Below are 60,948 nucleotides of genomic sequence, written 5' to 3'. Positions count from 1 at the left end.
GATCTGTACTATTTTTGCAATTTTTCTGTAAATCAAAGATGACTTCAAAATGCACGTGCAGTAAGTAAATGCTCAGTTTAAAAGATTTGGCTAACCACTGGCCAGATCAAAAACGCAGCGTGGTCGGTACCCCAGTACCGCCCTAGCACCCTCCTGTCCAGTCACAAAGTCCCCTGGTGTCCTGTGTGTTCATCACTTCCTTGATTTGCATGTTTTTGCATTTTCCTTATTTTTAAATGATTTATTCATGTATTTGAAAGGCAGAATTACAGAGACAGACAGAGAGAGAGAGACAGAGAAAAAGAGAAAGATCTTCCATCCACTGGTTCACTCTCCAAATGCCTGCAACAGCTGGGGTTGGGCCAGGCTGAAGCCAGGAGCCAGGAGCCAGGAGCTCCTTCTGGGTCTCCCATGTGAGTGCAGGGGCCCAGGTACTTGGGCCATCTTCTGCTGCTTTCCCAGGCACATTAGCAGGAAGCTGGATCGGAAGCAGAGCAGCTGGGACTCGAACCAGCACTTTGATACAGGATGATGGCATCACAAGCAGCAGCTTGACATACTGTGCAGCGCTGGCCCCAGCTTTCTACGTTACTTAGGTTTATTTTTCCTCTTTTTAAAAAAAATTCTTCAGGAGGCTGGCGCTGTGGCTCAGCAGGTTAAAGCCCCCCGGTTTGCAGCGTCAACATCCCATAGGGGCACTGGTTTGAGTCCCAGCTGCTCCACTTCTGATCCAGCTCTCTGCTATGGCCTGGGAAAGCAGTAGAAGATGGCCCAAGTCCTTGGACCCCTGCACCCGCATAGGAGACCTGGAAGAAGCTCCTGGCCCCTGGCTTTGGATCAGCGCAGCTCCAGCCATTGTGGCCAAATGGGGAGTGAACCAGCAGATGGAAGACCTCTCCCTCTGTAACTCTTTCAAATAAATAAAATAAATCTTAAAAAAAACCAAAACAAAACAAAAAAAAAAACAAAAACACAACTTCAGAGGCCAGCACTGTGGCCCCAGCGCTGGCCCCTGTTATACCAGCTATTAAAAGGTTTTTAAAATTTAATTTATTTATTGGAAAGGCAGAGAGACAGATCTTGCACCTGCTGGTTCACTTCTCAAATGCTACAACAGTGGGAACTGGACAAGGCCAAAGCCGGTAGTGCAATGCAGGCCTCCCAAGGGAATGGAAAGGAGCCAACTACTTCAGCCACCACCTGCTCCCTCCCAGGATGCGCATGAGCAGGAAGCTGGGATCAACAGCAGAGCTGAGACTCAAAGCCAGGAACCCTAAGAGGGACTAAAGATCTTCCTTCCATTGGTTCATTCCCTAAATGGCCGCTATGGCCGGTGCACCGCGCTGATCCGAAGGCAGGAGCCAGGTACTTATCCTGGTCTCCCATGCGGGTGCAGGCCCAAGCACTTGGGCCATCCTCCACTGCCTTCCCAGGCCACAGCAGAGAGCTGGACTGGAAGAGGAGTGACTGGGACTAGAACCTGGTGCCCATATGGGATGCTGGCACCGCAGGCAGAGGATTAACCAAGTGAGCCACAGCGCTGGCCCCTTGGTTTCCTTTTAATTTTAGTTAATTAATTTATATTTATTTGAAAGGCAAAGAGACAGAGATCCTATTCACTGGGTCACTCCCCAGATGCCTTCAACAGCTGGGTGCTGGAGCTAGGAGCTCAGTACGTGGCTCCCATATGGAGGACAGGGACCCAATTACTTGAGCCACCCCTGCTGCTGCCCAGAGTTTGTGCTGGCAGGAAGCTGGAACCAGGAGCCAGAGCCAGGAATTGAACCCAGGTACTCTAATGTGGGACACAGGTGTCCAGTGAGTTAACCTGCTGCTGCACCACAGAGCCAGCCCCGCTGCCATTTCTTTCTTCCTTTTTTTTTTTTTTTTTAAGATTTATTTATTTGTTTGAAATCAGAGTTACACAGAGAGAGGAGAGGCAGAGAGAGAGAGAGGTCTTCCCTCCGATGATTCACTCCCCAACTGGCTGCAACAGCCGGGGCTGCGCCGATCAGAAGCCAGGAGCCAGGAGTTTCCTCTGGGTCTCCCATGTGGGTGCAGGGGCTCAAGGACTTGGGCCATCTTCCACTGCTTTCCCAGGCCATGGCAGAGAGCTGGATGGGAAGTGGAGCAGCCAGGACTAGAACCATCACCCATATGGGATGCCGGTACTTCAGGCCAGGGCGTTAACCCGCTGCGCCACAGCGCCGGCCCCTGCCATTTCTTTTTGACCTATGGTTTGCTTGGTTATGTATTTCCTTATTGTCCACAATGATTTTGTGCTGAGTTCTAGAAAACTGCATTGTGATTAGAGATCGCACTAGATTTTTTTTTCCTTTAAAATTCATTGAGAGGCAGGGGTTGTGGCACAGCTGGCGACGCCACCCCTTGGAACGGCCGCTTCCCATTTTAGAACACCAGTTAGGTCCCAGCTCCTCTGCTGTCAGTCCAGCTTCCTGTTAACGCATCCTGGGAGGCAGCAGATGCCGCCCACACAGGAGACCTGGATGGGGCTCCTGGCTGCTGGCTTCAGCCTGCCCAGCCCCAGCTGTCGCAAGCATTTGGGGAATTAAACAGTGGATGGAAGCTCTCTTTCTTGCTTGCTCTGCCTTTCAAGTAGGAGAAAAAAAAAATCAGATCTGTTGTCTTCCAGGTATAGATTTAATGTTTATAAATGCTTCATGTATGTATGAAAATCACATATCTTAGATTGGATCAGCAGCACCATTTTGTTTTGTTCTTTAAATTGCTATGGCTGGCTGGCGCCGCGGCTTACTAGGCTAATCCTCCGCCTTGCGGCGCCGGCACACAGGGTTCTAGTCCCGGTCAGGGCGCCGGATTCTGTCCCGGTTGCCCCTCTTCCAGGCCAGCTCTCTGCTGTGGCCCGGGAGTGCAGTGGAGGATGGCCCAGGTGCTTGGGCCCTGCACCCCATGGGAGACCAGGAAAAGCACCTGGCTCCTGCCATCGGATCAGCGCGGTGCGCCGGCCGTGGCGGCCATTGGAGGGTGAACCAACGGCAAAAAGAAAACCTTTCTCTCTGTCTCTCTCTCACTGTCCATTCTGCCTGTCAAAAAAAAAAAAAAAAAAAAAAATTGCTATGGCTGTGGCCATTGCCAGCTGTCGGGTCCTTTGTTCCTTTGATGTGCTCCCCTCACTGTCTGTTGTTGCTGCTATTGTTAAAAACTCACCCTTCTTTTTCTTTTTTTTAAGATCCCAGGTGATGCTGATGCTGCCAGTGCAGCATCACTTTTATTTATTTATTTATTTATTTGAAAGTCAGAGTTATACGGAGAGAGGAGAGGGAGAAAGAGAGAGAGAGGTCTTCCATCCGCTGATTCACTCCCCAGATGGCTGCAATGGCTGGAGCTGCACCAATCCGAAGCCAGGAGCCAGGAGTTTACTCCAGGTCTTGGGACTTGGGCCATCTTCCAATGCTTTCCCGGGCCATAGCAGAGAGCTAGATTGGAAGTGGAGCAGCCAGGACTCGAACTGGTGCCCAAATGGGATGCCGGCACTGCAGGCAGCGGCTTTACCCGCTATACCACAGTGCCAGCCCCCTCCTTCTTTTCTTATAAAATGCTCCAAGTGCATCTCGTGTGTCTCCTGCCCTAGCCCTACTTCCAGCCGTTTTTTCAAGTCTTGGTTCTTTTTATTGGAGAATGTTAGAAACCAAGACTGGGCACTAGATGACCACTAGGTGTCACTTCTTCCAGACTGGCCAAGGAAGGGAGCATCTGTGTGTCCACACCAGCCCACAGATGTGTATAAATATTCCTGTATGTAAATTTCTATATTAACCTAAACATGAGTTCACATTGATGCCTCCAGCTCAAATCCCTTCCTACATGCATCATTTTAGCTGACTCTCTTGCTTATCTGTAAATTCTCACTCCAACAGGGAGTAGCTGGGCTCCCACTACCAACCTCGAGTTAATCGTCCGGTCCCAGGAGTTAGCAGTGCACCCGCGGGAAACCACTTTGACCGAATACAGCACTAATGTGCAGTTCCTTCTGCCTTACTCCAAGTTGAATGAGCATTTCTGGACCAGAAAGGTGGGAGGTTAGGCTGGGACCCCCAATTTACACTTTGGGGTGCTAGTTCAAGTGCTAGATGTTCACTGGGGTTAATCTAGCTGTCCCTGGATTTCAATACTTTGCCTCTTTTTATTAAAGCTTTTATTTATTTGAAAGGCAGAGTTACACTCACACACACACACACACAAAATCTTCCATCTATTGGTTTTCTTCCCAAATGGCTGCAATGGCCAGGGCTGGGCTAGGCTGATGCCAAGAGCCAGAAGCTTCTTCTAGGTCTCCCACATGGGTTCAGGGGCCCAAGGACTTGAGCCGTCCTCTGCTGCTTTCCCAGGCCATTAGCAGGGAGCTGGATTGAAAGTGGGGCATCCAGGACTCAAACTAGCACTTGTACGGGATGCTGATGTCACAGGTGCAGCTCAGGTCACTTGTTGTAACACCAGCCCCTGCAAGGGTTTGCTTTATTTTACGCTTTTGAGGGAAAAGAGGGCAGTCTTGCCAAATGGTTAGAGGGTAGAGGAAATGGCCCAGCCTTCGTCCCTATACTCCCCATCCTGACCCCCAGGGAAGCGAGACCTGGCAGGAGATGGCCTAGCCACAGGGAATGGGAGCAGTCGGCGCTCCCCACCCCTACCCACGCATCCCCGACACCCCTAAGCCTTCGCTGATTTTTACACCCACATGGCTGCACCCCACGCCAGTCTTCCAGGTCCCCACTGGCGCCGTCACGGCAGAAAGCGGTCCACCCTCAGGTCCTCTAGAGCAGAAAACAAACAGCAAGGCCCACTCACAACAAAGACCACACCATTTATTTACAAAGTCCAGTGTGGGGGCAGGCAGGGAAAGCGGGCTGCCCCTTTCCCACTTGGAGCCGAGTCTGGTTCCCTCTCGCCTCCACGTTCTCAGCCATGGGGCGTGCCGAGCGGGAGGTGGCAGGAGCCCTGGCTGTGCCGCAGTAGAGAAATGTCCAATTCCAGCTCCAAGGCATCGCCGCCACCCTCCCCACTCCTTCCTCAAATACAGCTTTCCCGCCTGGAGAGAAACAGTGCGGAACTCAAAGGGCGGGGACCCAGATGCCAAAGGCCAGTGGCTTGGGAGGGGGCACCCCTCCACTTCGCCTCTCAAACAGTGGGGGTGGTAGGGTGCTGGGCACAGCCCCGACAGCTCCAGGAGGGGCCCGTATACTACCTTTGGGTTTCCCAACACCCAGAGCCCAAGGGACCTGGCGTTCCTGCAGGTAGCCTGGCCCTCTCGCACACTTCTCTCTGGGACAGAGCTCCGAACCAGAAGCCAACAAAGCAGCCCTCTGAGACTGCAATCCCCGTCACTGTGTGTGGGGTGTGGACAGGAGCAGGTGCTGGGTTCGTGGAAGTGTGTGTGTGTGTGACGTGTTTGGGGAAATGGAACCCATCCTACCCCTTTCGTCTCACTGCTGAGCTTCAGGAACCCCACTTTCCATTCAAACCCCAACAGCACCTCCCCTGCCTTCCTGCCAGGCGCAGGCCTGACCTCCTAGCCACCGCTCTCACTGCGTCTCCTCCTCCACGCGCATTCCAGCTTGCAGCCCTCCACAGGCGGTGCCCATTCCCTTCCTCCAAAAACCAAAGCCCTCATCCCCTGCTCCGCCAGTCTCTAAGGGACCGCTGCAGAGCTTGGGAGGGCTTGGACTGTCTGGTCCAAGAGGGCTCCATCTGGTCTCCCCCTTCAGACAGGGAGACCAGGCATGCTCCTCGCCTCCCTGGAGGCCCAGTGGAGCCCATGAAAGTGCCGGGTGAGGAAGTGACTGGGATGGGGTGGAGGAGGAGAGTCACGGCCCAGCTGGCCGGCTCTAGCCTTCAGAGGGAGATTCTAGCACTGGCTGGGAGAGGCGGGGCGGAGCGGGGGGGAAGAGAGCGAGTGAACGTGAGACGAGGCAGACCCCAGAGGGACTGATGGAAGACTGTTCCCGTGCACCAGGGGGTCGGGTCCTCCTCGCCTCCGCGCCTCTGGAGAAGGTGGCAGGCCACAGAAGGCGGTGTGGGGTAAGAGGTAGGGCCGATCGGCCCCACTGGGAGACGCTCTCAACGGCTCTGCTGGAGGTGGAGACAGAGCTACGGGGTTGGGGCCCCTGCCTCCAAAGTCGCCCTGCTGTCTGCAGAGGACAGGGGAGAAGAAGAGGGGACAAGCTGCAGGGGGCGGGGAGGACAGAGACCCGGACGCCGGCGTGGAGGCAGGGCTGGGGGATTAGGAGAGCTGGGACCCCAGGAGCCTCTCGATGGCCGCGTTGATGTCCCCTCCGGTGGCGATCAGCGCCTGCAGGTTGGCTTCCCGGTTGATGAAGCCCATGGAGTTGAGCTGCTCCAGTTGCTGCTGAAACCTCACCTCTGGCGTCTGTACCTGGAGGAGACAAGGCCTTGTGAAGGGGGCACAGGACCAGCCCCAAAGGGTCTTTAAGACCAGCAGGTCTCTAAGTCCTCTGAGTCAGCCAGGGGCGCGGGGTGGGGTGGGAGTGGAGGAGTCCAGGTCCCAAGGCAGCAGAACGGGAATAACAACGTGGGGAAGGGCCTTGACAGCTCACGGGGAAGCCGCCGCCTGTGACGCGGGCATCCCACACAGCGGGCCGGTGCTGAGTCCTGGCTGCTCTGCTGCCCATCTGGTTCCCTGCTAATGCTCCTGGGAAAGCAGTGGAGGACGGTCCGAGTACCTGGGCCCCAGCCATCCACATGGGAGACCCACATGGAGTTCCAGGCTCCTGGCTTCAGCCTGGCCCAACTCCGGCTGTTGTGGTCATTTAGAGAGCAAACCAGTGAGTGAGTGGAAGATCTCTTTCCCTCTCTGTCTCTCCCTGTCAGTCTGCCTTCCAAATAAATAAAATAAATCTTAGAAAAAAAAATTTTTTTCAAAGTTAACTGATAGGCCTGCACCAGCTCATTTTCCTAACTGTTCCCCATGGACACTCGGGAGATGTCAGCCGGCGTTCCCAAAGCCAAATGCTCTGGGCTCAAACAAGACGCATGCTAAAATAACCCTTCGGGGACGCGGCCATGGTCACGGTTGAGGCCGAGGAAAGTAAAAGCTGCTTCATTGTGTTTAGCTGATCAGTGAGCACAGGGACTTACACAAGGGAAGGTTTTCCATTTTTGACACACCGATGGGTACCTCCTGGAAATGTTTTTTGGAAGCACTCGCTTAGATCATGAACAAAAGACACCACGAGGGGCTGGTGTTGTGGCACAGGGGATTAAGCCACCACTTGCAATGCTGGCATCCCTCATGTGCCCTGGTTCAAGTCCCGGCTGCTCTGCTTCCGATCCAGCTCCCTGCTAATGAGCCGTGGAAAGCAGCAGAACATGGCCGAAGACCCTGGGCCCCTGCCACCCACGTGGAGGACCCGAATGGAGTTCAGTTCCTGGCTCCTGGCTTCAGCCTGGCCCAGTCCCGACTGTTGCAGCCATTTGGGGAGTGAACCAGCATGTGCGAGATCTCTCTCTATATAACTTTCAAATAAATAAATCAATCTTAAAAAAAAAAATAAAAAAGCCTCTGAGAGCCAGCAGGAGCAGTCACAGTCCACCGGGGTAGATAAGTCAGTTGTCACCTAGGGAGAGGAAGGACTCGCCCCGGTCACAGCGCTCGGCTGCCACGGCCCCCTGACTGCCGACAAAAGCCTCTGCCAGCCGCTGCACATGGCGTCTCACTGCTGTCCTCGGAACTCACCCGGGATCGGGCCTCGCCCTGCCTCCCACAGAGCCGGCTACACACAGATGAGACATGGAGGCCAGCGGAGAGCGGGGAGGCCCACCAAGGTCGTCACTCTTCCTCCTGGTACAAGCCCCTGGCCTCAAGTTTGTGGCTCAGGGCTCCCGCCAGCCCACCTCCCAGCAGCCTTCTCTGCAGTCTCAGAGGGGCAGGCTGCCTGAGTCCTCTGACAGCAGGAGCCGCGGTGACACGGTGGCCACGGTGTGGATTCCGGAGCTACAAGGCCTGGGTGTGTCTTGGCTCCCTGGCCTACTAGCTATGGAAATGAGCAAGACACGCAACCCCCGGGGCCTCTGTCCTCCGCACTGGCGAGCAGACAGTAACAGAAAAACAGCAGCCTCCCCCGGGTTGTCGTGAGGAAGATGACAGTGAGCCCCTGCTGTACCCACCTGTGGGAGGTGCTGTTCCCGTCCCCTCCCTCGGCCCGCCGTGGACACACAGAGGATCCATCCCCAGCCTGGGCTAGTATGCAGCAGAGCAGGACCTAACGGCAGGTCTGGCTGACCCCAAAGCTGCCCTGCTGCCCACCCCCACACCACTCAACGCCTGCACCAACCCCCACGGCCCCTGTGCACCTGTGAGTTTCCACTTCCTGCCAAGAGCTGGATCATCTGCTGCATGAGCTGCTGCTGGGCACTGGAAGCCCCCGTTGGAGAAGACGTGGCCGGCGGGGCAGGCGAGGAGGTGGGGGCCTCAGGCGCGGTCCCGGCGTTGCTGCCCGCGGCAGGTGCTGCCGTCCGGGACATCCCGAAGGAGCCAAGGCTGCAGGCAGGAGGGCCCAAGAATGGGAGGTGGCGTTCACGAGAGCCAGAAGGAAACGCAGGTGGAGGGGACAGCAAAGCAGAACCTCGGGACATGGAGGTTGCGCTGCGAGCGGCAGAGAGGGCGGCTGCAGGGGAGGAGGAGCCGGCCCCGCTGCTCGCCTGCCCCCTCCCTCACCTGGGTACCAGCCCGGGGGCCTCGGTCTGCAAGGTCTGCAGCCCCTGCTGGATCTGCAGCAAGGCCTGCATGGCGCGGGGGTTGGTGAGGATGGACAGCGACTCCGGGTTCTGCATCTGGTGGGACGCAAGCAGAGAAAGGCGAAGGAGAGGAGGTGGCAGCCTGAAGCCAAGCTCTGCCCCTACCTTCAGGCGCCACCCCTTGCCCTCCACCTCCACCCCTGCAGGCGCTCGCTCACCTGCTGCAGGAAGACGGGCAGCTGCAGGCGGAGCTGCTCCTGCAGCTGGGGGTTCCCCGCGAAGAGCGGCACGTTCACCATCATCTGCCAGGGCGAGAGTGGCGGGGGAGGCCTGGCCTTCGCGCCCTAAGAATCCCCCACAGCCTCAGACTCCCCAGCACCCCAGACCACTGCAGCAAATCTGGCCAGCTTTTCCCAAGGACCTCAACGTATCCCAGAGGCCTAAGTGGGACAGGAAGAGGACATGGAACTATACCCTGGGCACGGGAGAGTACCAGGAGGCAGGCTGACGATGACAGGGACAAGAGCGGTCGTGACCGTGACTGTGCCACACCAGCCGCCCCGCACTTGCCATGTACAAGCTCACCCCTCTTCAGGTGACGAAGTGGGGGGCCCCGTTATGGAACACGTCGGCTAGGGAGCTTGGGAGACAGACCCAGGGGGTTTGGCTCCATCCTAAGAGCGTCCTGCCCCGGCCCAGAGAGAACTCAGCTCCGTGCCTGCCCACCCTGCCCCCGCGCCAGCTTGATACCTGGGCGGCAAAGTCGGGGTTCTGGGCCAACGTCTGCATCATACTGCGCATGTAGGGGGCCGAGATCACCGTGTGCATCAGCTGGGGGTTCTCGGAGATCTGCTGCAGCAGGGCCTGCATCTCCGGGCTGTTGAACATCCCTGGCACGAGGAGGGCGCACAGAACACAACAGGGGAAGGAGTCCAGATGGAAACCTCGGAGACCCAGAGGTCACAAAAAGGCAATGACAAACGGGCCCCCACGTGGTGTGGCATGGCTCTGAGATCATCCTAGCCTGCCCTGCCCTGGCCCCGCTCCTGTCTACTCCGTCCAGGAAAGGCCGCGTAGAAAGTGGCTGGACCCGGGCCCCTGGACTACTCCTGCCACAAGCCCAGAGGATGCCTGGGCTAGAGGCTGATTAACCACACCCCCAGGCCCACGGGCTTCAGACTCGTGTTAGCGGCAGGGACCCTCTCACTCAGAAGCCATGTATGCCAACGGTCTGGCTGGAGCTGGCACACGAAGCCTGGAGTCTCTCCCATTTGGTTCTCTCCCATCCCAGGGAAGCTCCAGAGCCCAATGTTAAAGCCACAATCAAATTTCCAGTCCTTATTTCATAAATAAGGAAACAGAAGCAAACAGAGAATTCAGGGTATTGACCAGAGATACTCTCCGGGCTACGTGCACGGTCTTCAGCCAGATGAATGGCGCATCCTCCCCAGGGGTGTGCAGTGCACAACCTGCACTTCTGTACCTGGCAGCCCTGCGTGTCCCTCTCCCCCAGCCTCACATGTGCCAGTCTGCAGGTCTGCCTGACTCCTCTCCAGCCTGTACCCTCCAGTCTGACCCACTACACTGGCCAGAACCAAAGGTATGGATGGAGCTTGGGAGGCAGGGCCTGGTTCACTCAGCAGTCACTACTTGGGTCATTTTCGGGGGTATCAGGACATGGCCAGAGCCAACCCTCCCCTCTGCGTGGGCCACACCCCCAGGCTGCAGAGCCCTCTCAGTAGCTCCCACACAGTCTCACCTCTGCCTTCAATATCCTGCAGCAGTGTGTACCCCCATCAGTCCTGGGGCACAGGGCTGCCCTGGAGACCCCACTAAGCTCCTTCCACCCCACGACATACCTGACCCCAGGCTAGCCGCATTGATCCCAAAGGGGTTCGAGACTGTCGGGTGCACCTGGCTGGTCCCCGATCCTCCGCTGCCCTCCCCACCGGACCCGGGGGCCTGGGAGGTGGGGGGCGAGGGGCTCCAGGGGTTAGGGAGGGGCTCTCGATTCTCAGTCCGCAGAGGCTGGGAGGACGAGCTGTCGGAGTTCCCGGCCAGGGAAGAGAAGGGGTTGTTGCCAAACTGGGAGGAGGGAAAGGTTTTGGGTTAGGGACGCAAACAAAGCAGGACAAGGGCCAGGCCCTTCTTCTCCTCTCACCTAACAGCTTCCCTCCCTCAGGAAAGGCACAGATCTATGGCCTGGAAGTCCTGGCTGGTATCCGCCCTCACCACTGCCAGCTCCCCACTCGCTCGCCTCGCATGCCGGGAGCTGCCCGAGGATCACTGACTGCATGGGCGAACCCTCGGGAAACCGGACACTCCCCCGCTGGCTCTAACTCCCTGGTCTCTAGACGCCTCCTGTGGCCCCCAGCACTCTGCATGCCCTTCCCGTGGTGTGGGGGAGACTTGCTTCCCACAGTTCTCAAGGGTTTATCTTTGCACCCTCAGCCTGACACTAGTAGGTGCCCAATAAGTCACTTCCAGCTTGATGGGAGCGGGCTCCCCGACCTGGCTCTCTACTTCACCCCTGATCTGCCTCCACTTGCCTCCCCGAGCCACCTCGGTCCAACCCCAATGTCCCTGAACCCTCTGCTTGTCACGCCCAGGTCCCGGAAGTGTCATTCTCTTCTCTCCCGGAATGCTGCAACAGTGCCCCCTAGTGGAGCACACCTCCAGCTGGGTATGCCACCCAAGGTCTTCCCCTTCCCCCTACCCAAGCCCACAAGGGCTCACAAGGGCTGCTTCAGCTGCACAAGCCTTGGCTTCCCCTGTACCCCCTACACCAGGCTCCTCGCTGAGACCCCCAGGGCCACCTCCGGTCTGCATCTGTCGGATGGTGCTGCCTAGCCACAACTCCTGAACCAGCGCCCTCTGGAGTCAGAGCCAGCACAGAGCTCTGTCCCAGGCCTCATCCCCTTGCTCACATCTCTCAGGGCCCGGAGCCACTCCCAGGGGAGCTGCCAGTGGTCCTGACCCAGGCAGGAAAGGTGAGGGCGGCCTCAGCTCCTCGACATCGTAAGGTCTCATGCCCAGTCACGTTTCCTGTTTATTCAAAGGGGGCCAAGGGGCCAGAGCTGGCATGGGCTTGCCTCCTCTGCGCTGAGGCTGCCTGCCTGGCTTGCCAGATGTGTGTTCAGATAACAGGCTCCAGGCCAGGGGCTGAGCACCACGCTCAGTCTCATTTCCTGCTCTGGGAACATGCTTCTGGGCCCTCTTCTTCCAGGTACACCCTAAGGGCTAAAGTTCTGCTCTTGAACCACCTTTAGTGATAAGGGCCAGCATGTATTGAGCACCCACTATGCGCCTGACTCATTTCATCTAACGTGGATAAAACCTCTCCAATGCACTGGTTCTCAGAGTGTGGTCCTGGGACACCCGGAGGTTTACAACTGCATCCCTAATTCTAAGATGCTAGTTGGCCTTTCTCACCCATGTTCTCTCACGAGGACACAGTGGGAGGGGAGGTTCCAAAGGTTACAGTAACGTGTGACGCCGCAGTGGACCGAGTACGGACCTGAGGCACCAGCTGCCCACTGCAAAAATGCAAAACAAGGCCATTCTCCCCTGTAAAGTTTGGTTTGCTTTGAAGGGTAAAGTTATCTTCCAAAAGAATTGTATTTGTTAATTTGTAATGGATTATTGTTTTTAAGTGATTTAAATATTTCTTTAAATTCCTCCATTTTAATTTCTGATATTGTGAATATCAATAGATAAAACCCACAAAATCAAAAGCTTTTTAGGGTCATCCACAACTTTTTTTAAGATTTATTTTTTATTTATTTGAAAGGCAGAATTTCAGAGAGAGGAGAGGGAGAGAGAAGGAGGGAGGGAGGGGGGAGAGAGAGAGAGAGAGAGCGCACTCCCATCTACTGGTTCACTCCCCAAATGGGCACGACGGCTGGGGCTGAGCCAGGCCAGAGTCAGGAGTCCAGAGCTTCTTCTGGATCTCCCACTTGGGTGCAGGGCCCCAAGCACTTGGGTCATCTTCTGCTGCTTTCCCAGGAGCAATAGCAGGGAGTTGGATCAGAAGTAGAGCAGCCAGGACTAGAACTGGCACCCATATGGGATGCTGGGGTGCCAGGCAAAGGCTTAACCTGCTATGCCACAATGCTGGCCACCATCCACAGCTTTAAAGAATATAAAGGAGTCCTGAGGGTCTCCTGTTGTGGTGCAGTGAATTAAGCCACCACTTGCGAAGTCAGGATCCCATATCAGAGCACTGGTTTAAGCTTCAGCTATTCTACTTCCAATCCAGCTTCCTGCTAATGTGCCTGGGAAGGCAGCAGAAGACGGCCCAAGGGCTTGGACCCGGGCCATCCACGTGGTAGACCCTGATGGACTTCCTGGTTCTTGGCTTCAACCTGGCCTAACCCTGGCTGTTGTGACCATCTGGGGAGTGAACCAGCAGACAGAAGATCTCTGTCATTCCGCCTTTCAAGTAACAAAATTAATTAAAAACAAAGTGTGTGTTTGGGGGGGGGGGGTGTCCTGAGATCGCAAAGACTACAAGCCCCTCTATGCTACACTACCAACATTTTGAGAATGAGGAAGCTAAGACTCGGATGGGTTACTTAATTCTTTTAAAATCATACCACTAGAAAATGATGGAGCAGGTATTTCAACCAGGTCCATTGGTGCCAAATGCCACGTTCTTTTCACAAACCAGTGGTTCTTACACCTTCGTGTGCATCAGAATTAGCTGGGGTTCTTGTTACAAACCTTTCTCAAGGTTTTTTTTTTTTTTTTTTTTTTTTTTATTTTTGACAGGCAGAGTGGACAGTGAGAGAGAGAGACAGAGAAAGGTCTTCCTTTTGCTGTTGGTTCACCCTCCATAGGCCGCCGCTGCAGCCGGCGCACCGCGCTGATCCGATGGCAGGAGCCAGGAGCCAGGTGCTTTTCCTGGTCTCCCATGGGGTGCAGGGCCCAAGCACCTGGGCCATCCTCCACTGCACTCCCTGGCCACAGCAGAGGGCTGGCCTGGAAGAGGGGCAACCGGGACAGAATCCGGCGCCCCGACCGGGACTAGAACCCAGTGTGCCGGCACCACTAGGTGGAGGATTAGCCTAGTGAGCTGCGGCGCCGGCCGATTTTATTTATTTCTTTATTTGAGAGGTAGAGTTAGAGAGAGGGAGAGACAGAGACAGGTCTTCCATCCACTGGGCAACCGGGACAGAATCCGGCGCCCCGACCGGGACTAGAACCCGGTGTGCCGGCGCCGCAAGGTGGAGGATTAACCTATTGAGCCACGGCGCCGGCCTTTTTTTAGATTTATTTTAAAGGCAGAGAGATAGGGAAAGACAGAGAAAGAGATCTTCCATCCGCTGGTTCACTCCCCAAATAGCTACAATGGTGAGAGCTGGGCCAGGCTGAAGCCAGGAACTGAGAACTTCATCCAGGGTTCCCATATGGGTAGCAGGGGCCCAAGCACTTGGGCCATCTTCCACTGTGTGCTGCCCTAGGCACATTAGCAGGGAGCTAGACTGGAACCCATATCACAAGTGAAGGCCTAAGCTGCTAAACCACCACACCAGTCCCTGTTTGATGGGTTTTGTTTTGTTTTGAAACCAGAAGCATGCAGTACCCAAATAAAATTTTAAATAAATAAATTCCTTTGAAAATTCATAACCAATCCCGACAAGCAGTCTCTAAAATCTGAAAGAGCAATGCCAAGAACAACCAAGACGATGTTGAAGCTAAGGCGAGGGATTCACTCTGCCACAGAGCAAGACTCCACGAAGACAACATGGCTTACTGTAGGGACTGACAAGCAGGGCAGGGGACAGACACTCATCTGTGGCACTCCGCGCTGGGCAGTACACAGCCAGGAAGCACAGGCCCCTGGCATACACTGTGTGTTTCTTTCCACAAGGAAAAAGGGGAACACTCACCCCACACGGGGGCACTGGCTGTTAATTCATCGAGCTGTACATTCCTAGGTGTGATTTCCTGCCATTACGCTGTTCTCCATATGAGCAGTGCTCCAACTCCCAGCTCCTCCGTTTGCAATCCAGCCCCGGCTAATGTGCCTAGGGAGGCAGCAGGTGACGGTCTTAGTACTTGGGTCCCTACCACCCATGTGGGAGACCTGAATGGAGCTCCTGGCTCCTGGCTTTGACCTGGCCCAGCCCCAGCTTTCCCAGGCATCTAAGGAATGAACCAGCTAATGGAAGATCTGTCTGTCTCTCCCCTTCTCTCTGTCACTCTGCCTTTCAAACAAGTAAGTCAATCTTACACATAAAGTACAGAAACAACCAGACAAGTTTGCGGTAGCACTTGTACCCCATACTGGAGTGCCCGAGGTTCGGACCTGACTCCAGCTTCCTGCCAGCGCACACCCCGGAAGTCAGTGCTGATGGTGCAAGGGACTGGGTCCCTGCCACCACATGCAAACCCCAGATTAAGTTCCCTGCTGCTGGCTCTCTGGCTTTGTCCACCTGGCTGTTGTGGGCATTGGAGGAGTGAGCCAACAGATGGGCGTTCTCTCTCTTGCTTCTGGTTCACTCCCCAAATGCCCACAGCAGTCAGCCAAGGAGCTCCGTCGGGTGGCAGGGACTCAACTGGAGCCATAATCTGCTGCCTCCCAGATGCATTAAGAGAAGGCCGGCGCAGAAGCAGAAGTAGGAGTGGGACTTGATTCCAGGCACTCTGCTATGGGAAGTGGTGTCCCAGGTGGTGGCTTACTCCACTGGACCAGATACCCAACACCCTTCTAAAATTTGGATTATGCAAAATGTGCATTAGGGGAAAAAAAAAAACTATGCATAGATTTGAAATTTTTGCACCAAAAGAAACTCATCCTTTAAACTGTTTGAGAGGTGGCAATAGAAACACACACACACACGCACACACACACACAGCCCTTACCTCATTGTTTTATTCCTCAAACATCTACAGTGGCCAGGGCTGGGGTGGGCAGAAGCTGGGAGCCAGGAACTCAATCCCGGTCTCCCACCCGAGTGGCAGGGACCCAACAGCTTCAGCCATCACTGCTGCCTCCCAGGATGTACCTTAGCAGGAAGCTGGAGTCGGGAGCCAGAGCCAGGGATTAAACACGGTTCCTGGTGCGCAATGTGGGCACCTTAAATGCTAGGCTAAATGCCCGCCCTGACGCGTATCTTTTAATTCCATTTTTCCATGAGCTTCTGGAAGTCTCCTCATACCAACTTCAGGGAAGTGGTCACCTCGACAGAGGACAGGATGGGGAGGGGTAGATGGAGGCTACAACTCTACTTAAAGTCTCATTTACAAATACTGTGTATGTCCAGGAAAACATATAAAACACGCACGCTGGTCACTGTTGGGGAAGGAAGGAGGTGGCTAGAAGACAGAAGTGGAAGGATCCCCCCCGTGGGGCTGGTGTCAAGGTACAGCGAGCGCCGTCACTGCCTGTGAACAGTTATCCCCATCAGAGTCCGGCTGCTCCGCTTCCCTGCTAACACACCTGGGAAGGCAGTGGAGGAGGCCCAAGTGCTCGGGCCCTGCACCCACGTGGGAGACCCAGATGGAGCTCCTGGCCCCTGGCTTAGGCCTAGCCCTGGTTTTTGCAGCCATTTGGGCAGTGAATCAGTGGATAGAAGATCTCTCTCCACACACCCCCCCCCCCGCCTCTCTGATGCTCTGCCTTTCAAATAAAAAAAAAAGAAAGAAAGATTCCCTTTGCATACTTTTTAAAGCTTGTATACCTTCCCATACTTTTGGAAAACCCTTTTATTTTGCATAAAGTTTCAATTTTGAAATATATCGATGTATGTCTTTAATGTAAATGGAAATTTTAAGAGAAAAACAAGAAAGGCACTGCAATTATATATGGCAACTCCGTAAGGGCAATATGGACACAAGACAGTGTTATATTTTTATCTATACTTTTTGTGTCTGGGGAGAGAATTTATAAAACACTCTCACATGCTTCATTCTAGCCCCAACCTCAGAAACGGATCCATTCTGTAGCTCAGTCATTCTTAACAAGCTCCCCATGGATCACACCTGAGACACGCTGTACTAGGGTTGCCGTTTGACCCCAGGTCTGCCCCGTAACCTTTGAGCCCTTAGAGTAAGGAGTTTTCCAGAATAACGTCATGTCCCTCGGACACTGTGCCCCACCCACTTTCCCAGGGCTCCCTGCTGCGTTCCACCCCCCCCCAAGCCAATGACAAGTAGTGGGACCATTCCTGGCTACGCGCTACTGAGAACTGCCTTCAAGCCCAGGCCCAGCCTTCCCGGGGTTGGTGAAGGAAGGAGGCGCCTACTGCACCCCAGGCATGCCTGGGTCGGGGGCAAGGAACCCTGAACCCAGACAGCCCTTCCCGCTGCCCAGCCCCCAGCCCCACCTGTTCCCGGGCAGCACTGAACATGGGCTCCTGGATGTCCGTGTACATGCGGCGGAGGGCATTGTACCCTCCAGGGATGCTCTCGAGGTTGCTCAGGGCCCGGTCCTGGTTCCGCATCATCTCTTGCATCATGGCTGGATTCCGAGCAAGTTCCATTGTCTGGTGAAGGGAGAGAGACAGCATGGGCCCTGGAACCAGAGGAGCACCTAGCTGGGAACACGGCAGGCCCTGAGGGCGGGCTCTGTGTCAGGACCAGGCCCCAGGGCCCAGAACTGCCCCACAGTGGCAGCCAGCAGTGTGCACTGGGCCTCCTTCCCCTGCTGTAACCTGGGCTGCCTCCCCGCGGGTATTGTGCCTCGCTCTTTCCAGTGTAGGGCAACGATCCCAGGTGGGGTGAAGGCAGTGGCTTCTGTCCCTCAGGCCTGGGGAGCCCCTGGGTGTCTGGGAGCACAAGGAGACTGAGTTAAGAAGGAACAGAGACGGGGCGGGGAGGGGAAGAGGCTGAGAATCTGTGGAATTCAAGTCACCTAAGCACCCCAGATGGGTATCTCTGTCCCTATCGGACAAGTGAGCAAACAGGCTGAGTGCTGCCCCAGGACACAGGGCCTGGTGGGGGTGGGGACAGCTTTCAAGGTCAGGTCCGTCTGTCTGATCCAGGCCCTACTGTGACTCCTGGTAAATGATCATAAATCGAGGAGAGAAGATTGGGGCTGGCATACTGCTACCGTCACCCTCTAACCCCCACGGCCAGGCCTTCGGCAGGACAGAACCCTTCTTCTCCGCGGCCAGTGGCTCCCATTCACTAAGGCTGGGTCAACTACAGGGGCATTTGGCACAGGGCAAATAAGGGTTAGGGTTAGGGTTAGGGTTCTTGTCCCCATCCAGCTCAGCCTTCCTTCCCGTTCCTCCTTCTCAAACTTGTTCCACACACCTCTCCTAAGAAGCCGTGACAGTCACCTGTAGCCAGCCTCACAGGACTCGCAACTCCTGTCCTCTCATTCACTAAGTCTCTATCCCGTGACCAGACGGCGGACAAAACACCTGAGAACACTCGCTCGTGTCCGAGTTCCTTTCTGCCAAGTCCCACCCTGCTGTCCGCAGTTCTGCTGGGTGCTCTATCCCTGGCCCCTGGTAGACTGGACCACGGGCCAGAGCTCCCCTAGCCCGACGCCACAACAGCCTCCCGGGTCTCCCGTCCCCACTGGGCCAGCCCAGCCACCTGTCACTCCCAGGCCTTCCCACGAGCTGCCCTTGGGCCCCCATACTCTTCCTCTCCTTCTTCCTTTGGGTCTCAGCTTGGTGACCCCTTCTCTCAGGCCTCCCCCAAGCCTCAGAGCAGGGTCAGCAGCCCTGGTCTCTGCTCACAGGGCAGCCTGGGACGCTCCCTAGGATAACACCGACCCCACTGCAACACGCCTGCTTATTTACGGCCCCACTTCCCTTCGGAGGCCTAAGAGAAAAGTAACCAAGAGCTTTCTCTGAAGAGTTAGGCCTGTGTCTTCTCATCACTGTACCTCCAGGGTTCAAAGCCCAGCGGCCAAGGAAAGACAAACAAATGGGGGGGCACCCCCGTGGAACCCACCTGCCTCATGAGCTCCGGGTTGTTGAGCATGTGGCTGATCTCGGGGTTGCGCTCCATCAGCTGCTGCATCTGGGGGTTGGCCATGATCATGTGACGCATCAGGTCGGGGTTGGACATCATATCCTGCACCAGCGGGTTCTCCATGATCTGGGACAGCATCTCGGGGTTGGACATGAGCTGTCTCTGCATCTGCTGCTGCAGCTCCATGAAGTTGGCAGAGCCCAGGCCCAGGCTGCCCAGCCCCAGGATGCCCCCAAAGCCAGCTGTGGAGAGGGCGCAGCGTCACGGTCTACGGCAAGAGCCCGCCCTCCGCTCACAGCCAGATCCATGGGCCCACCTGCTTCTCACACCTTCCTCTTCCAACGACTCTCACAGCCCCGGCCCTAACATGCTGCCGGCAAAGACCCAGACCTGTGACAGCAGCCATGAGCCGAGCACAGAACTGGGCGGGGAGAAGGCAACCAGCAATGGCCGGCCGCATGAGGGGCGCAAGGCTCCCCATGTGGCTATGGTGGGATCCACCTTTTCCCCCGGCTCACATGGTCTCCACTCTCCTCACCCAGGGTTTCCACAGGCCCAGGCCCATTTCTCCCTCCACTCCTAACACTTAACCACGCTCCCCTCCTCTGGGAAGCCCTCACAGATTGCCTTCCTTGCCGGCTTGGCTCATGCAGCAACACCTAGACCCTTACGTCCAGGAGTCCCCGTCCCCCATCAGACCAGGCGCAGGAGCCACGTTTTTCCTTCCTCTTGGCTCTCCCCACTCCCCGGCCCCCAGCGAGACTGTGCTCTCCTCCCTCGGGGCTTACAGAGTATGGAGGCAGTAGCACTGGGGGGCCCCTCCCCAGCCCCTGGGGAGGGACCCCCCCCACTGCTTCTCCGGCTTCCACTGCCAGCATCCGAGGCGGCACTGCCCGAGGTGGAGGGCTGGGCGGGCGTGGCAGGTGAAGCAGGTGTGGTGGAGGGCGCCGAGGCGGGGTCAGGTGTGCAGGGGGAAGACGCAGTGGCAGCGCCTGGATCTTGAGCCCTGAGGACAGAGAAGGGAGGATCCCAGCGGTACCACAAAGCTCCCCGGAGCTGGCTGAGGTGAGCTGTCACCTGCTACACCGAGCAGCCCCTGAGCAAGGTGGACGCTGGGGCCGCCGCAGCTCAGCAAACCCAGGCAAAGGAAGGAGGGAGCGGGGATCCTGTCTTCTGGCATTCTGGGAAGTCAGCGGCCCTGGTCCTGGAGGTGAGACCACATCCAGCCAGGAGCTCCCTGCCCGGGCCTGGGCTTAGGGCCTCTAGGGAGAGTTGGGCATGGCTGAGAAAGCAGCTCAAGGGGGGGCCCCAGGAGCGGGCTGCACCCCTCCTCACTTACTTCTGAGGGGTCTTGATGACCAGATGGACAGTGAGCCCGTCCTTGATCCCGTGCTGGTTCAGCGTGTCTCCATCCTTGAGGATCTTGCCCGCGAAGATCAGGACGAGCTGCTCCTGCTGGGCCTTGAACCTCCGGGAGATCTCCTCTTTGAACTGCGAGCCAGAGCCATGGGGGCGGGGCAGGCGTTCAGCCTACTGCTTAGCTGGCTGTGGCTCCCATCCTAGCACCTGAATTCCATTCCTGGCTCTGGCTCCCAATCCCAGCTTCCCACAAACGCAGACCCGGGGAGGCGAGGCGCTGGCCCTGGCTGCCTTAAGTAATTTGATTCCTGCCACCCAGATGGGAAACCTGGATTGAATTCCTGGCTCCTGGCCTTGGCCCAATCCCAGCTGTCATGGGCATCTGGGGACGGAACTAGCAGATGGGAGTTCTATTTCTCCCCCCACCCCCCGCCTCTCACCAGGAACCCTGATTCCTCATCAAGGATTTCAAAGGGAAGTCCCTTCTGCTGTCTCAACCCCACCCCTCCAGCTTCGATAAGCAGCCCCCCACCCCGTTAGTTTATTTATCTTATTTATTTGAAAGACAGAGACAGACAGCCACTGGTTCACTCCCCAAATGTCCCCAACAGTCAGGGCTGGGTCAGGCAGAAGCTGGGAGCTGGAAACTCAATCCAGGTCTCCCAGGTGGGTGGCAGGGACCCAGCCACCTGAGTTAGCACCTGCTGCTTTCCAGGGTGCACATGAGAAGGAAGTTGGAATTGGCAATGGAGCCAGGCCAGGCACTCCAAAATGGACTGTGGACATCCCAACAGGTGTCTTACCTGCTTTAAGTTTTGTTTACTTATTTGAGAGAGAGAGACAAACAGAGCAAACAGAGCTCCCAGCCACAGGTTCACCCCCCAAGTGCTTGCAATAGCAGGGGCTGGGCTAGGCTGAAGCCAGGAGCCAGAAGCTCAACCCAGATCTCCCATGTGAGAGGTAAGGACTTGAGCTGCCGCCTGCTGCCTCCCAGGGAGCTTCTTTCTTAACCAGGAAGATAAGCCAGTCAGAGGCTCCTCTCTCAGCGCCATCCCAGTCTCCCACCCGAGGAAGCCCTCACAGCTATCTGTACCCCAGACTGAGCAACTGCCCCATCAACTCCTTCTACGGCCTGGCGCTTCTTCAGCCTTCTCCTCTCCCCGCTCCAGCGTCCCGCCTCTCCTGACTTCCAGCTCTCTCAACAACAGCAACAACAAGGTCCAGCCACTGAGCACGAACCAGGCACGAGTTAATGGTCCGGTATTTTCATTATTAACTCCGTGTTCAAGATCAGAAAACGGAAGGTAACATCCTGGGCAGATTGGAACTCAGGTCTTGACCAGACACTCTTGCCTCTCAATTCCAGCTGTTTTCAAAGTCAGCTTTGCAGGGACCCCTCTTCTGGAATTCAGTCATTTTATACTGCTGGGAGAGTTCAATTCTCAGTCCCTGCAAAACCCAACCCAACCCAGCGCACACTCCGAGTAGAAAAGGCGCACTTGCTAATAAGCAAAGGGAGCTTCCAAATCCCTCTCTTCCAACCAGATGGCCCATCCTGAAGCCCCGCCTATGTGAAATTCTGGAGCAACTACAGGGGGGTGGCGAACGCAGGCAAGAGTCCCTCATTCAACAAAACCTTATGGAGCACCTACTGCACACTGTGCAAATCTCAGAAGAGCTGAAAACCAAGTGTGACCACCTCGGGCTTAAAGAGCAGGAAGGATCTAGGGCAGAGAACATCCTCCACCCCACCCCGCGCCCTGCGTTCGGCGGACTCTGGGCGTTCTCCGGGCCACACAGGAGACGCGGGCGCTCTCCGCCTGCCCCCCACCCGCTCTACGGGTCCAGCACCTAGCCGGGGCCGCCACTGCGCCTCGGCGCCTCGAACCCCGGCCAGTTCCAGGGGCGCACACTCCCCTCAGCCCCAGGGTGCTTCCCGGGGGCCGGCGCAAGGTGTCCCCTTACCCACTCTTCCACCACGCCCCCAGCCCCGGCTCCAGTGCAAAGCCCGCTCCCCCCAGCACGCGCCACACTCCCCCAGACCCGCCCGCGCAGGGCGCCCCATATCCGCCTCTCCTGCCCACGCGAGTCCCCGCCGGCCCCCGCCCTCCTCCCCGGGGCCGTCCCGGACGCCAGGCCGTCACGGAGGCCCCCCGCCCCGTCTCTTCGTAGCCCCCTCCTCCGCACTCCCTCTCCGCTCCCCCCCGCCCGCCGCTAGCCCTACTACCTCCTTGACCGAGGCTCGATCGCAGATCACAATTTCCTCCTTGTCCTTGGGGGTCTTGACGGTGACCCGAATCGGGGGCCTCGTCTCGGCCCCGCTCGGCTCCGCCATGCCGCCGCCGCCACCCGGCCGCCCGCCAGCCCGCCCGGCTCCTCCTCCTCCTCCTCCTCCCCGCCCGCCGGCCGGCCCGGCTCGGCTCGGCGCCTCCAACACTCCCCTCTCCCCTCCCCTCGCCGCGGCTCCGCCGCCCCCTCCGGACCCGCCGCAGCCACAGCGCCCCGGGCGGACTGGGGGGGCCACTGCAGCGGGGTCCGCCCAGGGCCCGGCCTGGGGTCCGGCCGCCGGGACGCGGCCTGGGCGGCGAGGGCCTCTGGGCGCGGAGGGCGTGTCCTTCACGGCGGGGGCCTGCGAGAGACCCCCGCCCGGCCCGAGCCTCGCCGCCGTGCCCTGCGACCCCGGGCCGCCCCCTCCCCTCCGCGGTTACTCCTGCTCCCGGACAAAGGACTTTCTGCGTGGCCGCTTTTTCTGTGATAACTTGGTCTTCCCTGGGCGGTGCAAGTTCCTTTCCAGGCCTGGGGCCTCGCTCCACCGGGAGTCTGAATTTTCTCCCCGCGGGACGTCCACTTAAAGCCTCCACTCAGGGAGTGACCCTGTTGCTCCCGATGCCCACGGCCTGAATGGCCTATTCTGTACGGTGCGAGAACTGGGTGTTGCCGGCGTCACCGTTCCAGCCTCGGTTTCAAGAAAACAGAATCTCTTGCCTCATCCCACAGAATCGTGCCTAACGTAGAAAACCGCTCTGAGAAGTAACCCAGGCTGTGCCCGACAAATACGAGGATTTATTACTACTATTATCGCTTCGTGAGTAGCCAAGCGGCCATGATGACCTCTCTCCGCCAAGGGGTTAAACGTCCTCCCAACCCTGCCACATTGCCCTTCCACTCCCGCTCTTTTCCCCCACGACCGCGTGGTCTAGCTGAGGAGGCGAACTACAGTTCCCAGTGTGCCTTGCGAGACCACAGGAACTACGATTCCCAGTCCCTCCGCGGCTGAGCGGGGTGGGGCCAGAGCAGCTGTCACGGGGTCGGAAAACTACAACTCCCAGGGCGTTCCCGAGCGGGTCGCTGCACTGCCGGAAGCCGCAGGCCGCGGCTAAGCGGGACGCCGCTCGGAGGATCCGGGATTTAAAGGCTGGGTGACGAGCCGCTGGCATGCTGCGTCCCAAGGCGTTGACCCAGGTGCTAAGCCAAGCCAACACCGGAGGCGTCCAGAGCACCCTGTGAGTGCGGGCCGTGGACCCGTGCGGCGGCAGCGGAGTGGGGCGGGGAAGGGAGGCGGCCGAGGGGACCCGCAGCTGACCGAGAGCGCGCCTCTGGAAAGGGAAGCCAGCGTGCTGGGGGCTCGGGACGCGTTCCGGGACACGCTCAGCTCAGCCCCTTGCCTCGTAGGAGCGCCAGTGACACGGGCGTCGGTGCGGGGACCCAGGCGTTTGAGCATGTCGACATCCCATCCTTGTCTCTCGCCAGGCTGCTGAATAACGAGGGATCGCTGCTGGCCTACTCGGGTTATGGAGACACGGACGCCCGGGTCACCGCGGCCATCGCGAGTAACATCTGGGCAGCTTACGACCGAAACGGGAACCAGGCGTTTAACGAAGACAACCTTAAATTCATCCTCATGGACTGCATGGTACGGAGAGAGGGGAGCCAGACTTCCTCCATCCACCAAGGGGATCCCCAGGGGGCGAACTGGCCCCCATCCTGGATGATTGTTGGGGCAGGGACAGAATCTCCGAGAGATTGCTAAGAGTTGGTCCTGCAGCAGCGTTTGCGATAGGCAGGCCCGCGAGCACCCAGCGGTGGCGAGGAAGGAGCCCCGGACCTCAGGTCTGACTTGGGTTCTGGTCTCTGCCATGCACTTAGCAGTGGTGAAACCTTGGGTAAGTCACTTCCCTCATCTCCACGCAGGAGGTGATGAGCCATCCTCCCCCACCTCGGGGCTGTTGACAATCAAATGAAAGAATGGGTCTACACCGTAGAGAGCTGTTCAGACGCAGAGCATGTCCACCCAGCGCCACCGACTTGCAGGGCCATGGCGGAGTCTCCAGACCCGGAAAGGAGAAGTGGCCATTACACTGTGACTTTCTTGGGAACAGGGACTGCTTCGCTCCTCTCTGAATCTCTTAGGTGACGACCATTTAGGTCCTGCAGGACTTTTAGGACTAGAGGGGGCATACAGACAAGACAGACAAAAACCCCATTCCTAGTGGAGCTTACAGCCTTACACGTGTTTTAAAATAACCGGACCATCTAGTCTGGACCGTATGAAATGCAATGGAGAAAAACAAAGCAGGGAAGTAAGAGGGTATGGAGGGCGTGTGTTAGGGCCAGTGTCACTGAAAAGGCGATGTTTGATCGAAGGACAGAGGGTGTTGGGGGTCCAGTCGTGTGGCCCTCTGACAGAGCAGCAAGTACCAAGGTCCTGTGACAGAGTGGGGCCTGGACTAGGATCAGCAAGCTTGGCCTGAGTCGCGGGAGGGTAGCAGGAGATAGGGCCAGAAAGACAGGGGCTGTGATGCCTGGTTCCTAGCACACAGCGGACACCTAGTAAAGGTTTGCAGAACCAAAATGAACAGATTGCAAGGGTGCGTGCACCAGGAAGGGTCTCCACTGTAACTTGGCTGCCTGCCCCCCCGACCTCACCACTGCCATTTTGGCTCAGCAGGTGACTCCTATGGGTGCCTAGCTGGAGCTGGTGCTATATAAAGCAGTAGCTTTCAAATGTGACTGCAACCCAGACGAGACATACATTTTAAGTCAGGAACCCTCGGGGAAGGCGGGGCCTGTGAGTGTCAAACAGAACATCCCATCCCTTCATGTCCCCTACCAGGAGGGCCGTGTAGCCATCACCCGCGTGGCCAACCTTCTGCTGTGTATGTATGCCAAGGAGACCGTGGGCTTCGGCATGCTCAAGGCCAAGGTGTGTACATGTCCATCCTGCCGCAGCTGTGGCCCGCTGTTGTGCTCCGTCACTGTGTCCACTCCCACCCACAGCACCGCACCGCTCTCAAGTCCTTCCGTCAGCTCAATTCGTGTCTGATGTGGGCAGGAGGGAGGTGGGAGTGGTTGAGGGGCGGCCTTGGGAGTAGAGCTGGGATCCGTCAAGTGGCAGGCATCTGCGACACTGACTTCTTCCCCCCCTCTTGCAGGCCCAGGCCTTGGTGCAGTACCTGGAGGAGCCCCTGACCCAAGTAGCTGCATCATAATGGACATTGGTGGAAGCTGGGGTCAGAATGGGGTCAGCATCATAGAGACCATGGGGGGAGGGCGGGACTGTGGTTTTTGATTTGTTGTTGTTGTTGTTCAAGAATGAAATTCAGCTCCTGTCTTGTGTCTTGGCTTTTTTTTTTTTTTGATGGGAAGAATCATAGGAGGCAGGAAGGAGCAGGGGCCACGTACAGGGTGTCCTGTGTTCTGCAAGAATGGGCGTCCACCTGCACCTTCCCTGTGACCTCCCGCTACCAAATGGTTCTTGGCAGAGGTGCCTCAGCTCTCCTGGCCTCTCCAGTGCTGTGACCTCACCTACCCTGGTGAGGTCACAGCAGATTCTTAGCTACCTGGTTGGCAACCTTGTTGGGAGTGGGCTCCTGGCACAGGCTGGACAAGAGCATATCAGACCCTGAGAGGTCAGTGGCCATTCTGGGCTTCGAGGGGCTTGCCTTTTCTTCTTTCTGGGGTTGGAAGGATGGCTCCTAACCTACCCTTCGCTGGTTCACTCTCTAAGTGGCCACAACAGCTGAGGCTGGGTCAGGCTGAATCCAGGAGCTTCATCCGGGTCACGCATGTGAGTACAGGGGCTGAAGTACTTGGGCCATCGTCTGCTGTTTTCCCAGGCACATTAGCAGGAAACTGGATCAGAAGTGGAGCAGTAGGGGTCGGTGCTGTGATGCAGCCGGTAAAGCTGCTGCCTGCTGTGCCAGCATACCATATGGGCGCCAGTTTGAGACCCGGCTTCTCCACTTCCAATCCAACTTTCTGTTATGGCCTGGGGAAGCAGTAGAAGATGGCACAAATCCTTGGGCCCCTGTACCCACATGGAAACCTGGAAGAAACTCCAAGCTCCTGGCTTTGGATGGGCCCAGCTCCGGCTGTTGGAGCCATTTGGGGAGTGAACTAGTGGTTGGAAGACCTTTCTCTCTCTGTCTCTGCCTCTCTGTAACTCTGACTTTCAAATAAATAAATAAATACATCTTTTTAAAAAAAAAAAAGAAGAGAAAGAAAAGAAGTGGAGCATCCAGGACTTGAACCAGCATCCATTTGGGATGCTGGAGTTGCAGGTGGCTGTTTAACTTAGTGCACCACAATGCCAGCCCCAAGGATGCCTTTTAAATTTTTTTTTTATTTGAAGGGGAGAGAGAGAAAGAGAGATCTTCCATCTACTGGTTCACTCCCAAATGCCCACAACAACCAGGACTGGGTCAGGTCAAAGCTGGGAGCTCAGGACTCCTCAGGTTCTCCTAGCTTGGGTGGCAGGGACTCAAGGACCTGAGTTATTACTTGCTGCTTCCCAGGGTGCTTGTTAGCAAGACGCTGGACCAGGCACTCTGATACGGGGTACAGGCAGCCCAAGCAGTGACTTAACAAGTGCACCAAACACCAGCCTCAACAAGATGCATTGGTGTGTGTGTGTGTGTGTGTGTGTGTGTCTCCAGTCCTGTGCAGGGAGTGAAAGAAACTAGGAGGGCTCTCAGAGGCCTCACCTGCAGGTCCTGCCCCAGCAGGCGCTTTCTGCCCTAGGTCTCCCCTACCCAGTGTCCTTAAAGCAGGTCTGTGTAGGGAAGCAGGGAGGTTGCAAGCCCAGCTCCACCTGGCCCAGGCCCAGGGCTGTCCCAGGGAGGGAGGCAGTGCAGCTCCCACAGCTCTGCCTTGCAGCAGGTGATTGGCAGCCCGGCCCCACACCAGCAACAGCCCTACTTCTAGCACCCCCAGCAACCCCCCAACCAGAAGTTCTGAAGGAGAAGCAGGAAGCCAAGGGACTTTCTGTGCCCTAGGGGGGCCTATTTCTCCCTGGTGGCTTGGCCCCCTCGCCACAGATCCGTGTGGATCCAGCCCTTTGAAGATCCTGTGCCTGTCCAAGCTTCTTCCCCCACTCTGGCCCCCCTAGCATTGGCTCTGCTGCACGCGCGGGAGCCCAGCAGGGAGAGCAGACACCCAACCTGTCTAACCTGTCTGACGTCATCATCTCTCCACCCACCTGGGCCCCAGGTCTCCAGTCGCCTGCTCTTCCTGTTCTCAGCTTCCGTCTGCCCGCTTCCTTGCTGCACCCCCAGCTGCCTGCCTGGCTTCCGCTCGCCCTCAGTCTCTCCGGCTGGAGAAGTCGCTTCACCCCCAATGAGAGGAGGGGCGGGCCCAGGTCTCCCGAGAGCCGAGGGTTGAGGGTACTGAGCCAGCGCACTGCCTTGTCACCTCTGCCCCACCCCCCGACCCACCCAAAGACACCTGCACCCTCCATGCGGAGCCAAGATGGGGAACGGAACCGAGGAAGATTATAACTTTGTCTTCAAAGGTGAGTTCGGGTCCCCGAAGGGAGGAAGTGTGAGAGGCCCGGGAAGGAACAAACACAGCCAGAGAGGGCCCCTCTTGTGTTTTGATCTGGTCCCAGGACCCCCAGGGTCATCATGCCCTCCTGCTAAGAAAGCAAGCTGCAGGGGGAGTGGGGGCGGGTCTCAGGGCAAAAGTCCAGGGGCTGCCAAGTGTGCTGATCACCCTGAAAGTGCCAAGTTAGGCTCCCCTGCCCGACTCCCCGCCCCCCCCCCCGCCCCCACCAAGAGTCAGCCCCTGCAGCGCCGGAGATGGAGGTCAGACTTCAGAAAGGACTTCCCCTCTGGGAACAAGGGAAAGAGAGTCGACTTTCCAGGCAGGTGTATAGAAAAGGAAAGGAGAGAGCTGCCTCGCCCTAGGGCTGGGGGAGACATACAAAGGGCAGATGTAATGCATCAGGCAGGGGCTGGCCGGCTCCAGAGGAAGCTACTGCTTACTGCTGCTGGGCCGGAGCTTTGTCTCTCCCTCGCAGACTCCTTGGACTCAGGCCCCAGGCCCTGGGTTCCACTTGGCTGTCCCTGCAAGTATGTGTGTGTATCTTTCCTGCTTCTTTATCTCAGCCCCTGTGTTTGGCCCCTCTGTGTTCCCCAACCCAACCTCCACGCCTCCTTCAGGACAGGGCAGACTGGTAGAGCCAATGCTTCCCCCTCCAGCCACCCCACCCCACTGCCTCTCCCAGCCTCGGCCCCACCCTCACGCAAGCTGGGGAACCTGTACTCCCGGCATCTTTCCCAGGAAGGACGCCGACAGGCTGGGGGTTAGCCCTGCCTCCATACCAGCCCCTATCTCATTAAAAACCCTAACATGCCCCCTGAAAGTCATCTTTCCTTCTGAGAGGCAGTCCAGCCCAATGGTCAGGGCCCAGCCAGGGTTCAGGTCTCAGCTCTGCCACCTTAAAGTCGCAGCAGGTGGCAGTGTCCAGAGGCAGACACTGAGAAGGTTAGAGCAACACTGGTGAAAGGCAGGGGAGGAAACAGGGTTGGGCACAGGGAGAAGTTGGGCTGCACGCAGGCTCTATGCAGTCAGGGCTGAGGGCGGGAGCGCGGCTAGCCTCACCTTGCTCAGGCACGGGGTGCGGGCTGCCTGGGAGAGGCTGACTTCAATGAGGCCGCTGTTATAGCCACGTATAGCCAGGGCGGGCGTGGCAGGAGCTGGGGGCCTGAGGCTGGCTGCTGCCTGTACTGCCTGCAGCGCGTGGGGCTGGGGTGATGGGCAGGTGCTGCACGGCAGCTCTGGACGGCACACCTCTGTGTTTGCATTAGCTGTGTTATTTGGAGTGTTTGTGTCCTTGTTGATAAAAATGAGGACAATCATAATGGTACTCACCTCACGGCACTGTCGTGAAGATTTAGCGAGTACTGGTGAGCCTGTAGCACGGTGCCTGGCACACACAGTAGGCGCTCAAACCATGTTAACCAACAGAATCTCTGTTTTGCAATGAGAAACTGAGACTTAGAGGCAGGGTAATTAGCTTCCCTGAGGTCACAAAGCCACAGCACTCAAAAGAACTTTTCCTGGGCAACTTTGGAGCAACTAGGAGCTGCATTTCCAACAGGGAAGAGGCAGGTGTGCACACACACACACACACACCACAATACACACACCAGAGGTCTTTAAAAAGTTTTTTTTTTTTTTTTTTTTTTTGACAGAGTGGACAGTGAGAGAGAGAGACAGAGACAGAGAGAAAGGTCTTCCTTTTGCCGTTGGTTCACCCTCCAATGGCTGCCGCGGCCGGCGCGCTGTGGCCAGCGCACTGCGCTGATCTGATGGCAGGAGCCAGGTATTTATCCTGGTCTCCCATGGGGTGCAGGGCCCAAGCACTTGGGCCATCCTCCACTGCACTCCCTGGCCACAGCAGAGAGCTGGCCTGGAAGAGGGGCAACTGGGACAGAATCCGGCGCCCTGACCAGGAGTAGAACCCGGTGTGCCGGCGCCGCAAGGCAGAGGATTAGCCTAGTGAGCCGCGGCGCCGGTCATCTTTAAAAAGTTTATGACAAATGCATATTATGACAAACGCTGCATAGACTTCACAAATTTTTTGCACTGGAATAAACTTATCTTTTAATTCCATTTTCCATGAACCTTAAAGCACCCTCACTCGAATACACACACAACTCTTTCATGGCCGACACAAATACTGCATTTTTAACGTCAGAGGGGGCCTTTATAGATTGTATAAGCAAGGAAGTGAAATCCAGAAAAGGTGAGCCACTTGTTCAAGTTTGCCCAGCTAGTCACAGGCTGAACAGAGCCCACAGCCCAAAATACGTAGTCCCAGTCCTTGGGCACCACTTTTCCACCCTGGGGGGCCTCCTCTGATCCTGGGTGCTCAGCTCAGTGCTGGCGCAATGGGTGAGTTGTACGGACACCAGCCCCTGACACTCCCCCCAGGCCCTGGCTCACCCACAGTCGGGAGACCCGGGCCCAGGACTCCATCTACCCCTAAGGTGGAGACCATTTTTCTTCCCACTTTCCATACAGAAAAGAAGCTTCACAGAGGCTTAGTAACCTGCTGATGGGCACAGAGCTGGCCCAGCACCCACGGCATTCCTAGGGACGCCTGGATCCTAACTTTCTTCTTGTTAATTTTTGCTTATGTATTGGACAGAAAAAGAGAGAGAGAGAGAGAGCAAGGGAGCACTCGTCCACTCCCCAAATGTCCGCAACAGCCAGGGCCAAAGCCGAGAGCCAAGAGCACCACTCAGGTCTCCCACGTGAATGCAGGAACCTAAATATTGGAGCCATCATTGCTCTCTCCTGGGGTCTGCACCAGCAGGAAGCTTGAGGAAGGAACTGGAGCCAAGAACCAAACTCAGGCACTCTGATGTTAGACACAAATGTCTTATTTTGCTTGATTTTTAAATTTATTTGAAAGGCAGTGCTATAGGGTGGGGGTGGGGGCTTTGAGAGTGAGAGAGAGAGAGAGAGAGCGCGCGCGCGTGAGCATCTCTCACCAACTGGTTCATTCCCCAAATGCCTGCAACAGCCAGGACTGAGCCAGGTGGAAAACAGGAGCTAGGAACTCTGTCCTGGTATTGTATGCAGGTGCAGGGGCCCAAGCACTTGGGCCATCATCTACTGCCTTCCCAGGGACATTTGCAGGGAGCTGATTTGAGGTAGAGCAGCCAGGGATTCCCACACAGCACTGCAAGGACCAGCTTGATCTGCTGGGCCACAACACTGCCTCCCCAGCACAAGTGTGTTAACTCCAAAGGCAGGGCCCGTGTGGTGGCATAGGGGATAAAGCTGCCTGCAGACACGGCATCCCAGTGTTCAGCTGCTCTGCTTCCGATCCAGCTCCCTGCTAATGACCTGGGAAAAGCATCAGAGGATGGTCCGAGTGTTTGGGCCCCTGTACCCACGTGGGAGATCTGAATGAAGCTCCTGGCTCCTGGCTTTGGCCTGGCCCAGCCCTGGCCTTGCAGCCATCTGGGGAGTAAGCCAGGGGAGGGGAGACCTCTCTCATTGTCATACTCGCTGCTCCAGACCTCCTACCATCCCTGTCCCAGTAACCACCCTCACGGCCCCATTACCAGCCCACAGGCGTCAGAAACACGGGCTCACTCTGCAGCCACACCACAGTGCACCAGGCGGCTAACCCTTTGAAGCTCTTTTTTCATTTTAAACTCTTGGCCCTGCTGCCCCTCTGGTCAGGTGCCTTAGAAGGGGCTGAGCCCCGGCACTCCCCCACCAAGTCTTCTCCGTGCAACTCCTCTTTCCTGATGGACAGGCCCTCCAAGCCTGGGTGGGTCAGGGGCCGCCCAGCCTGTCGCTCAGCCCTCACCTGTCCACCCCCTCAGTGGTGCTGATCGGCGAGTCAGGCGTGGGGAAGACCAACCTGCTGTCCCGATTCACGCGCAACGAGTTCAGCCACGACAGCCGCACCACCATCGGGGTCGAGTTCTCCACCCGCACCGTGCTGCTGGGCACCGCAGCTGTCAAGGCGCAGATCTGGGACACAGCTGGCCTGGAGCGGTACCGAGCCATCACCTCGGCGTGAGCCTGGGCTCCAGGGGGCTGCTGGGGCGCGGGAATCCTGGGCAGGACAGAGAGCACCTCGGAGCGGGCAGGCAGCGGGGGACACTGAGCAGTGGGCTTCTGAGGCATGGCCCTGGGGATCACAGGAGGCAGAAGTCCTGTGAGACAGATGTCGTGGTATGGGCCAGCAGCGCTAAAACTAGGAATCATTGCCACCATTTGCTAAGTCTCTTCCATGTGCCCTGGAGGGTAGAAGGCATTGCACATCTGACACTTTCTGTCACCGTCAAAGTCCCACAGGAGTCAGGCGGTATCGTGAATCCTTGTTTAAACACCGCCCAAGTGAAATCCAGCTGGAGTGGGGATAGGAGCCAGTTGTGTGGATCGGCTCGAGGGCGCCCCCTCATGTCGACACAGCGCTCTGCAACCACAGATGGCCAAGGGCTGGACTTTTTTTTTTTTTTTAAGATTTTATTTATTTATTTGAGAGGCAGAGTTACAGACAGAGAGAGGGAGAGACAGAGAGAAAGTTCTTCCATCTTCCACTGGTTCACTCTCCAAATGGCCACAATGGCTAGAGGTAAGCCGATTTGGAACCAGGAACCAGGAGTTTCTTCCTGATCTCCCACGTAAGCGCAGGGGCCAAAGCACTTGGGCCATCTTCCACTGCTTCCCCAGGCCACAGCAGAGAGCTGGATCAGAAGAGGAGCAGCTGGGACTCGAACCGGTGCCCATATGGGATAGGAGGAGGCTTAGTCCACTATGCCACAGTGCCAGTCTCCTGCATTTGCTTTTTCAAAGATTTAATTTTTGTTTATTTGAAAGGCAGTGTTACACACACTCATACACACAGAGAGATAGAGAGAGAGAGAGAGACAGAGAGCTCTGGGGCCAGGAGCCAGGAGCTTCTTCCAGGTCTCCCACACGGGTGCAGGGGCCCAAGTAGTTGGGCCATCTTCTGCTGTTTCCCAAGCACATTAGCAGGGAACTGGATTAGAAGTGGAGCAGCCAGGACTCGAACGGGCAACCCAATGGATGTCGCAGATGGTGGCTTAACCCGGTAAGCCACAGAACTGGCACAGTCCTGGCCCTGGCACCTTTTTGTCTCAGAGGACAAAAAGATGTTGAGAGAGACTGTGCGTCAGCACCAGGCCTGTGTGTGTGGTTGCGGGGTAGCACCTGCTACGAGGCAGGAAAAGTCAGGATCTTCTTAGCTACACGCACTCCCATGGAGCACACACCCTCACCACTTAGTCCCCTGGCCTCTTAGGAGACTCGGTTGACAGAATACATTGGGAGTAAGTGGGCACGGGAGCCCTGTGCTGCCCCCTCGGGCTTTGGGTCCCTGGGCCTCAGTTTCCCTGCTCCCCATCTCTGGCATCCCGCTGGCTCTTCTCTGAGTCTGACGCCCCTATCCGATCACCTCCGCGCATCCTTCCTGCCCCCACCCAGGTACTACCGTGGCGCGGTGGGGGCCCTCCTTGTGTTCGACCTAACCAAGCACCAGACCTACGCCGTGGTGGAGCGCTGGCTGAAGGAATTGTATGACCACGCAGAGGCCACCATCGTCGTCATGCTTGTGGGGAACAAGAGTGACCTCAGCCAGGCCCGCGAGGTGCCCACGGAGGAGGCCCGAATGTTTGCCGGTGAGAGCCTGGTAGGACCTCCCCATTCTGCCCACGCTGCTCCCAGCCCTAGGACTGCCAGCTACACTCCGTGCCATTCAGTCCCGGGAGCCCCGTATGCTTCTCAGGGTCCCCCTCTGGGTCCCGACCCCTGCCCTGGGGCCTCTTCACTGGCAGTTCCGGAAGGCAGCCCCACTCTGCAATGCCTGAAGATCCTAGCACAGAGCCTGCCTCCCCGCACCCACCCGCAGTCGCCTTTTGCCCAGGAGTCTCCTAGGTGCAGAAGCGGCACAGTACAGCAGATATGGCAGTGCAGAGCGCCCGCATGTCTTGACCAAGCCTCCCGTCTCCTCTTGGCCAGGCCCCAGAGGTGGGACACGGAGAAAGCCCCCTGTGTCTGGGCTGCAGGGCCCTCACCGAACCTACCTCATCGGTGGTTTTCAGGGTGAAAGGAGCATGTCATGATTCGAACACAGCACAGTGCGTCGTGACCATCAATTGTCTATCACGCTCATCTCCGGGTTCTCTTTCCCGGCAGAAAACAATGGGCTGCTATTCCTGGAGACCTCCGCCCTGGACTCCACCAACGTGGAGCTGGCCTTTGAGACCGTTCTCAAAGGTGAGAGCCTGCCTCGGCCTGGCACCCCCAGACACCCACTCCGCCCTTCTGTGGGTCTCGGCCTCCACAAAGCTGCTGGCACCTCCCCCTCCTGTACCAGAGGAGGAGGAGGAGGAGGAGGGGGAGGGGCTAAGTCTTGGTTTCTTCTCTGGCCAGGTAAGTAGAGGAGGCCTGTGTGGCCACACTCCACTTCCTTCCCACATAACTCCCTGCAAGAGTGCAGTGTGGGCTGGGGAGCGTGGGCGCTGCAACTGCTTCCAGCCTGACCACTGCCTTCTGCCCTCCCAGAGATCTTTGCGAAGGTGTCCAAGCAGAACCAGAACAGCCCCCGGAGCAATGCCATCGCCCTGGGCAGTGCCCAGGCTGGGCAGGAGCCCGGCCCTGGGCAGAAGAGGGCCTGCTGCATCAACCTCTGACTTTGGCTTCTCCCCACCCCCACCCCAGCTCAGTTCGGGGACTTTTCTCTGCCCTTCGGTTCTAGAAGTCAGGGTGTCTGGTTCCCAACTCACTATCCCCAGAGCCCTGAGGTCTCTACGCACCTCCACACAGGTCCCTGTGATCTGCTACCCCCGTGCACCCTAGGGCCCAATAAAGCCGTGTTTTGTATCAATGCCTGGCCCCGACTCCCCTTCAACTTGAGCCCCTCTCCTGAGTCCCTAACCCTGCCTGCCTGCCACACCGTGCTTACTGCACATACACACACACACACACACACTCACTCCCCAGGGCCAGCTGCCTGGGGAGTTCTGTGGTCTGGGGACAGTGCCAAGGGGGCAGGAGGTGCGGCCCTTCTCTCTGCCAGCCCCCAGGGCAGGTGGGGGAGGGAGGATGCTGTGGAGGGGAGGGGGTATCTGGAAGGCGAGACAAAGAAAACCATCGGCGGGCGCCATCTGGTGCCCAGGGCCCTGGTGCCAAGAACTGAGGTCACTCCAATGCCAGGGGCAAGAGGAGGAGGCTGAGGGGGTGCAGGGGAGAAGGGGGAGCCAGGGCCAGCAGTGTGCGTGCTCCGCAGGGGGTTTGAAGCCCCAAGGTGGAGGAAGTTCCCTTTCTTCCACGAAGTTTCTTCCCGGCCCTGAGGAGGGATGGCTTGACAATGGCAGGTAAGTGGGGAGGGTCTCTGTCTCCTGCTCTTCCTCCACGAGCCAAGAGGTGCTTGTCCGGGCAAGGCCGATACACCCAGCCTCGCCCCCTCCTGCTCTGTGGGGGAGGGGAGGGTGCAAGGCGTTGGATGCCAGCTGCGAGGAGGAGGAGGAAGGAGCAAACGGGAGCCCAAGGGTGGCTGGGCGCTCAGTTCCCACAGGGGTTCCCAAGACACACCAGAGAAGGCCCCAAGTCACGGACCCGGACCCGGCGCACCTGCTCCCGGCTCACCTGAGCCGGCGCAGACTGACACATGGAGAGACACAGCCTTAAGTAATAATACTTTTAATAAAATTAAGTTCTTAATAGCACATTTAATACATTAACCCTCCCCCTTCTTGGTTTCTCTGCGTTTTGTGCAACATCACTTTGATTATTCATGGGTCCGTTTCATTTCCCGCCTTTAGTTTGCTTTTGAAAAACCTTTTGCCTTGGTGGATTTGTTCGTGTCTTCACTAGATGCCTCAAATTAAGTCTGACCACAATCCTACTCTACTTTCTACAGTGGAGAGACCATCCCCCCTGCCCCAGGGCTGTCTCCACCCACCCACCCGACCCCACCCGCACCCTCGAGTGGGGAAGGGGAAGCCCTCCCCACCCCAGACGCTACCATCCCAAACTAGCGGGGTTCCTAGGACAAAAAGAGCAGGGGAGTCCTGTCCCTGGGTGGGGTGCGAGGAGCGAGCTGGAGAGAGGGAGATGGGTTTGGGGTCTAGGGCAGGGAGGGACATGGCAGTCATTGGTGTATCGGAGCAGGTGCCTCTTGCCAACAGGTGAGCCCAGGGCGTGGGCAGGGGGCTCCTCACCACCGGGACAGGAGCAAAGGGCCTGATGGGACTGCCAGCTGGCGTGGGTCGAAGGCAAGTGCTTTAAAAACCTTGAGTTCCCACATGCAAAAGCCAAGCTTCCCAATCTCCTCTGGGAAGGGCCACGTGCCCCCAGGCCAGGGGCACCATGGATGACCCCTACCTGAACACTCACAGGGGGAGTTAGTGGTGAGGTCGCCCAAGGTCCAGTGCCCTTCCCTGCCTCTCTACCCTTCGGGGATGGGGCGGGGACCCTGTTTTCCCAGGCCTTCAGGGTCAGCGTCTCCACTCTACCCCAGGAAGTCCTTCTTGCAGTCTAACTTCTAAAGCGACAATAAAGCACTTTGCAAACCTGTAGGGCACCCTATGGCTTTAAAGGAGCAGCACAGTTGAGATGGGCACTCCCACCGCTGCTGCCACGGAAGGGAAGGGGGGGCTCGATCCTCCTAGGCTCTCAGGGCACCAGGAGGTCGGGGGTGGGGTGGGGTGGGGGTGTGTGCGTGTCGGGGTCTGTGTGAAATGACTTTCCAGTCAGCCCCTAGCGAAGCGGATGGAAGTCACACTTCAGGAAGGACTTCCTCAGCCAGGCCTGGGAGACTCGGAACTGAGCAGGCCCCATCCTCCCTGAGCTATCAGGAGAGGACGACGGTCTGCAGAAGGGGGAGCCGGCCAGGCCCCCGCTACTACGGGGTGTGCAGGCCCGGCCCAGCCCCCACCTGATTGAGCTGACAGAGACCCTGGGAAGGGAGCCCCGTCTATTAGTCCTACAATTTCTAACTCCAAGGATTCTTACATCAACCCCAGCAGAGTGGAAGCTCCCAGTCTTAACTAGCAACCTACACCGGCCCTGCAACCTGAAGATGGGGCGGCTCAGGGCGGACTCCGCCATTTCTCTCTATTTTTCTGTTCAATACGATTTTTATACATTCTACTGAGCCCGGGGCCCTCAACGCTACTAAACTTTAAGCTATCTGAATATCGTCTACTAAGTAACTAGTAATTCTTTCTTTCTTTCTCTAGGATTATATGAAATAGATTTGAATTATTATTATTATTATTAATAATTATTTTGTAGTATTCTTTTCTTTTAAACCCCTCGGTTTCTCTTTCTCTTTCTTCACTCTCTCTCTCATTTTTGGTTAAAAAAAAATCTATTTCTCTGAAATCTCACACTTGTCTGAGGGCTCCGAGGCCTGCTGGCCTGTTCTGGATTCTTCGCCCCTCACTGGCCCTGGGACAGGGCACGGGGAGGGGGGGCACCCCAGGATCCTCCGGTCCTCCCACTTCTTCCTTTCTCCTTAATCCCTTTCTTTGTTTGGCTCTGCCGGCTCCCCTGAGGGGGAGGGGGAGAGGGAGGGGGGGCCCAGAGAGTGAAATCCAATCTCCCTGCAGGGCCCCAGAAGGGACCAGGTTCCCCCAGCCCCCTCTCCCCATCCATCCCAGGATACTCCCCCAAGAAAAGCAAATGACATTCCTCCCCAAATAAAAGTGGGGGAAAAAAGGAACGTAAACCCGAACATATATTAAAAACACTTTTTTTTTTAAGATTTAACTCTGAATACAAATGTATTTTTTTCTTCTTCTCTCCCTACATATATTCTAAACCTTCTAAAGTTTTTTTATTTTTTTAAGGATCACTTTATCATAAAATAAAATATCCTTTTCATATAATAAATTACCTAATAAAAAGTCTTTTTTTTCATATTAGCCCAGGTTCTTTGCTACATTTATATGGTAATAAACGCCTTTATTAAAATAGAATATTAAATTATAAAGAACTGCTTTTTTTTTTTTTTTTTGCTATTTTTGTTTTCTCTCCTCTATGTTGGTCGCCTATCTTGCTCCCTCTCAAACTCTCTCTTTCCTCTATTTCGTCTCTCACTCCATGGTTTGTGTTTGTTTCTAGGTTTGGCTCAATTGGTTAAGGGTGGGATTGAATTTGCTGAGCCCCTAGTCTTAACAGTCTTCTGCCTTAGTGGGTAAGGAGTGGAGAGGGGGAGGGGATCCACAGACAGACATCCCTCCCCCCACCCCGCCCCTGGCGACCCAGGGTGCCCATTTGGTTTGGTTTCTATTGTACAGACATCTCAGGATGGCTCACGTTGGCAGGAAGGAGGGAGGCTGCCCCTGGCCACATCTCCGGGCTGGGACCTCCTTCCTCTCCCCTCCCAGGCTGGCGGGCTGGAGGGGAAGGCTGAGGAGAGGGGAGTTCACTCACAGCAGGGAGAAATGCAGGATGGAGCCCCCTCAGCACCCCCATCCCCACACCCCTTCTCCATCCAGGGAAAGTGGGACCCTCCGAGCTCCAAGTGCTCAGAGATGACTCCAAATGGCCCCATTCCACTATATACAGGATCTCCTGGGACCCCCTGGGACTCCCATCCCACCCTCTCCTGGCCCGGCCAGCGGAACCAGGAGGGCAGGAGGCTGGTGGCAGCCCCAGGGGAGCAGTAGGGAAGCAGCAAAGAGGTGCAGGCCCCTCAACAGTGCACGACCCTCACAACAGGTCCTGCTGCACCCTAGCCCTGCTGCGGCCCGCCAGCCCCCTCTCTGAGGACCCCGCCTCTCTCCTCCACCACAATGGTGGGGGGCAGAGATTTCATGATTTGCATGCTGATGAGGACTTGGTAGAGGCTCTGCCGGGTCTCAACAGTACAGGGAGCAGGGCAGGAGGAGCAGCCCTCGCCTCCACCCATTTCCCCTCCCGCCGCGGCAGCCCAAGCCGCACCTCTCCCACAGCCCAGAACTGCTTCCAATAATGCCCGTGGATGACGCAGGCGGGGGTGACCCTTTAAGTACCCCCGCGTTAGCCCCCGCCTCGAATTCTTACTGAGAACAGGGGTACATTCCATCAAGAATTCAAGGTGTCTTTGGAGAAGTGGGGGGGGGGGGAGAGGGCGTTCCCAAAGCTGGACTGGAAGGGGCAGGAGACAGGAGGAAAAATAAAGCAAAGGAGCAGGATAGGGCTGGGGGCGGCAGCCACCAAGGGGTAGAAAAGGGAGCCGCAGGAAAAGGAAAGGACAGAGGAGTCCCGGGGCAGAGCGAGCGCCCCCTTCAGGCTCCTCTAGCCCAGCTTTGAGGGGCCGAGGGATTCTGAGCCCTTGACTGATGGACGTGCTTCTCCCCACCCAACCCCCCGCCTCACCCCGCCCTCCAGAAGATCTCTGCAGACCTCTGAGAGGGCCCCAACCCCTTCATCCTGTGGGAAACCCAACAACAGGTTCCCGAACAGGATGTAGGGGTGGGGGTGGGGCTGAAGGGTCACGTGGAGAGGCCGGAGGGCAGGACCAGAGGACTGGGGGACCCGGAAGAGCACCTCTGGCTGCAGATGGTGGTCCTCCTTCTCCCTTTCCCCGCCCCCACCTCCGAGCAAGGAGCAGGGCGACACACCGATGGGGAGGTGGGCAGAAGGGGTCCGGGCGCCTTAGCGGCTGCCTCTGGCAAACAAAAAAGTTTCTCTCAGCTGCTTCTAGATTTAAGGGTGTGTTGAGGTATAAGAGTTGTAACTCTAGTAAAATTTTCGGTCTGGCCCCTCTCCCGGTCTTCCCAGGACAGGGTGACCAGAGGCTCTGAAAGTGGCCCACCCTCTGGCCACCACCGCCTCCCTTGCCCTCCCCCCACCCCCGCCCCCGCCCCAACGAGCGCGAGCATCTCTAAGCACCTTGTCCCGAAAATTCCACTGATTTCTCAAAGGCCCTTCAGGAAAACAGTCCAGGACAGGCCTCCGGAGAGTGGGCCCAGGAAGCATAGGGCAGGGGGCTTAAGAGAATATTCGGATGGCTTGCGTGGCTGTGATGTGGCAGACGGGACACTCCGGATCCGTCCTCTCGCAGATGCGTACTGCGCACTCCATGCAGAACAGGTTGTGTCCGCAGGGCACCAGGGCGGCAGTCACTTCGCTCTCAAAGCACACCATGCAATCCCGCCCGCCGCCTGGGCTCCGCAGGCCGCCGCCCCCAAGCTTGGAGAAACCCTGGAGCGGCTCTCCGGGCGGGCGTCTCGGGAGTCCGGCCAGCTCAGGTCCTGCGGAGGCGGCGGGGGAGCGGTGCGCGCCAGGAGGCCCGGCGCGGGCCTTGGCGGAGGAGGATGACAACGAGGAGGACGAGAAGAGCACGGAGGTGGGCGTGGCGTTCTCCTGGCCCGCCCACAGCGGGGGGCTAGTCTCGGCCACGCCGTAGTAGACATCCTGTTTGCCCACGCCATAGCCCGGAAACAGGTAGCCGCCGTAGCCAAAGTCGCCGCTCTGCTCGCCCAGGCGCGGGGCCTCAAAGCCCGAGTCCACTCCGCACTCGCCAATGCAGCCCAGGCTGTTCTGCCGGAAGGTGGACAGGGGTTTGCAGCCGGGCGGGTGCACCCGCCAGGCGTCTGAGTAGCGGCTGTCCAGTGCCGCGTCGGGGCTGCCGGCCAGGAAGTCGTTCTCGTTGTTGTACTCGAGGATCTTGCCCGTGCGCACGGCGATGTGCGTCTCGATCTCCTCGCGCGCGCGCTCCACGTTGCCCGGGGCCCCGGTGATCTCGAACACTGGGTCACGGTCACGGCTGGGCGTGATGATGTACGTGTTGGTCTGCTGCTGGATGCGCTTGATGGTCGCCCCCTTGGGGCCCACCACCAGTCCCACCACGCGGTAGGGCACTCGCACACGGATGGTCACCTGGCCGGGCAGGGCAGGGGCCACTCCGAAGGCGGCGCCCGATTTGTTGCGCGAGGCGCGGATCATGGAGAAGTGCTCAGCTGCTGAGATGATTTCCCGCCGGGCCGTGGCCACGTCTTCCCTGCGCCCGGTCACCATGAACACTGGCTCCTCGCCCCGCACCGGCGTCTTGATGTAGGTGTTGGTCTTGGCCCTCAGAGCCTTAATCTTGCAGCCTGGATTAGGGCGGGGAGGGGGTGCAGAGACAGAAACTCAAAAGGATGACCCACCACACACACGGTTCCCCTCACCCCAACCCCACTCAACAACCCGCGGCGGCGGCGGCGGCGGCGGGGGGGGGGCTCACTCAGCTGTTTACTCCGTGTCTCTATCAACCACAGATTTCCTAATGTACCTGCTCTCCCTGGTGTCCTATTCAGAGCCCTCCAAATCCAATCGCTTCTGGAAACCCCCAAATAATCACTGACCCTCCCAGAGAAGCTGCTCGCTTCAAATCTATTACTAACTCCCCGGTGCCCCACCCCCATGCCGCTGCTGCTCCCTCAATGTCTTTTGATTCCCTAGCTCCTCACAAACTTCCAATCACTTACCCCTCCCCCACCTTCACCCCCCTGACCTTTCCTGTGAACCCTAGTGCACTTGGTAATCTCACAGTCCACTCGGCATTGGACATCCGTTCATTAAAGGGTCAATGCAGGAACTGGCGCTGTGCGTCTGATCTATGACGTGCCCCCACCATGCCTCCCACCCAGTAGTCCCCCTTCCCAGCGACCCCAAATCCATAAGGAGTTTGCAGCAAGTAGTGGAGCAGGGGAGAGTGGGAAGAATTTCAAGGGGAGAAGGAGGAGTATGAAGATAAAATCATGGGTGAGGCACAGCACCCAACCCTGTCACCCCCATCCCTAGGTCCTCGGGGAGCAAGAAGGCTGAGCTGAGCTGGGGCCTGGGCAGGAGGAGCCAGAGGCTCTTCTGGACCCTCAGTCCTGCTCTGAACCAGGAGTGGGTTCAAGCTGGGAGGCTGGGGACAGACGCAGAAACAGAAAGAAGAAAAGCGAGACAAAGAGAGAGACAAAGAGGGAGAAGGAGAGCGAGAAGAGCCGGGGCACCACACGGGCTCCAAGGGCTGCAGCCATCGATGGCTGCCTGGACTGGCCTCCTTCCCCCTCCCTGGCCATCGTTGCTGGAGCCTGGGAGCCGTGCACCCTCTCCAAGCACCGGCCACACGTGTGTGAGTTTGCGCACAGGCACCTCAGATCGGCCAAGGCACCAGGTGCCTTCATCCTCACAATGCTTGCGGGGCCAGCCTGGTGGACACCTTCACACGGTCCAGGAGTCCCCGTGTGCCGACCGTGCGCACCTCCAACATCCACTGAACATGCAGCCCGCATTCCTACACACGCCCACAACTTTTGCCCCATCCCAGTAGCAGCACCTCAGGCATAACGCCCCACTCGCGGTCTGGCCACCCCCACCACCTGTGCAAACCCCGGGTGCCATTTTTCCCACTCTGCCCCACACCTCCAACGTTGACCTGAGCTGAGTCACTTGTCCTGTCCTCCCTGCACTCCAGATGGCCTCTTCTCCAACCCCAGCAGGTTGGGGGGTGGGGCAGCTCTCCCCACCTTTAGTGGACCTCAGGAAAGAGGATTTGCTCCGCCCCCTTTGTCTTGGGGCTTCCTGGCAAGGAAGTCCTACCTGTTGTCAAGCCCCCATCCTTGCTGCCTAAATGGCAGTCGGTGGTGGTAACAGTTAAGAGGTGTGCAGGGTGGGGAGTGCTGAAGTCCCCCTCCTTCCACTCTACTCGCATGTGGTCTGCAGGGCACCAGGGCTCTGGCGCTAAGTTTGGGGTGCATGAACTTCAGTGGGGGCACTCTGCCTCTGGGGTTGGGGTCGCGGTGACGAGGACAGGCCAGGGTGTGAGACTAAGGAGAAAGGCACTGGGGTGGGCCTGGCCCTGGGTTCAGACCCCACTGGGCTTCACCTTCTTAGAGGTCAAATAGAGGAGCAGCAGCCTGGCGGCAGCAGGAGGGGGTGAGATCGGGAGGACTTTCCTTTACTTAAGGAACCAGGGGGCCCGCTCCTCTCCTCTGAGTGGGAGAAAGCCCCCCACTCTTACGGGGACAGGCCCATCTGATGCGGAGGCAGCAGAGCAGAGAATGACTCCATGAAATCCCCGGGCCTCCCAAGACACCCCCACACCCAAGAAGAGACACCAGCGTCCCCACCCAATTCCAGGGCTCCGGATCCCCCAGTTTCCGCCAACAAGAGGAAACCCAACTTTCTAAATCGTCCATCTCAGGAGATGGAGCGCCCCAGGGGGACGGGGGGTGGGGGGTGGGCTGTGCCGGGGAGTGGCATCTCCCCTCCTCCGGTCTGGCTCTCCCGGAGAAATCCCCCTAAGCCCCAGCGCTCCCAGTGGAAGAGGTGGGATGTGGAGCAGGGGCCCCCCTGGCCCGCCTCCGATTTCCTCCACGGGGAGCCGGCCTCCTCCCTCACTCCCAGCCGGAATGCAGCTCCTCTATTGTTCCCCACTGTGGGACAGCTCCTCCCCTGCTCCTCCCCCACCCCACACCTCCCCAGCCCAGCCCCTTCACAATTTCCAAATCCCGCCCCCACGCCCCTTTGGGAAGCAGAAGAGGGAAGGGTCCCCAAGATCCTGTCTGCTCGACTTGGACCCTCACCAACACCCCCACCCACCCACCCGCCCACCCAGGGATGCTGGCGCTGAGGAGGGTGTGGTATCAGACACACTACGCTGGATGAATTCTACATCCACCCCACACATCCAGACACACGCTCTCCACCAAATTTCCAGGTGAAGGGTTCTCGCCCCCTCAGCCTAGCCCCCTCGGCCCTGTCCTACTCTCTCACGGCCAGAGACCCCTCTCCAGGCCTCTGGGCCCCAGGCCGCGGCCAGCCCAGAACAAAAGCCAGAGAGGGAGGAGGAGAGGTCCAGGGCAGGACGCGGCACTTCCTTGGAGACACCCCTTCCAGAACCCTACAGATCGTGTAACTTTGGTGTTGGGTAACCAGGGAACCCCTCTTCCCAGCGGTCCCCCTCTCCGCTTCTCTCCCAGGCTGGGACCCTCCCCTGAGCCACACCCCCTTCCATTCCTACACTCAGCCCAACAAAGAGACAGATACTCAGTCCGGCTTCCCCGGGCCAGGTCTCCCCTCAAAGTCTGTAACTCCGGGTGACTGGGTTGTGGGGGGGTCCCAGGGGTGCCCCCTCCCCAACCTACCAGCAGATACCAGAGTAGGGGCTTCCCGGTATCTCTGCACATTCCGAGCGTTTTCTGTACGGCCAGGAGTGGACACCCCCTCCGGACAGCCTCCCTGGATTGGGAAACCAGTCCCCCTCCCCTTTCCCTCTCCCAGGGCGAGGATATTTCTTTGTCTAAGGGCAGAGCCCTGGGGGAGGGAGACCTGAAGAAGCGTCCCGACTGGGGCTAGCGGGGAACTTTGTGGCACTTGGAAATCAGGGTAGGGGGCGGGTCCCCCTTTGTGGGGAAGGGACCGAGTCAGAGGCGGGCCAAGCAGGGGAGAAATGAACTTTCCGCGCTGGGGCCGCGTGCCCCCCCGCCTCGGTCCCTCTCCGGGGTCCCGGCGCCAGCTTACCTTGCCTGCCCACGATCTCGGCCACGTGCTCAGAGGTGGGCACGGGTACACACTCCGTGGTGTTGCTGCTGCCCTTCAGGCGCAGCTCGGCCTCTTTGTAGAGAGCGCAGAGCTTGGCGTCGCTCGCCCCTTTGGGGGCGGTGGGGGGCTGGGGCGTCTGCGCCGCGGGGGCCGCCGTCGGGGCGGCCGGGGGCGCCGGCGGCGGCGGCGGCGGGGCCGGCTGCGGGGGGGCGGCCGGCTGCGCGGGGGCGCCGCCCCCCCCGCCTCCCCCGTCCTCGCCCGCCGTGGGGGCGGGGGGCTCCCCCAAACCCAGGAGGCAGAGTTGATCGAGAGCCAGCTGAAGGGCGCGCTCGTCCTCCAGCAGCCCTCGGTCCTTAGCGCTTCCCCCGAAACATCCTAGTTCTCCAAAGCCCCCATTTCTTTCCATTATTCCAGATACCACTAGACTAGGCATGGCGAAACAAAAGCTGGGGGAGAGAGGGAGAGAGGGAGAGAGAGAGGTGGTGGAAGGGAAAAGAGAAGCGAGGAGGGGAGGGGAGAGGAGAGGAGGGGGTGTGTGGGGAGGGGGAACAAAGAACTGGGGAGGGGGGAAGAAAGCGAGATGGAAAGATAGACCCTCCCCCTAAGCCCCCCTCCCCAAACACCCTGTAACCCGACTCCCCTTGCCCCAGCCCCCGGGGTGGGGGTGGGGGGAAAGAGAAGCAAAAACCAAGAAAGCAGATCTCCTCTCCTCTCCGGGGGTGACGGGGGGCGGGGGGCTGCGGGATCTCTGCCCCCACCCCTCCCGCCTCGGACCCGGGAGCCTCTAGCCTCCGCCGTCCAGACGCCCCCCTCGGGCTCCCGCACCGGGCCCCAGTCCTGGAGCGGCGCTCAGTGGCCCCCAATAGAGCCCAGCCCCTTCCAGCGCTCAAACTCTTTTGTTTTAAATGAACTGGATGGAGCAGCATGGAACTGACGGGAGGGGGGCGCGCCGGGGGCGCCCGGGGCATGCCGGGAGTTGTAGTTTCCCGCCCTCGGGGGCGCGGGGACGAATTCCTTGACCCGAGGAGGATGGGGCTGTGCCCTTCGGTCCCTACCCGCGGCTCCGAGGCTACGCGGGGGAGGTGGGGGTGGGGGTGGGAGTCGAGGTCCCTAATCTTTGTAAGGGGCCGGTTCGGGGACAGGGGACAGTGTGCAGGAACGGAAGGCGTTTGAAAAACGGCTCCTGCAGCGCGCCCCCCCGCACCCCACCCCGAGACCCTCTCCCACCCGAGCCGGCCCGGTGCAGGGCCCTCTTTCTTATGGTAATGAGAGGGCAGGGGGCGGGGAGCGGGCCCCGCCGCGGTCACTGCGGCGGTACCTCTCCCGCGCCCCCTCCCGCCGCGCTCCCTCGCCGCTCCCCCTCCCGCTCCCGCCGAGTGGATCCCCGCTTCGGGCCGCAGGGAGCGGCTCTAGGCAGAGCAGACAAAGCCGCAGCCGCGATGGGGGGAGCGCGGGGCAAGGGACGGGGTCCCCTCGCCCCTACGCCGCGAGCCGGCTCCCCTCCCCCCACCCCGCCCCCAGTCTCGGAGATCTCAGAGGCGCCGGCTGGGAGGTGAGTTAGTTCCCGTCCTGGCGGGCGCTGGAGGGGGCGCGGAGGGAGAGCGTGGGGGGCGCCGAGCGGGCGGCGGCGGGAGAAGTGTGTGTACGGCCTGACGGGCTTGGGGTGAGGGCTCTGAGTTTTGGGTGGGACGGAAGCGGGGAGCAGAGCCTGGTTCCCTCCAGGCGTGGGCCAAGCATACAGTTTGGGGGTTCCTTGATTCTTAGCCCCGGCCGGCATTGCACTCGGCTTCGCCCGTCTCTCTGCCGAGAACTCGGCCCGGCCCCTCTGACTCTGGAAATTCGGTTACGGTGAGAGAAGTTGTAAGGCTCGAATCGGCCAGCTGGGATTCCGGGGAAGCTGCTGTGTGATGCGGTCTTGTCTTCCCGCCTTACCCCGAACGTTCAGCCTTGCCTTTGTCATCTTCCTTAGGCCTGGGCATTTCCCAGTGGAAAGATGGTCACTGCAGCTGGAGAGCTTGGGGTCAGATCTTAGGAAGAACTTCCCAGAGCAGTTTTAGGAGAATGGGTAGGTGAACCACAGTGGGGAAGGTGTCCTTTTTACGGAGTGCCTTGGAAACCGAAAATTCCCCGCTTGTGAAATTAAAAGTCTTGCTTGGAGGCAGGGGAACGGATAAGATGACCTCATAGATGTGGCGCTGGGAGGCCAGGAGGGCTGAGCTGTGCAACCCAGTTCCCTAAATTGATTCTTGGAAAGAGTGAATTTGCACAAGGGGCGCCTGAACTGGGGATCTAAGCGGGGGGTAGGGGTTGGCACATTGTAGCACTCTTGCTCTTTCCAGGGGCCAGAGAGCCTCAACCCGGAGTGGGGGAGCTGGCCCCCTGGATCGGAGATTTAACCTAAGATTAACCACAAACCTTGCAATGGGACTGGGTGCTGCCCCGTGGAGCAAGAAAGCGTGGGGTGGGGGTGGGGGTGCACTGTTTGCTCCAGGAGCCTGGATTGGAGGAACCTGCTGACCCCCCACACTGGGGAAGCCCCCACTTTGTGCACCAGGTGACTTTTCCCATGACTGGAAACAGCAGCGAGTGGCCTGGGACTTCCTGTGCAGCAGGCCTTGTTGGGGGCCACCAGCAGCTGGATGGAGCCTCCCTCTCCCCTCCACGTGGACACCCACCCCTGGCCTCTGCCCTGCCTCTGCTTTCCTCCCCCAAAGTAAGCTAATTAAAGCGGGAGGTTAATGACCAAAGAAGCCTTGGGGATTTGGCCGTGGAGGAAAACAAAGGGCAGGAGCCAGTGTGCGGGAAGGGGGCCGCTGCTGAACCTGGGAGGGGCAGGCCGAGGCCTAGCCACGGGGTAGCAGGCCATCTTCCGCTCTGCCCTGAGGCTGATGGCCCCCTTGGTCTAGGGACAGCGCCCTCACCCCCTCCTGGGCTTCTGTCTACAGCTACCCAGTCCTGAATTGGGGCAGTGACAGCCGAAGGCCTGAACCAGCGCTCCTGTTCCCCGGGAGGGTGTGCAGGTGGCAGAGCTGGCCTCTCGGGGACCACAGCTCTGAGCTGGATCCCTGTCCCCCGCCCTGGCCACCCAGCGCCCCGCGCAAAGCCCCACCTGGGCTGTAACTGCATTTTCAAAGCTTCGTGGTCAGGGAGGCAGGAGCCCCATTTACTGCTGCTGGGCCTCAGTGACCTCATCCGGAAGATGGGAATAATACACCCAGTCCCTAGCACCGGGCCTGGCTCACGGCCGGGGTTCAGCTGGAGCTGGTTTCCTGGCAGTGGCTTTAGCCAGATGGTGTTCAGTCATTCAGTCTTTGAGTCAAGCCAACCACATCCCAGGGAGTTCTCAGGGTGTGCCAGGCACTGGGAGGTGCTGAGCCATCATGAGTCAATTCTAGGCCTAGACCTGCTGAAATAGATCATCCCAAACAAACTGCAGGTGATTCCAAAAATAACCCGTTCTGCACGGGGCCACAGGTGAACCCTGTCTATCTCTGAAGACACACACACACACATACACACACACACACACACCTGGCTTCACACCTCAGAGAATGGAACGGAAAGGTGGAAGTTCATGGGGGAAAGGTAAGCTGTGTTTTGGTGCAGACAATTTGGAAGCCCGTGCCTGTGAGGAGTCTTCAGAAAGTTCATAGCAAATGCGTAGTATGAAAAGAGTGTGTGTGCATTTCAAAACTTTTGCACCAAAAAATAAGCTGATCTTTTCACACGCTTGTGGAAGGGCCGTCAGCTGGGGCTGTGTCTCTGTGCGCCCACGTGGGCCTGTGGAGGCCAGGGGACAGGAGCCGTGAGTCGCCCCCAGTGCTTGGGCTCCCCTGTGAGCAGCCCTGAGCACCTGTTAGCGTTGTGTAAGCCCTGCAGGTCCCAGGGACTGGGGTATCCCCCCAGCCTCATTCTCAAAGGCCCTAGGGTAGGCGGAAGTGGGAGGCCGTCCCCACAAGGGATAGTGCCCGCTGTCCTGGACCTCCCCCTCCCGGCTTTGTGGGGGTCTTCACCTTCTTTTCAGTGAGAGAGAGAGAGAGAGACAGAAGAGAGAAAGGTCTTCCTTCTGTTGGTTCACCTCCCAAATGGCCGCTACGCGCTGATCCGATGGCAGGAGCCAGGAGCCTTTCCCTGGTCTCCCATGCGGATACAGGGCCCAAACACCTGGGCCATCCTCCACTGCCTTCCTGGGCCACAGCAGAGAGCTGGACTGGAAGAGGAGCAACCGGGACAGAATCCGGCGCCCCGACCGGGACTAGAACCCGGTGAGCCGTGGCGCCAGCCCTCCACCTTCTTTTCTTAACACCCCTTCCTGGTGGGAGTTCTGCCTTGCTATAGAACTGCTGTATAACCGCCCTGCTGAGGGTGCAGCCAGCTTCGCGTTCTTGCTGGAACACACTCAGCTCCTCGCCGATTTAAACCAAGGAGGATCTATTGGGTAAAATTCTGTAGGCCTCACGAGAAAACTGTCTGACTTGATCCCTGCCCTCCGTGACACACAGAAACCAGCCTACGTGACCCAGACGGCATGGCTGGGCAGGATTAAATGTGAGGGCAAAACAGGCCTTGGGGGCTGGGGGTGGGGTTGGGTGGGGAGGCTGGAGGAGACAGGAGGTCGCCCGGGTCTGCTGTTGTGCACCTGCTCTCCCAGGGCCTTGCAGGCCCGGCCTCGGGTTTGGACCAGGACAGACAAACAGCTCCGCTTTTCCCTTGGGAGGACCCGGCACTCCCCCTCCCAGGTCCCCTGCACTGTCTGATCTCCCTGGAGATAGTAGCTAAGAAGGGGCGAGGGCGGGGCCCCGGGGGGCCCCCCAGGACAGCTGGCTGACAAGGCCTCTGTGGGACCCAGGGCTGGACCCAGGCATCCAGGAGGCGAGTGATACTGGAGCCGTGACAGTTGGTCCCCAGATTCCTCACCCAGTGGCGCCAGCTCTGGTTTCGGGCTGCGATGAGGGAGGGGGCAGGGCACCTGGTGCCAGCCAGGGTTGGGTGCTCTCTTGGGGCAGGGAGGGGTAGACAACAAGGGATTTTTCCAAGGCCCTCTCTGTGCCAGGCGCCGTGCTAGGTACTAGCCGGGGATGCGCTGTGCAGAATGGAAGTGCGATGAATGAGCGGGCGAGTGAGTGGACGAGTAGGTCCACGGCCACCTAGTGGCCTCCTGTCGTAGAGAAGACGGCCCGAGCTCGTGGCGCCTGGGGCTGCCTTCTGCCTCCTCTTCCCTCGCTTCCTTTCTCAGGAACGGGAAGAGGAAGTCAGAGAGAGGGCGGGAAGGGACCTGCATTTCCTGAGTGCCTGCTTGGTGCCAGCCTCTCTTCTTGTTTTTATTTGAAAGGCAGAGAGACAAAGACTAATAGACAGGGAGCTCTCATCCACTCATTTCCTCCCCTAATACCCTAGTGCCTGCAACAGCCAGGCCTGGGCCAAGCCAAAGCCATGAGCCTGGAACTCAACCTGGGTCTCCCACGTGCGTGGCAGGGACCCAGCATTCGAGAAGTTTCTCTTCTTGGCCTTTCCCAAACCCGGGGTCATTGCACTGTCTTCACAACTCCGTGAGCAGTGCCATCGTTCGCTGTCCTTGCTTAACACAGAGACCCAAGGCTCAGAGAGGTTAAGTAACTTTCCCAGGTTGCACAGCAGGTAAATGGGGAGACTCCGGAGTCCAAAACCAATGCGCTTTGACTTCAGAGCCTGGGACTCTGGCGATAGACAGCGACACGCAGAGTGCTTAGAGGCTGGCCACAGAGAAGGATGGCTGAAGCTGGCGTGGTCCTGGGAAGCTGCCCGGATGGGGTGGATAGAGGGAGTTCTGAGGGCTGAAAGCTGAGCATGGGAGGGCGGTGGCCAGGGAGGCCTGCTGCCTGGGGGTGGCCCCTTGCCTGTGTCCAGGGCAGCAGGAGACTGGGTCAGAGAAGCGGCGTTTTCGACACTTGGCCACCAGGTGGCGATGCAGGCCAATTACCCGGACATCTGCTTGGGCACTGACCCTGGGGCCCAGGTGCTTCTCTGCCCAGCCGTGGCGCCTCCCCACTCCCCCCGGCCCTGACCGCCTCAGGTGTCATCTCAGGCTTCCACCTGGCCCTGGGCTCCTGGCGAGGCGTCCAGTATGTGGGGGGCGATGAGGCTCCTGGTGTCCTCCTGGTGCAGGATGAAAACCCCAGAGGCGGAGCCCTGGGAACGCCCATGCCTCTGACCAGCCCCCAGGCCACCCTGATCCCCTTCAGTGGCTTCACACTGGCCCTGGGAGACACCATTCAGACACCTGAGCCCAGCTGACCCGGCTCTGAAAGGAGTGAGAGTAGCCGCTACCCAACGAGGGCATAACCCGTCCCTTTCAGGACAGCGGCAGTGCCAGGTACTGTGCTGGGCACCAGGACACACCCAGCGGGGCGGGCAGGCGCCAGGAAACAGCAGGTAATGTTCTTCCAGGTCACCAGGGTTGCTACAGAGGACAAAGCAAAGCAGGAGGCGGGGGCAGCGAGGTTGGAGGCTGCTGCCTCAGCCCGAGTGGTGGTGTTGGGAGCTATAAGTGGGTGCGTAGAAGGAGCGTGGCGTGCCCAGCCCGCGGCAGCCATTGTTACTAGCATTTGGTGCCATGGCTTCTGCCCCGCTCCCTGCCTTCCTCTTCCTCTTCCTCTGTCCTGAATTCTCTGTGCCTTCCCACAGGGAAAACAGGTGCTGGCTTGGGACCAGGAGCCCCGCGTTTTTCCTTCTGGCTCGGTCCCCAGCAGTCCAGAGCAGCTCCTCCCCCAGCTTCCGCGGCTTCCGGGAATGACATCACCTTCCACCTGCTTGCTCAAGCCAGAAATCTGGAGCCATCTGTGACTGCTCCCTCTCCCCTAACTTCCTCCCGCCCCGTCCATCCAATCCTCTTAAACACGCCCAGGCTCTCCAACTTCCTGCCTCTTGGTGCCAGCATCAGTTCTGCCTGCAGCATGCTCCGCTCTGGCCTCCCCTGCCCTCTTCAGTCTCCCCACCATGGCCAGACAGATCGTTTTTTTTTTTTAAAATCTGATCATGGGAGCCGGCTCAGCGGGTTAAGCCACCAACCTGCAAGGCCAGCATTCCATATGCGCACCAGTTCAAGTCCTGCCTGCTCCACTTCCAATCCAGCTCCCTACTAAGGCGCCTGGGAAAGCAGCGGAGGATGGCTCAACTCCTTGCGCCCCTGCACCTACGTGGGAGAGCAGGATGGAGTTCTAGGCTCCTGGCTGTATCCTGGTCCAGCCCTGGCCATTGTGGCTGTTTGCAGAGCACATGGAAGGCCTCTCTCTCACTGACAGTCTCTGTCTTTCAAATAAATCAATTTAAAAAATACCCTTCAGGGCCACCGTTGTGGCGCAGAAGGTAAAGCCGCCGCCTGCAGTGCTGGCATCCCATATGGACTCTGGTTCGAGTCCCAGCTGCTCCACTTCTGATCCAGTTCTCCGCTATGGCCTGGGAAAGCAGTAGAAGATGGCCCAAGTGCTTGGGTCCCTGCACCCATGTGGGAAACCTGGATGAACCTCCTGGCTCCTGGCTTTGGATAGGTGCAGCTTCGGCCATTGTAGCCATTTGGGCAGTGAACCAGTGGTTGGACGATCTCTCTCTCTCTCTCTGAGCCGCTGTAACTCTGCCTTTCAAATAAATAAATCGTTTTAAAAAATGCCCTTCATGGTCTGCCCCCCCCCCCATCCTGTCCTTCCCCCACCCCCAGCCACCTGGGCCGCCTTTCAGGCTTCGGCCCACACTGCCCTCCCCTTCGGCTCCCTCTCCCCTCACCCCTCACCTGACTGTCCGTTTTGCAGGACTCTGTTCGGATGTCGCCCAATTTTGGCGTCTTGTACTCTCGCTCATGCTCCTTGGTCACTGTTAATACTTCTCTTTCCCCAGCACCCTGGGAGCCCCTTGAGGCCAGAGACCGGATCCTACTCCTGTGTTCTCAGCATCCTGCACACAGTAGGTGCTCAATAAATGTATGTTGTTTTGAGCTTGTGCATGTCCATCCATGCGTCTCCAACACGCCCTCCCCTCCCCAGACACTCGCCTTCTCCCCTGGTTTTTCTCCACCACCACCTGCATTCCCGCACCCAGCTCCATCTCGCCCCTCCCCGCCGCACCCCCTGGCCTGGGCCCTCCCAGCCCTTTCATACCTAAGGGGGTGCTGCTTGCGTGGGTCTTAGTGTATCTGTCCCTGGGTTGCTTCCTGCCCAGTTTGGGTGCTGATTCAATGACAGGGCTGACAACTTGGAAACCGCTGCAGGTCGGGCCCCCTGCCCTTAGGCACAGAGAAGTGGGCGTGGCCTTCAGGCTCCTGCCTGGCCCCTTCCAGCCTCCAGGTCTTTGCCTGTGCTTTTCCCTCTGCCTCGAATCTTCTCCCTCTTCTGGGCCATTTCCTGCTCACGCCTCAGACCCGAGCTTAGGCGTCCTCGAGTGGCTCCCAGGGCAGCGCAGTGGGCTGACACCCCGAGAGTGCCGCGGCCCCCAGGCTCCGCCCCCTTGCAAGTCCTTGGCCCACGGTGCCTCCCGAGCCACTCCCAGGCCTTGCAGGCTGTGCCAGGTCGCTGGTGCTCCCAGGACAGGGCTGTGTCTCTCCACAAAGCCCAGCCCAGGTCCGGCACGCGACACAAATTGGCCGAGTAAATGCAGGACTGAATGAGTGAAAGGGAGAGACCAGCCGAGTGGTGCCGAGCGAGTCACTCCCTGCCTCTGGGCCCATTTCCTCTTCTGAGAAGTGGGGCGAGGAGAGGGAGGGACGTGGTTGTGCCGGGAAACCTTTACCAACTTGGGGTGGCGGGGGAGCCAGGTGTGTGGCGGACGCCAGCTCCTGCGGCGTGGGCTCTCCCATGGCTGATGGAGGGGTGAAGGCCAGGGCTCTTGCCAGTGTGGCAAGCCACCTCCAGCTCCCTGCGCAGGTTCCCCAGGGACTGGAGGTCAGAGGTCAGCCTGCAGGCTGCCTGGGGCCCCACGTCTTCCCCCAGGCAGTCTCACAGACTTCTCCAGCCTAGTGTGGCTGGCCCAGGGCCTGGTGGTCAGAGCCGTGTCCAGGGGGCACCCCCCACCCCCGCTGCCCTGTGTTGCCATGCCTGCCTCCCCACCCTGCCTGGCCCCTGGTCTGCTTCATTCTTGCTTGACCTCTGACCAGGCTGCTGCCTCGCTCCCCACCAAGCCCCAGTCGTCCCACTCCCTGCCTCTCCTCCTGCCGCCTAGCCCATCTGTCCCCTCTGTCCTCTCAGCCAGTGGTTTCCGGGCCTGCATTCCCGCCTCTCCCTTTCCGCCTGGCTGGCTCCAGGAGCCGCCTGAAGGTGGGCGGGCCTTGCACGGCCTCCTACCTGTGAGCCCCATGCAAATAAGCTCACTCATGGATCCCAACTTGTTCCACCAGCTATAAAACCAGCCTAATAGTAGCAATTACCTCACGGGATTGTTGTGCCATTAGTGGGCAGAGGCAGGTAAAAGACTGACATAGTGTCTGGTATGCAGAAAGTGCCTAATAAATGTCGGTGCTATTATTCAGGACTCAGCTCAGTCTTTTCCTCAGGGAGGCCTGCCCAACACCTGCAGATCGGGTCAGGTGCTGCCGGCTCCACCGCTCCCTGGCATCCTGAGCTGCCCTTTGAGTGACGTGCTGCATGAGGAAAGCAGCCTTTTGGGGGACAGATGGTACTGAGTAAATGCTTGTGAATGAGTGAGTGAATGAGGTGGATCAATGCCTCTGAAAAGAACACATACCTGGGACCTTTTGCCATTCAGTTGTGGCCTGGACACGGCTGCCATCCCCGCCCCGGCCAGCAGGTGGCGCCAACACCCGTCGGTCTCCTCCGGTGGCCACCTCCCTCGGTCCTGCGGGCGTCCAGCCCCTGCGCGGAGGGGGTCTCCACGGCAGCAGGAGAGTTGGGGTCCTGACGCCTGAGAGAAGTGCCAGGCCCCAGGGGGTGCCCAGCCTGCCCCGCCTGGAAGGGAGCAGGGCCGCCAGGGAACAGAGCAGGCCTGAGGGGTTGGGGTGCAGGCCTTGACAGTTGTGCTGAGGCTGACGTTCTCTTGGGGACGTGAAATGAGAGTTAAGTCAATCACGGAGTCAGAAGCCGAGATCTAGGAACCGACACAGTGTGGGAGAGGATGCGGTGAAATCAATCAGCGAAAGAGAAAGGGGAGGCCCGGTTTCCATGACAATGGTAGTGTTTGTGGCCAGCCAGGGACGCCTGGGTCCCCAGGGCCCGTGAACAGTGATTCACCACAGGAAAGGGAAGGCTGCACAGGGACCTGGTGCCGGGGGCCGGATGCCCTGTGTCTCCCCCAACACCGGCCAGGGCCTCTGCCAGCTGCTGAGAAGGGAGCTGAGCCTGAGGAGAGGAGCCCCCCCCACCCCCGCCCAGGCTCCAGCGGCGCATGTGAATCCCACCCCTTGTGCACCACCGCCTTGGGGAGTCAGTGTCAACCCACGTTAGAGACCAGGAAGCCGTCACCTGGCCCAGGTAGATGGGACAGGAATGACAGGGCCCCAGTTAGAAGCCAAGCGAGTCTCACTCTCACCGTGCCTGGAAGAACCCCCAAAAGCCAAAAAGGAAGAGCAGACCTGGGAGGAGGTAGGGCAGGAGCCCCTCACCTCTGTCTCGGTGCCTGCCCGGCCCTGCGGGAGCCCAATACTGACACGGAGACGGGGAGGGAAGCCGGTTCTCCTCCCTCTCTCCTCCACGCCTGGTTCTGGCGCACCCAGCATCCCCACCATTTTCTCTGCCCTGGTACTGGCAACTGCAGTGTGTGTGTGTGTGTGGTCCTCTGGTCTGCACCCTACCCAACCCCCAGCCACTTCTAGCCCCTGGGACTTCCCAGCCTCTGTCAGCATAGTTGCATTCTTGTTCAGCTGCGGGGTGCCCGCAATTTCAGTATGAAAGGAATATCACCCCCACCCCGCTTCCTCCCCCAGGCCTCATGGCTTGCAAGTCCAGGGCCAGGCGTTGGCAGGGGCAGGTGTTACTGTACAGAAGGTTAAGCCACTACTCAGGACCCCCCACATCCCGCGTCCCACGTCAGAGTGCTGCTTCGCGTCCCGGCTCTGCCTCTGATCCAGCTCTGCTAATGCCCAAGGAACAGACCATGATGGCCCAAGTGCTTGGGTTCCTGCTACCCTTGTCGAAGACCCATTAGGAGCTCCTGGCTCCTGGCTTCAGGCTGGCCCAGCCCTGGCGGTTGCAATCATTTGGGGAATGAACCAGCAGATGGAAGACTTTCGGTCTCTTCCTCTCTCTTTCTCTCTCTAACTCTGATTTTCGAATAAATACATGAATCTTAAGTGGGGGGGCAGGAAGCCCATTCCCACATGGTCCCGCCCCCTGAGCAGGAGGCATGACGGTTGGAGGGCCCTGGAAATCCTTCAATCTGGTCCCTCTGTTTTGCAGTGGTGGAAACAGAGGCCCCCAGAAAGGAACCAGTTTTTCCAAGGTCGTGGAGTGAGTTAATGGGCGACTAAACTATTTCCTGTCTGCAAACTCCAAGCTCTGCCATCCCAGTTAGTACTTTATGTATCGGCCCTGGGTTCTCAGGAACAGAGCCAGGCAGATGAGCAGAGGGGGAGAAGGTAGATTAAACGGCATGACCTAGTGGGGTGCAGCATGTGGAAGAAGGGGTCCAGTTCGCAGCCCACCCATCCGTCAGGTCCCACTGGGAAAGAGTGGAGGCCAGGTCGTTGGCCTCACATAGGTATGTCAGGGGCACAAGAACGGGGGTCAGAGTCGGCTGTGTGGTCTCAGGCAAGACACTCCCCCTCTCTGAGCCCTCCAGGCTTGCAGGGAGGATGGGTGAGATGGTACTTGCCAACTGTGGGGTGCCGGGGATGTTGTCGGGGAGGACAAGGCTTGGCTGTGGGACTGGGAGGCGGAGGTGCCCAGCAGTGCAAAGGAGGCGTGTAATCCAAGGTGCTCCACCTTTGATCCCTGCAAGAGCAAGGGCGGGGCACGAAGTGCCACCATGCTGGGTGCAACCAGTCTACGCCACACCCTGGGAGGCAGCGCTGCTGGCTCCCGTGCTTGGTCCCCACCACCCATCCATGTGGGAGACCTGGACTGAATGCCTGGCTCCTGGCTGTTGCATGCTTTGGGGGAGAGAACCAGGGGATGGAAGATCTCTATCTCTCTGCTTTTCAAATAAACTTGAAACAAAACAATTCTCCCTGGGGGTAGGGTGAGGTGGGCAGCAAGTTCCTAAGGACCCCAGGGCATGCCCAGAGGCTGTGGGAAGCTGAGCAGTAATTAGCTTGGGCTCCCTAATTGGGCGTAATTGCCTCCTTGTGATCAGCAATTAGGAGGCTGCATCAGTTAGCACAGGGAGGGTGACAGCTCCGCTGGGGGTGGCCAGGGTTCCCCATGGAAGGGAGGGAGGTGGGAGGAAGGTGGCCAGGCTGGGAGGCTGCCCCCCTGCCCAGCCCCTTCTGCCCCTCTAATGGTGTGGTGGAGCCTCTGGACTTCTCTGGAACTGTGGCTGCTTTTTTTTTTTTTTTTTTTTTTTTAAGATTTATTTATTTTACTTGAAAGTCATAGTTACAAAGAGAGAGAAGGAGAGGCAGAGAGAGAGAAAGAGGTCTTCCATCCGCTGGTTCACTCCCCAGTTGGCTGCAACGGTCGGAGCTGTGCCGATCGGAAGCCAGGAGCCAGGAGCCTCCTCTGAGTCTCCGACACAGGTGCAGGGGCCCAAGGACATGGGCCATCCTCCACTGTTATCCTAGGCCATAGCAGAGCGCTGGATCGGAAATGGAGCAGCCGGGACTCGAACTGATGCCCACATGGGGTGCCGGCACTGCAGGCGGTGGCTTTACCCGCTATGCCACAGTGCCGGCCCCTATTTTTTCTAAGTCTATTTTTTAAAAAAAGATTTTATTTATTTGAGAGGCAGAGTTACAGACAGAGAGAGGGAGAGGCACAAAAAAAGGTCTTCCATCCGCTGGTTCACTCCCCAAATGGCGGCAACGGCTAGAGCTGGGCCTATCCAAAGCCAGGAGCCAGGAACTTCTTCCAGGTCTTCCATGCAGGTGCAGGGGCCCAAGCATTGGGCCATCTTCCACTGCCTTCCCAGGCACATTAACAGGCAGCTGGATCAGAAGTGGAGCAGCTGAGATTCAAACTGGCTGACTGGGGCTGGTGCTGTGGCAGGGTAGGTTAAAGCCCTGGCCTGCAGTGCTGTCATCCCATATGGGCACCGATTTGAGACTCGGCTGCTCCACTTCTGATCCAGCTCCCTGCTAATGTGCCTGGGAAAGCAGCAGAGGATGGCCCAAGTCTTTGGGACCCTGCACCCACGTGGGAGACCCAGAGGAGGCTCCTGGCTCCTGGCTTTATATCAGCTCAGTTCCAGCCACTGCAGCCATTTGGGGAGTGAACCATTGGATGGAAGACCTCTCTCTCTCTCTCTCTCTAAGATGTATTTATTTACTTGAAAGGCAGTTACAGAGAGGCAGAGGCAGAGAGAGAAGTCTTCAAGCGCAGTTCATTTCCCAAATGAGTGCAACAGCCAGAGCTGGACCAATCTGAAGCCAGGAGCCAGGTGCTTCTTCCAGGTCTCCCACGTGGGTTCAGGGGCCCAAGGACTTGGACCATCTTCTACTGCTTTCCCAGGCCGTTAGCAGGGAGGTAGATCAGAAGTGGAGCAGCCGGGACTTGAACTGGTACCGTTATGGGATGCCAGTGCCACAGGCTGGGCCTTTACCACTATGCCACAGCACCAGCCCCTCAAATAAATATTAAAAAAAATAAAAAACAAACTGGCTAACTGATATGGGATGGAAGCATCATAGGCCTTGTCCCAACACACTGCACCACAAGGCTGGCCCCTTACCCCAGCTCTGCACTTGCGTGGGCTCTCTGATTGTTTGGAACATGGCTTGTGGGCCTTGAAGCCACCTTCAAAATCCAGAGCCACTGTGTATTGGTTGTGTGCCGATTCCCTCACTGTGCTGTTTCCTGACTGGTAGCAGGGAGCTGGTAATTGGCCCGGCTGCTCAGGGTTGAGCAGAGGAGCGGGTGGACACGCGCCGTGTAGAACAGTGGCACTGGGGCCGGCACGTGGCACAGCGCGTTATGCTTCGGTTTGTGATGCCGGCATCCTGTATGAGTGCCGGGTTTGACTCTGGCTGTTCCTCTTCTGATCCAGCTCCCTGCTGATGAGCCTGGGAAAGCAGCAGAGGGTGGTCCAAGTGCTTGGATCCCTACCACACTTGTGGAAGACCACTTCTGTCATTCTGCCTTTCAAATAAGCAAATAAATCTTAAAAAAAAAAAACAAAAAAAAAAACATGGCATCGTAAACATTCGGTAAGCATTACCTGTTATTTTCAGTCCCACTCCAAACTTCAGCATGTTTATCTGTGAAATGACAGATTGAAGTGTTTTTTTTTTATTTGAAAGGCAGAGTTACAGAGAGACAGACGGAGAGATCTCTCCATCTGCTGGTTCACTCACCAGATGGCCGAAACAGCCGGGACCAGGCCAGGCCAAAGCCAGGAGCCAGGAGCTTCAGCATGGTCTCCCACGTGGGTGACAGGGACCCCAGTACTTGAGCCATCTTTTCTCATGTGCACCAGCAGGGAGCTGGATCAGAAGTGGAACAGTCGGGACTCAAACAGGTGCCAATATGGGATGCCATATGAGATGAGGTTTAACCTGCTGTGCCACAGTGCCTGCCCCCAGTAAGTGCTTTTTTTTTTTTTTACTGGAAAACTACCCCCTCTTACCCCAGACCAATGACTGAGTCAAAACATCTGAGCCTTTGGGCATTGCGGGTTTTGAAATCCCCTTCCCCGAGCTGGGGGGTGGTCTGGATGTTCTGGAAGGGTCCCTCACCCCCACCCTGGCCCAGGGCCTCCCTGTGGTGGACAGGACGCCCCCGCAGAGCCCCACAGGTGTGGCCCCAGGCAGGGCCTTCCCCACCCACTTGGATGGAGACACATTGTGAATGAGAACTGTGGCTTTGCCCTGCTCACCTCCAGGGCTGGCCCAAGACCAGGCACCTGCTGGTGGTAGGAGCGACTACAAAGGCAGGTCGTTATGTTGTTCCTTTCTCTCAGTAAACACGGAGCACCTGGCACTTACACCCAGCGCTCCCGGAAAGACCCGTCCTGACCCATCAGGCGACTGAGGCCCTGTGGACAGCCTCTTTTTTCAGCTCTTGCTGGGCATCAAAGGGGCCAAGGGATGGAAAGAGCCTGGAATAAGCCCTAACGCACGGCGCGCTCCGTGAGCAATGGGGCTCCTGCTACCAGTGCACCTGTGGAGCCCAGCTGAGGGCAGGCAGGGCAGGTGGGGCACGCGGGAGGAAGGCAAGGCTAGAACTGGACCTGGACGGGGTGTGTGGAGAAAGGCGAGGGAGAAGTCAGCATCTTGAGGGTGCCGGCTCCTGAGGCGGGTGCGATGCGGCTGCCGGGCTCGCGTGTGTGCAGTACCTGCAGGCTCTGTGCGGGGAGGGGCGCCGGGCCCTCCCCACCTCTGCCTGCCAAGAGTTCTTCTAACTGGAGGGAGACAGCTGGACACACGCGCCACTGCAGTGCGATGAGGGACACCGTGGGGACACCGAGCTGGGCTTAGTGGCACTTTTGGCAGAGCCTGGAGGGTGCCCAGCCTGTCCTAAGGCTGGGAGACTGTGAACACCATAGGTTCCTTCTCATCCCAACCAGGGTGAGGACAGCAGAAACGTAGGTTTCTACCTCCATCGAGTCCAGCGAGCCAGCGCGTCTGCAAGTTGAATTCTCCACAGCAGGCGACTCCCCGGCCCATCCAGCCCCCTCCTGCCGACTCCGGGCCTCCTCCCCCGGCTCCTTGGCCTCCCTCAGCAAGCTTTGGTTTCTCTGAGAATGTGCCTTGAATTAACTCTTGGGAGAGAGAGCCCGGAGACCAGGAATGGGCGGGGAGGAGCCGTGAGTCACGTTTCCATGTGCATCTTTCAAACTTTCCGCTGGGAGCTGGGGCAGCAACAGCCAGTCGGTTGCCAGTTGGCCCTGGCCCTCCGGGGGACCCTGGTCTGTTTTTGCAGCTCTTACCCTACCCGCTGCCCCTGCCCATTGTCTCTGCTCCAGGGTGGAGCCCTGGGGACTTAGGAAGCAGCAACAGAGTTGGGGACTTTGCCCTGGTGGCATCAGCAGAATTGGGGACTTGGCCCCTGCAGCCAACCCTTGAGAACTTCCAGGGGCATCAGGGCGCCCTGGGCGCCAGGACCTCCTCTGGTAGCCAGCAGCTTCCTTTTGCGCCCCCTCTTCCAGCCCCTCCCTCCCCTCAGGTGTGCCAACGGCCAGAGGGCGGGAACCTGGGCACCCTGCTGCGCAGGCAGACAAGGCAGAGAACCTATGGCGTGGCCCTCTTGTGTGCGCAGAGCCAGAGCCAGGCCTCGGCACCTCCTGGGCAGCCCTGGGGCATGGGGAGCGGCATCAGGCTCCCATGTTGCATATGGAAATCGGGGCCCAGCTGGGGCAGTGGGTGGCAACCTGGAGGATGCTGGGCGGATGGGGGTCTGCTTGAGGACAGGGAGGGCAGCCCATGCTCCCAGGCACGTCTTCCTTGTAGGCCTGAGCCCTCTTCCCCTCCTCCCATCTGCTTCTTGAGGGGTGGGAGGTCCTGGGTGAGATGTCCACCTCCCCACCCCCTCCTCATTTCTGACTAATCCTTTCCAGCTGCAGTCCCATGTC

General features: G+C 58.3%; 4 protein-coding genes and 1 long non-coding RNA gene across 7 annotated transcripts; 3 read left to right on the top strand and 2 right to left on the bottom strand.

Moving 5' to 3' along the window:
- Nucleotides 1-4,823: 4,823 nt before the first annotated feature.
- Nucleotides 4,824-22,494, bottom strand: UBQLN4 (ubiquilin 4). 2 transcript variants are annotated; one of them, XM_051858570.3, is made up of 11 exons: nucleotides 22,253-22,494; nucleotides 20,006-20,157; nucleotides 19,455-19,672; nucleotides 18,646-18,908; nucleotides 17,064-17,222; nucleotides 10,593-10,818; nucleotides 9,484-9,623; nucleotides 8,952-9,035; nucleotides 8,714-8,829; nucleotides 8,350-8,536; nucleotides 4,824-6,412 (listed from the first exon to the last, which is right to left on the bottom strand). In XM_051858570.3, the coding sequence occupies exons 1-11, from the start codon at nucleotides 22,358-22,360 to the stop codon at nucleotides 6,260-6,262; spliced, it is 1,806 nt and encodes a 601-aa protein (XP_051714530.1). In that variant the 5' UTR covers nucleotides 22,361-22,494; the 3' UTR covers nucleotides 4,824-6,259. The 2 variants fall into 2 exon arrangements, 1 of the variants encoding a protein (XP_051714530.1); XR_016210572.1 differs by lacking the exon at nucleotides 10,593-10,818 and having other exon boundaries at nucleotides 22,253-22,444.
- Nucleotides 22,495-23,375: 881 nt separating this feature from the next.
- LAMTOR2 (late endosomal/lysosomal adaptor, MAPK and MTOR activator 2) lies at nucleotides 23,376-25,632 on the top strand. Of its 2 annotated transcripts, XM_002715394.5 has the most exons (4): nucleotides 23,376-23,528; nucleotides 23,776-23,938; nucleotides 25,139-25,228; nucleotides 25,458-25,632. In XM_002715394.5, exons 1-4 carry the CDS (start codon nucleotides 23,461-23,463, stop codon nucleotides 25,512-25,514), a joined length of 378 nt encoding a protein of 125 aa, XP_002715440.1. In that variant the 5' UTR covers nucleotides 23,376-23,460; the 3' UTR covers nucleotides 25,515-25,632. The 2 variants fall into 2 exon arrangements, with proteins under 2 accessions (XP_002715440.1, XP_017201289.1); XM_017345800.4 differs by lacking the exon at nucleotides 25,139-25,228.
- A 1,895-nt stretch (nucleotides 25,633-27,527) lies between these two features.
- Nucleotides 27,528-34,681, top strand: RAB25 (RAB25, member RAS oncogene family). The gene is made up of 5 exons (XM_008264328.5): nucleotides 27,528-27,814; nucleotides 31,650-31,845; nucleotides 33,280-33,473; nucleotides 33,991-34,071; nucleotides 34,360-34,681. The coding sequence occupies exons 1-5, from the start codon at nucleotides 27,772-27,774 to the stop codon at nucleotides 34,485-34,487; spliced, it is 642 nt and encodes a 213-aa protein (XP_008262550.3). The 5' UTR covers nucleotides 27,528-27,771; the 3' UTR covers nucleotides 34,488-34,681.
- Nucleotides 34,682-39,661: 4,980 nt separating this feature from the next.
- MEX3A (mex-3 RNA binding family member A) lies at nucleotides 39,662-44,893 on the bottom strand. Its single transcript, XM_051858571.3, has 2 exons — nucleotides 44,287-44,893; nucleotides 39,662-40,883 (listed from the first exon to the last, which is right to left on the bottom strand). The coding sequence occupies exons 1-2, from the start codon at nucleotides 44,738-44,740 to the stop codon at nucleotides 39,778-39,780; spliced, it is 1,560 nt and encodes a 519-aa protein (XP_051714531.3). The 5' UTR covers nucleotides 44,741-44,893; the 3' UTR covers nucleotides 39,662-39,777.
- A 5,628-nt stretch (nucleotides 44,894-50,521) lies between these two features.
- Nucleotides 50,522-52,273, top strand: LOC149125494 (uncharacterized). Its single transcript, XR_016210571.1, has 2 exons — nucleotides 50,522-50,659; nucleotides 52,177-52,273. It is a non-coding gene; the product is annotated as an uncharacterized LOC149125494 (long non-coding RNA).
- Nucleotides 52,274-60,948: the final 8,675 nt, after the last annotated feature.

Source organism: Oryctolagus cuniculus, chromosome 7 (genome assembly GCF_051225735.1).
Source record: "Oryctolagus cuniculus isolate XC-2025 breed Fujian yellow rabbit chromosome 7, ASM5122573v1, whole genome shotgun sequence".
Lineage (NCBI taxonomy): Eukaryota > Metazoa > Chordata > Mammalia > Lagomorpha > Leporidae > Oryctolagus > Oryctolagus cuniculus.
This window is presented reverse-complemented; position numbering and strand designations above follow the sequence as displayed.

What these genes read in the sequence shown, in the direction of transcription:
- RAB25 (XM_008264328.5), top strand. Translation starts at nt 27,772, where the DNA reads ATGGGGAACGGAACCGAGGAAGATTATAACTTTGTCTTCAAAG. An exon ending in TACCGAGCCATCACCTCGGC is followed by an intron (nt 31,846 to 33,279) that starts GTGAGCCTGGGC and finishes GCCCCCACCCAG; the next exon opens with GTACTACCGTGGCGCGGTGG. An exon ending in CTTTGAGACCGTTCTCAAAG is followed by an intron (nt 34,072 to 34,359) that starts GTGAGAGCCTGC and finishes CTGCCCTCCCAG; the next exon opens with AGATCTTTGCGAAGGTGTCC.
- MEX3A (XM_051858571.3), bottom strand. Translation starts at nt 44,740, where the DNA reads ATGCCTAGTCTAGTGGTATCTGGAATAATGGAAAGAAATGGGGGCTTT. An exon ending in CGAGATCGTGGGCAGGCAAG is followed by an intron (nt 40,884 to 44,286) that starts GTAAGCTGGCGC and finishes GCCCTAATCCAG; the next exon opens with GCTGCAAGATTAAGGCTCTG.
- LAMTOR2 (XM_002715394.5), top strand. Translation starts at nt 23,461, where the DNA reads ATGCTGCGTCCCAAGGCGTTGACCCAGGTGCTAAGCCAAGCCAACACC. An exon ending in GGAGGCGTCCAGAGCACCCT is followed by an intron (nt 23,529 to 23,775) that starts GTGAGTGCGGGC and finishes GTCTCTCGCCAG; the next exon opens with GCTGCTGAATAACGAGGGAT. An exon ending in TCGGCATGCTCAAGGCCAAG is followed by an intron (nt 25,229 to 25,457) that starts GTGTGTACATGT and finishes CCCCTCTTGCAG; the next exon opens with GCCCAGGCCTTGGTGCAGTA.
- UBQLN4 (XM_051858570.3), bottom strand. Translation starts at nt 22,360, where the DNA reads ATGGCGGAGCCGAGCGGGGCCGAGACGAGGCCCCCGATTCGGGTCACC. An exon ending in GTCATCAAGACCCCTCAGAA is followed by an intron (nt 19,673 to 20,005) that starts GTAAGTGAGGAG and finishes CTCTGTCCTCAG; the next exon opens with GGCTCAAGATCCAGGCGCTG. An exon ending in TGCGGCTAGCCTGGGGTCAG is followed by an intron (nt 9,624 to 10,592) that starts GTATGTCGTGGG and finishes TCCTCGTGCCAG; the next exon opens with GGATGTTCAACAGCCCGGAG.